The sequence below is a fragment of the Manis javanica genome, chromosome 12, assembly GCF_040802235.1.
Source record: "Manis javanica isolate MJ-LG chromosome 12, MJ_LKY, whole genome shotgun sequence".
NCBI classification, from domain to species: Eukaryota; Metazoa; Chordata; class Mammalia; order Pholidota; family Manidae; genus Manis; species Manis javanica.
Genome location: NC_133167.1, coordinates 77,055,562 through 77,127,650, shown reverse-complemented (window position 1 = coordinate 77,127,650; position 72,089 = coordinate 77,055,562). Strand labels below are relative to the sequence as shown.

The 72,089-nt window shown below is 42.0% G+C and overlaps 2 long non-coding RNA genes and 2 pseudogenes across 3 annotated transcripts; 2 read left to right on the top strand and 2 right to left on the bottom strand.

The window, feature by feature from the left end:
* The first annotated feature begins 17,367 nt into the window (after nt 1-17,367).
* LOC140845130 (uncharacterized) lies at nt 17,368-31,681 on the top strand. Of its 2 annotated transcripts, none has more exons than XR_012123839.1 (3): nt 17,368-26,803; nt 29,691-29,772; nt 31,229-31,681. It is a non-coding gene; the product is annotated as an uncharacterized lncRNA (long non-coding RNA). The 2 variants fall into 2 exon arrangements; XR_012123840.1 differs by lacking the exon at nt 31,229-31,681 and having other exon boundaries at nt 17,368-24,519; nt 26,746-26,803; nt 29,691-29,887.
* Nucleotides 26,800-29,694, bottom strand: LOC140845129 (DNA endonuclease RBBP8-like; annotated as a pseudogene).
* Nucleotides 31,682-52,820: 21,139 nt separating the features above from the next.
* Nucleotides 52,821-63,306, bottom strand: LOC140845127 (uncharacterized; annotated as a pseudogene).
* A 1,939-nt stretch (nt 63,307-65,245) lies between these two features.
* Nucleotides 65,246-69,378, top strand: LOC140845128 (uncharacterized). The gene is made up of 3 exons (XR_012123837.1): nt 65,246-65,315; nt 66,560-66,958; nt 68,084-69,378. It is a non-coding gene; the product is annotated as an uncharacterized lncRNA (long non-coding RNA).
* The last annotated feature ends 2,711 nt before the right edge of the window (nt 69,379-72,089 follow it).

The following is a 72,089-nucleotide window of genomic DNA, read 5'->3' as shown; positions in this document are numbered from 1 at the left end:
TCCATCCGGAAAGTGAAGTGTTTACTAGGAAGACCAATGAGTTAAAATATAGAGAAGTACTAGTGCTTAATTCCAACCAGCTGAGTCAGAGCCATAACACGCTTCACAAATGCATGCATGGAGTCCCTTCTTGCAAAATCAGATCATATTTTCAGTGATACCATCTGGCTTGCAAAACACAGGGAAACCACAATGGCCCAAATCATGTCACAGGCGGTGTTATAAAATAGCGTCACCATGCTGTGATGTCACCAGGTAAGCAGCCAGAGGGTCAGAATCCAAAAAAGGGACATTTTTGGTTTAGAACCAAAGTAAGTTCATTCTGAAACCAGAAATTTAGGCTTTTTGACCTTTCCCACCTTTTAACCTTCTGTTTTCTATTCCAAATGTTCTTTTCCCCACTCCACAAATCGTGTCCTTTCAACAGTTTCCTTGCCATGATATGGCGAGAAGAGGGAGAGGTGCAGTCGTGAGCTGATGTTTGCACAGGGCTTGGGATGTCTGGGCTGGAACATGCTACACAAACACAGGGTATCACTTCTAAGCTGCTGCCTGGAGAGGGGAGAGACAGAGAGGCGAGGTCTCCTGATGTTCTGGGCCAGCAGCAGGGGGTAGGTCAGAGGAAGAGGAAACAACCAGGAGGCAGAGCCATGGGGGCTGAGGCTCTGAACCATCCCGAGAGGAGGGTGCCCATGTTTCCCAGACTGTACTGGAGGGCAGTAAAGCCCCCTTAGTAATTCAGATATAAAGATAAAGACATTTTTGCAAATAAGTCATAGCCTGGAAGGCTTGCAGGAGGTAAGCAGGGATCCTGGCGGCACTGTCCTGTGAGTGCAGATTCCTGCAGAGAATTTCGGAGCCCCACCTGACAGGCCCCTTAGGGAGAGCCAGACCTTCCGTCTCATGCCCACGCAGGTTTTTTGTTTTTTGGTATAATTAATCTACTATTACATGCGGAACATTATGTTTACTAGACTCCCCCCATCACCAAGTCCCCCCACAAACCCCATTACAGTCACTGTCCATCAGCATAGTAAGATGCTGTAGAATCACTACTTGTCTTCTCTGTGTTGCACAGCCCTCCTGTGCCCTCCCCCACATTATACATGCTATACATGCTATTCGTAATGCCCCCTTTCTTTCCCCCCACCCTTGTCCCTCCCTTCCCACCCATCCCATGCAGGTTTTGACGTGGAATGTTGCAAACCACCACAAGAACTGCTGTGCAGTGAAGTGAAGGGGGCGACCTCCCAGACCTGACCCCGGGGCAAAGGAAGGCAGCCCAGCACCCTATATTCTCCAGACAGTCCTCCTGGGCAAAGACTTACCTGCCTCATCAGCCAAGCCCCGCAGCCCAGGTTATGTCCCCCACAGCTCCAGACCCCTTTGTGACAGGCATAGGAAGTTCTGAGAATTTTTTTTAAAAAGAGGTTTGTCTAAATTAAAAGCTTCTGATGGAGGATTCTCTTTCCCTAGCCCTTAAGGGAGTGACTTTTCAAGAAGATTCTAAGCGGACCTCCTCCAAGTCCACCAGCACTTCCTGAGTGTCTGCTGCATGCAAACGCCCCACCAGGCCTGGTGAGCAAGACCCAAAGTGATGGCTCTGGATGAGGATGGTGACCTGGTGAAGGAGGCAGATGCATATGGAAGCAGCAAGCACCAGGCAGACAGGCACGTGGAGGATGAAGAGGGAGTGCGACAGGCTGGCGTGGCCTTGGCCCTTCCAGGACTGGCAGCAGTCGGCCAGGGGCCATGGGGGGCCAGGGCCACGCCCCCCCAGAGCAGGCATCCTGCGGAGGCCCGTGCGGAGGCGGACTGAGCCTGTGCGGTTGGAGGGATCCTGGGCGGGGTGGGGGGCGAGGGGGGAGAGCAGCAACTCTGGATACCAGGCTGAGGCGTTTGGAGTTAGTTCTCTGTGAAAGAGGGAGCAGGGAGTGTGTTTTAAGGCAAGATGACACTATCAGAAAAAAGTCAGTATGGAGCCGGAGCCAGTGAGGAGGCTATGCTGGGAGCCTGCGAGAGCCCTGCGGCCTGAGCCAGGGGCTGGACTCCCAATCATCCTCGTTCTCAGGCGAGTCCCAGGGCGCTGCGGAGCCGAAGGGCAGGTTCCACAGCTCTCTGCATGCCGAGGATGATGCTGGAGCCAAGCACCATCCAAGGGATGCGTGTGTGCGACAACCACGACGTCTCTCATGGTTCCACCCTTCTCTGGATACAACCTGGGTCTGCAGTCACCACCCTTTCTACTAGATGCTGGAGTGAAGAGGCCAAGAGAGACCAGAGACAAAGGCAGACCAACATGGGGTGGGGTAAGTCACCACTCTGCCAGCCACCTGACTGTGCGTGGGTGAGTGCTCTAGGTTAACAAGTGTGTATTGCCTACTATGCTGGTCATGCTGTTATGCCCCCCACCCCCATCTCTGATCTGCCCTGCTCTATGTTCAGGGGCATCCTTGCTCTCTGCTTTAGAGCTGGGCTTGACCTGCTTCTAAGGAATTGGAGCTCAGACCCCAGCCCTCCATGGTTCCCGGAACTCTGCCCGCATTCCTTCTCCCCTGGGAGTGATCCCTTCTTTTCAGTGTGCCTGCCAACTGCTTCCTGCCAGGATCATGACAGAGGCACTATCAATGCTCTGTAGGTTCCATGAATCCTACAACAGCCCTGGGTGGGATTACTTCCATTTCGTAGATGAGGAAATTGAGACTCAGAGAGGGTAAACATTAGCTGTGGCAGAAACAGCGAAGCTCATCAATTACAATGCCCCATGTTTCCACCCCAGCACCCTGGCAGTGAGGAAACCTATGGGCATATGTATAAAGGAATGACAATTAAATTGTCAACTAACTTCTCCTTTGCAGTATGAGACAAAGGAATAATGCTTTTCAAGTATGAAAAACTAATTATCAGCCTTGATAGCCTAGACAGCCTTTTGTCTAAGAACAAGGACAAAAAAGATACTTTTAGTTAAATAATAAAAAAGCTTACCCTAATTTGAGTTTAGGCATCCCAAGGTCCTTGTAGTTTTCTGGAGAAGCATAATGTGGCAGACTGCTAACTGTCCCCCACTGCATGTGTCCTCCTGTCCTGTCTAGTATCAGAACCCCTCACCTCCCACTTTAACGGGCACATGGCCACCCAGCTGGAGCCTATTTTCCACTGTGCAGCTGCAGAAGGTTCAGGACAGAATCATCAAGTAAAAATAGGTCACATGCAAGGACCTCGCATCAGTAGACTGTTTGCTCTTTTATAAGTGAGACACTAGAGCATCTTCGTGTGTGTGAGCCGACAGAGGAAGGGCATGGGATTTGGCAGAACAGAGAAAGGAAAGCACGAGCATGAGGGTTTGGGGAAGGCGTGGCGCCACGCACATGTGGTGGGATGGGTGGGGGGCTGGCCTTTTATAGCCTGGGACCCATCCAACTACATAATCAGGGACCGGTTTTCCAGCACATCCATGTTGTCTCATTAAATTGTAATAACTCAGTTAAGCACCTTGAATTTTAGTTTCTTATCCTAAAGGGAGCAGTTCTGTACTCTTTCAGAGTAGACACTGTGAATGTGTCGATGAGGCAGAATCCCCAGTGGCAAGCAGGTGATGTTTGTTGGTGAGGTAAATCAGGAATTCTGTGCAAGAGGCAAATGTTGAAGGGCAGGGTTTGATGGTCACCCCCAAAGTGCGTGTCATGGCATCTAAGCAAATGCATATGGGTTTATGGCTGGTTACTGCGTCTTGCATTTCTGTGAGATAAAGATGAGAACAGGTTCTCTGGAGGTCAAAGGACTTGGGGAGGAAGGTTGTTGAGGAGGTAAAAACACAGGGAGATGACTGAGGATGTCCCATGTGTGGGACTCCAGGAACAACATGATAAAAGGTGAAGGTGTGAACAAAGCCAAGGGCACTTTCTTCTTCAGTGAACAGAGTGAGAGGGGGAAGAGGGTGACAGGGAATTTTTCCAGGTCTGTGATGTAGTAGGAGTTTCCAGAACTCCAGTACTAGTGAGAGTAAGTAGTTATGGCCTGGTGGCAAGCAAGTTCATGGGAAAGAGCCAGAGGGAGAATTAACTTGAATTTGACATGAAGCACATACTCTGTGGGCATTCATCAGAGTAAATTATATGCAGCGGGGACATTTAAAAGTTCTTCCCTTTGGCGCTTAATGAATATGTACTGTAAGATCACATTGGTTTTCCCTGTTGGTTTTTAGTAAACAGTCAACTCCTGGGCCTGTAATCTAGTATTTCCATGTCTCTACTTATGATTAAGTTTAGGGTGAATGCACATTACCATAATATCTAGAAACTGCAGTATCTTTCCCACCAATGCTCAGTTCTTACTCCTCTGCACATGCAGAACCCCAGCCAGGCTGGCGGCTGTGCTGTGGGAGAGCCTGGGGCGGGAGGCAGCCTTCCTGGCAGGACATACTAGGACAGGCGTCCCTCGTCCTCGCTCTGGAGCCAAGGATGCAGAAGGTGGGCTGCTCACAGGTAGCATGGAATGTGTAACCCAAGTTTCAACCCTCCAGGGGAGTCTGGGGACCCAGGACTAGGAAGAGAAGCCTGCAAATGGGAGATAATCGGGGTAGAAGGGGGTGACCGGGTGCAGCCTGGCCTTTGACCTCCCCTTTTTCCTCCTGGGCTCACCCTGGCACTTTCTTCCAGCCCTTCTTCTGACAGTGATCAGAACACACTAAGCTGAGAGGCTCTATTCACAAGGTGAAAAGGACCATCAGATGGGTCTAAGAAGTCTTTTTAATTGTGGGGGTGAAGACGTACCATATATGAAGCTCACCCTCACAGCAAACTTGGGGGGCCAGGAGAGCAGGCGTGGCTCCCCACATTTTAGACCAAGGGACTGGAGAGTGGAGTGGTTACTGGAGGTCAGTGGCAGAGCAGTGATCAAGTTCCAAGCCTTAGTCAAGGGCTCATCCCATCAAGACTTAGAATGATGAGCATGTTAAGTAGCACATGTGATCTAATGATCTGAAGGGAGGCATCTGGCATTAATTGGTACCCCCTTGATCATGCTTTGATGAGCCAGTATTTGCGTGACTCCCTAATACAAGAAATTTTAGAGAAGAGCCATGTTATTGCCCATATCTTGACTAATTTAGTGTTAAAGCTCTCACCAGGTGGTTTCTGAAAGCATTTCCCATTCTGTGTCCGCAGACCTGGAAATTTGATATATTCTGAAAAATTTATATATCCTGCTGATGCAAGAGTATCTGGCAGCAAACAGCTGTTACCAGTGTTATCACAAATGCAGGTGATACCAGTGTTATCACAAAAGCAGACATGAGTAATAAGTCAAGCATCAGCCTGGGAAGATAAGGCTGGGGTGGAGAGACAAAAATCAGGGGTCCTACCCGGGGGTTCTAGCACCACTTCTTGCCCACACACCTTTGTGGCCCCTGGTTCAGGTATATACGTTTGGAAAGGAGGCACAAAGAGTGGAGCACCAGCCGTTTCCCATGGACCGTAGAGGGTCTCAGCCAGCTGTGAAGGGAAGGGCCCAAACATCTCCTCTCTTGCAGTACCATCTCCTACCCAGTCGGAAACTCCTACTATCAGCGTTCCTAAAATATGGTGGGGTTGCCTGGGGAAGGGAGATGTGCAGAGGAAAGGAACCACGAAGAGTAAACTTGATAAGGACAGTCTTTGCATTAAGAGGAGTTCCTTTACTACAATTAGCTAATTATCTCCTTAGAAGGTAGAAGTTAATCAAATGAGCTTTTAAGGAGTTTCTGCTGAAGCCTCAGTGGTGTGATGGGCACTCAGGGGCCACAGAAACTCCCATGAGAGGCTGCAGTCCAGCTGGGGATGTGGGCGAGGTGCTCAGCAGATGACACCGAGCCCTCTGGAACCAAGCACTGGCTGTACAGGGGGTTACAGAGAATGGGACCCCACAGGGCTCTGCCGTGCCCTGGGAAGGCTTCACGGAGATGTCACCGAGATGAAGAGGGAATGTGGCCACTAAGGTGTTGCATCCCCCGTGAGAATGGAGGGCAGGAGCCTCTACTTAATGTAGTTGGGACATAGAAGGTGGCAGTCTGGACAGATTTTCCTGGGTTAACCCTGAATAGGTAAATACGTTAAATTTCGTGCCTTATGCACACATGCACACACCCCTCAGACCCCCTCTGATGGCCTGGTGATGGTGGCCTTTCCTAGTGTCTGCAGGAGACACAGGGGTGTGCTTACCTGTTTGTATGGAACCACTGTACCAGAGCCACAGGCCTTCTGGTAAGTTAGGGGACAAAGGTGAAGGGCTGACTTGAGGCAGTCTTTCTCCCCCTCTGTGCTGGCCAGAGCACATCGTTCTCGGATGGTCATGGGGCTGTCCTCTGCTCTGCAGGGTGGTTCCCTCTGGTAGCCTCCCCTGCCCCCATGTCCCATTCGGAATAAGCACCAGTGTGCCTGGTGCTGTCGCTCACTGCTCCAGCATCAGGGTGTCCACAGCCCACGAATCTGTCCTTTTCTCATCATTCATCACTTTTTAATCCCTGGGCAAAGCCGCTTTGTTTCAGCTGATGGTATATCTTGAAATCTGAAGGGACTGTAGAGTGGATCCCAGTCAAGGCTTTTAGAGATGAAGGCCCAGAAGGGGGCTCCCCTCACAGGACTGGTGACCACCGGTTATCCACACTTCTCGAGTCCTTCAAGAGCTTGGTCACCCTGCCATTCAGTTCTTCGCTTCCAGCATCACCATTCAGCATCCAGCCCTGGCCAGGGTGTGAGTAGGAGAGCTTGGAGCTCCCCTCCCCTCGAGGGGCTCCCAACAGGCCCCTTGTCGGGGCAGACGTGTCATAATGTCGTGGATATTTGTTTTGGAAATCGTTCTTTGAAGACCAGAAAAGTAAACTTAGATGATTTTTTCATTCGTCTAGCAAACACTTTTGAAGCGTATTTGTTGAATTCTGAGAACATGAACTCTCCGTCCCTTCATTAAAGAGCTCACAGGTGAGTGTCGGAGACATGAAGGGGTGGTTCTGACACACGGAACGACAGGCACACGGTGTGTGTGGAGGGCGAGCAGAGCAGCCACACCCAGCCCCACGAGGCCAGGCCGAGACCGCTCCAGGAAGAGCAGGCCCCCGAAGCACATCTAGGGGGCAAGTGAGCAGTTAGCCAGACAGGACGTAGCAAGCTGGATGAGAGCAGTTTGGGTATAAGGAGAAGCAGGATAAAGGCATGTGGCCCAGAAACAATGCGGTGAGAGGCAGACACCAGCACCCGGCCTTCTGGGGTGGGAGTTGACTCAAGGAGAGAAAAAACCAGACTGAAGGGCCTCGCTGCTGTCCTGAAGAACCTGACTGTATTCCTGGGGACCATGGGGAGCCACTGAAAGCTAAAGCCGAGGAGGCAGGAGCAGCTAGTGGGGTGCAGCAGTGTGGGAAGGCGTGGAACAGCTCGTCATGGGTGGGGGAGGGGAGAGTCAAGAAATACGAGGATGTCAGGAAGCATTAAGAACGACCTCAGGTGTCTATCAGAGCCTCTGAGGAGACAGCAAACCAGGGGAAGGGGTAGGTGTGGGGCTGAGGAGCTGCCGAGCCCCTGGACAGCCTGGGTGCTGGGGGTCTCCAGCGTGGCTCTCCACATGGGCTGGGGGCAGATGCAGGCTGAAGGTCTGGGTTGGGAAGGGCGCACTGGGAGGCGATGGCTGGTGGAGGCACCCAGAGTTGGGTGAAGCCTCCTGGGGGATGTGGGCATGAGGAGTGAGCACCGTGGGCAGCACTTGTTAGAGAACAGCAAATCTAAGAGAAATTCCCTCTCTCCAGAAACCGCCTTCTCAGCCAGTCCAGCCGGACCACTGAAAGTTATTTCAAGGCTTCCCACCCACGGCCAGACCAGCCCATGTTGGTGTGCCTCGTGCCCCCAAAGGAGGTGAAATATGAATAGTGAGTGGAATTGCCCAAACAGCTTACACACTTGTTTCCCAACTGCCCAGTTTACAGGCTTGCATTTCCCACCACCAGACTCTCCCCAAGGCCCCAGACTGCTAGCTGGCACCTCGGCCCAGGATCCACGATCCTTCTAATGAACTGCGAACCTAACATTTGTGGAAGACATTGTGCAACTTTGAAGGTTTGTGGTCAAATGGGGTTCATCCACAACTTAATCATTAAGTGTAGGCTCTTAAGAACTAGATTATAGCTTCCAGAAGTTGTTGATTGGTTTTTAAAACACAAAGGACAGTTGGCTGGCCATGTATTTGCAGTTCTGTGTACTTGAAGTAGGGGGAATGAGGTTTTCTTTGAACAGCCCTCTGCATATAATTTCCTCTGATGAATAACTATAGTGTCTGTGTTTCACAGTAAACGTGACGTTTCCCCTGGCTTTTTCCCATGAACTTGACCCTCTTACTACACTAGAGACAATACCACTTGCTCAAACGCTTTACAAATTCTTCTCTACTCCATAGACATTTCAGCCCTTTTAGCAATAATCACCTCTTCCAGTCATTCGGCTGTTGAACCCTGGGATCAGATACCTGTCCCATGGGAAACATGATGGTTTAAATGATGAGCATTTTCTAAAATAGTTTGCATTTCATCTCATACTTCTATTTTCAAAGTGCTTTTATGGATAGTAATTTTTCCATATTTCCTAAGCTTTGTATTATCTCTTTTGAATGACGGAAAATTAAACTTAGGGCTGGAGGCAGGGCTTAGAGCCGAGAAGGTACCTTTGCGTGGGTGTAGGAATGGTGTAGCCCAAGGCCATGTCCCCTGTTCTGCCCAGTCTCAGGGTTACTGCCTGGAAGGTGTTAGCAGTCGCTGGAGTCCAAGAATAAAGAGAATTTTTTTTTTCTGTTTAAGAATGAAATGCTTCATAGCAAGTGAAATCTCTGCTCCTTCTTCATGATGCTGGACTCTTGATTCTGCCTGGGATGTATGTGGGGATACACACTGGCGTCTTCTTAAAGGCCAGCTTAGTAATGCCCTGGAACAGGTCAGTTGTGAAGTCCTCACTGATTTCTTCCAGCAGACTATAACCCTGGGAGAACTGTAGGACTGTAGAATCTAAACCCTGCAATTCATAGTCAGTATGGTGAAGGGTCTGGGTGAGAAGGCTGAGGCTCTAATCTTGATTCTCCACTAATTAATAGGCCAATAATTATCCCCATAGCTCATTTCTGTTCTCTGGGCCTTACTTTTCCAATCTATAAAATAGAGGGTTGAAGTAGATTCATCTTCTCACACTGGTGGGGTATGGACACATTCTTGGGAGCTGTCAGCTCTCCATGGGTTCTTTCCCCCCCCCAAAAAAAATCTAATCTACAAAAAAGCCTCAAGAATAAGACAAGGACATACATACACCCTGCACTTAGACTCACTCATCACCAGCCTTTTCCCTTCTATAAGTTTTTCATTTTCATGAGAACTCATTAAGCTTTTGTCTGAATCTGGCAGTTGTCCCCCGATAGTTAAGGGCTACCAACCACCACAGAGCCTGGGTATTTGTTTGGGATCAGCAACACTGCTTTAATTTTTTCATGGGCTACTGAGGAAAGAACTCAGGAGGTCTCAACACTAATCATATCAAGTGAAGGCCAAATAATATAGCATGGGACCCCATCAGTGAAGGTTGTCCAGTCATTTTGTCAAACACAAAAAAGCTCTGCTCCATAGAAGTCACTATCATTCATATTTCCAGCAGCAATTTCGTTTGAGCAAACCAACATCATTTGACAAATTAATCTTATTAAGTTAAATTTTATTGGTTTGGTAGTAATGTTTTTATTGAATTTGTAAGTCTGTTTTATTATAGCTGTTCAAGAGCCATTAGCATAAATAATTTATGTATATAATGTTGGTGCAGACTTGAGTAGCACTACCATCGAAATACATTGAGGGACGTGCAAGAATATTTGCTGGGGAGCACATAAAATAATTCTGTTTGTAAACAATGAGCTTGAACATTCAAGTTCAGATGCACCTCCCGGGGTGTCTCGGGGAGAGGAGCGCAAAGGAGAATGAGGCAGTTGGTATACATGGGTTTGTGGATCCCGTTTTGGTGCATTGGATTCTGTGAAAGATTTTGTTTAGAAAGCAGGATCTAGATTATTTCTAAGACTCCTTTCAGCTTTAGCAATGAAAACCCCTGGGAGCTTGGGAGTCTGTCCCACACCCACCCCCTGCTGTCTCACTGCCTTTAGTGTGTGTTCTGTGAGTACGTGTGCAGAACCAACAGGAGATAAATGCACTACATATGTAAGAGAAAGAGATTTATTTTGAGGAATTGGCTCATACAGTTGAGGAGGTACAAGTCCAAAATTTGCAGGGTAGGTGGGCAGGCTGGAAACCCAGGAAAGAAACCCATAGGCCATCTGCAGGCAGGTCTCCTTCCTGCTCAGGGGAGGTCAGTCTTCATTCTATTAAGGCCTTTGGATGAGACCCACCCAAATTATGGAGGGTAATCTGTTTTATTCAAAGTCCACTGATTTAAATGTTAATCTCATTTTTAAAAAATCATAAAAACACCCAGATGTTTCACTGAATACTGAACACTGCAGCCTTGCCAAGCTCTGACACATAAAATTAACCATCACAACATGTTATCAGCTGGTTTCACTTAGAAAGACATTGTAGTGGAGCAAAGAATTTGTTCTCAACAAGGTCAAGATCCTCCTGAGTTCTTAGACCAGGGAGAAAGTTTATTAAGGAAGGAAAAGCTGTGCCCACTTAGGGCCTGCCTCCAGGATGGTGGGGGCTGGCTTTGTTTATTTATTATGGCATCCCAGTGTCTATCCCAGTGCCTGGTGTATAAAGTCTGTGCTCAATCTGTACCTGCGGACTGGTGAAATGAGAAGGCATACCAGACCTTCTGTAACATGTACCACAGCTGGGAGAAATAAACTATCAAAGAAACATGCTGTACATCAGAAAGCAGGACCAATTCCCTGGTATCCATCGTTAGAAACTGGATTTTGACAGGGGAAGTCAAACCTTCAACAACTGCTGGCCAGATTCTTTCATTTGACACTGTTATAAAGTAGCACAAGTGTTTGCCAAGAGTACTTCCACTCTGAGACTGATCTACAGGGATTTTCCTGTGCTCAGCTGGTATAGTCCTACATACAAGATTAAAAGACTGTTCTGTGGAGCTTTGCTGTAACCCCCAGGCTCCTCACTGGGCAAATGACAAGAGTGTTAATCATTAAGCAAAGGGCCCTGGTTTTGATTTGATCTGACCCTCAGCTACTTGCATTGTCCATCTGCCGCTAAAATATCCTGCCTGCCTCCTTGATGGCCTGTGACAGTGGCTCCTTCCTCTGCTGGTGACCGTTGCTGTGCTTCCTCCCTAGTGGGTGTGTGGCACCAGAGGGCTAGTACCTCCCCCTTTTGGATGACAGCTTTCTGACTGAAGTGCAAGCTGAAAACAGTGTCTCCCCTTTGTGCCACTTGCCTACTTCCTTTTGACCTGGTCAGTTTCAATGCACTATAGTTTCATTCTTTGCTATCATGTTATAGGTTTGTATTCTCCCCAAATGACTGTCCTCACAGTGGGTGTCTGCACAGGGCCCACATGCAAATGGATCCCCACAGAGCACCTAGTTCACAGTGCCTGGTATAGAGAATGTCTCAGCCCATGCTTTAGATTTTTTTCCCATTAGGAAAGAAAAAGATGCTCATTAGAAGAAATGTGAGAAATACGTAAGGGATCGCTACTGATTTCAGCACTGTTAACGTTTGAAGTACTGTTACTTTAAAGATTCAGAAAGATGTAGAGTAATTAACCCCCGCCCCGAGAATCACATTAACATTCTGTCATAAAAGGTTTGCAGAGACCTTTCATTTTATAAAAAGAATAGAACGTAGCAAATCAAGTTGAGGTGGCCATTTTTCCTTCCGGGTCCTGTTCCCTGTCCTGGCCAGAGGAAACCGCTGTTGGGGTTTGGGGGATAAGAAGAGTCTGGAAGCAGCCAAGAATGCTCAGGAGCCCTAGACAGACGGGGCCAACGAGAGGGCCAGGTGCCTGCAGCCCCAGCACCCTCTCTGAAGGGGCCAAGGGGCCTTGTCACGGGTCCCAGGGTGCCTGCGTTCAGGACAGAGTGTGCGGACCCGACAGACCTCATGATCATCTCGCATTTAACATTGCTTATATTCATCTCCCAGGCTTGGGATAAAAGCCATTTGGGAAACAAAGAGAGATTTAGGCCAGACCAGACTACCAGCGAGCTCTGAGCTGGCCTGGTGCCTGGGACAAGTGTTGCTCCCCCTGTGGCCCCGGGCCAGCACTCTGCGGGCAGTTTCCATGGGCAAGAATAGGTCCACATCAGAACTGCAGGGCACAGACCCAATCCTAACAGAAAGTGACCCTCAGAACCCCCAGTGAAGCTCTGAACGCTCGCAGCCCCTCCTCAGCTGGCCCTCCTCCGCCCTCTGCTTACCCCCTCACCCTGCTGACGGGCGAGAGGCCCCCCTGGCGCCTGGCCCTCCTCCCTGGTGAGCATCAACGGGGGTGGGGGGCGGTGTGGTCCCTGGAAAGCTGGCAGCATGCCGTCCTGACCCAAGAAAATAACCGAGGCCCTGCGAGGCCACCAGCTCTTCTGCCCGGCCGCCCCCTTGGCCCTGATCTGCGGCTGTGCCCACGGAGTGGGGCGCCACAGGCACCCGGGCACTCCTGCACGACGTCCTCGCCGAGGACACCAAATGCTTGGTGTTTGACAAAATCAAGCTCCTTTTATTTTAGCTGGTAGCTGCTATGTTATTATCTCACAGGGAGGGTGTCAAGAGGCCACATTTCTGACTATGGAATTATCCTCTAGTTTAAATGTGAGCCCATGTGAAAAAGACACCTAAGTTATCAGACTCTCAAAGCTTAAGAAAACGTATTTTATTCCTGACCATGTGACCCACCCAGGAGCATGAGATGAATAAAATTCACAAGGTCTGTGGTGGTGCCACCAAATTTCTTTACATTTGGGTCTTTTCAATGAAAACTGACATCTCAAATGTGTTACTATTGAAATGCAATGGATTTACTCTTTGTCACGGATGGGGCACTAAAGGCTGCTGGTAAGACAGTAAGTTTTATATTAATGTTTGGGTAGTTGTTTTATATTAATGTTTGGGTAGTTCTTCACCATCTTGAAATCAAGTACAGGTCATCTCACTGGCTTGTTCAGTCTTCGGCTCTTGTACGTCTGTCTGTGCAGAAGTGGTCTCTGCGGCAGCTCCTGTTTAATCTCCAGCTTTGCTGAGCTGCTCCTGAGCCTCAATTATTTTCTAAAAGGAAAGAAAGTTTTCTTCACAGCTCTGATCCCTGCTTCCAGGGGCAGGAGATTGCACCATGTGAAACTGCCATTTGTAAGCCGGAAATGTCGGGTTACTGGTAATAACTGCAATTGGTCCAACCCAATATGTTGGTCTAAACGAAGTTAGCAAAGATGCCATTCACTGCACGTTCACCTTGTCTGAACCTCCTCTTGTGGACCGTGAGAAGGTGGAAGCCACTCAAAACTCTTTAAATGCAGCAGTGCCTTTACTCCTGACCATGACATCATGGACTGTGTCCCCCAGTTTAAAAATGGGAAACCAAAGCCCCGTGAGATTGAATACCTCGCCCTGATCTCACCAGCTAGGTGACTGAGCCCAGTTTGGGGCCTGGGAAGCCTGGGTCTGAAGCCTACATTTTTCACTCTGCTACACTGTCTTCCCACCCAAAGAAACCAAAGAATGGAAAGTTAATTTGTGTGTATGTCCAAATGGGTTTGGATATTTTGAGCTAAAAGTAAAGGTAAGCCCTCACTAAAATGGCTTAAGCCTTAGGAGATATATTAGCTACCCAATAAGAAATCTAGAGATTGGGCAGTGGTGGGTTACTTTTATAAAACACTGTCACTAAGAGCTTTTTATTTCTGTCATCCTCAAACGTTGGCTTGTTCAGTATCCTGGTTCTCATGCACCCCAAATGGCTGCAGTGGCTCCAGGCTTCACATGCCAGCAATACCCAGATAGAAAGAGTCAACCCTGGCATATGACCCATTTTAAGATTGAGGAAAACCTTCCCAGGTTCCTCAACAGACTTCTCACACCTCATGGGTCAGAAACAGGTGTAAGCATGGTCTCACAACCAGTGGCTGGGCCAAAGGACTGGGTTAGACAAAACTAAGATTCTCCCTTGGGAAGCTGGAGAGGGCCTTAGACTATGCTGAAGATCAAGGCCTCTTAGAGGAGGGGGAAACAAGCTGGGGGTCCCCTAGCAGGAAAGGGCCCAAGGAACAGCTGCCACACATAAGTTCAGCATGGGCTGTAAAAGATGGAGCCCCAAGTTTGGAATTGGCCAGAGTGAGAACTAGTGTGAATAAGTGAGGAAAGCTTCTGGATTTCAAACAGCCTCCAACATTCATGACTTGATTTTTTGTGGTCGGTAGGAATGTTGTAAGTGGTGTGCAAAGGAATAGGTTAGCACAGTTCTCAAGTGTCTGATACGTATTTACTCATTTTTAAATAACAACAAGCCCTTACCTGGAACACAAATGATATTTGTTAAATTATATTTTAAACTGTATTTTCCAAAGGAAAAGAAAATTTAGTTAGCAGAGTAGCCTTGTTTTATATTTTTATGGATCTCTTTGATGTTTGAGTTAATTTTAAAAATAGCTCTCATATCTGCCTCTGCATTCAATTTGTTGTGATGTGTTATTGCGGTTGAAGAAAATGAAGAAATCCAGTCTTACACTAATAGATAATTGGGAAAAGTGGTAGTATTTTATTAATGTTTGGTAGCTTTTTCAGATAATTGTGAATATTATTTGATATTACACCAAAACTTGGCAAGAGATAGTTTTTAATGGTTAGTTGCAATATGGAATCAGAAGCCATAATGAACTTTTTATACTTTGTGACATTAAAATCCATTGGTCTGTTTGACACTTTGAATATTTTTTCCAGGAATGTTTCTACACATCACACATTTTTCTTTTGGGACATAGTGATTTATTGAGTTATGCAGATTTTATGAATGTTGACATACTCCATGCAATATAAAAGAATTTGTTAATATCACCACCAATCCTATAAGGAAAATATTGAGAGGCTGTCAAACTCATGCTGGTGAATTCAAGTTTCACAGAACTCTAATTTTCCCCTGAAATTTTCAATTTTATCTATGACAAGAAAAATGATCAGTTATTTTCCTTGAAATAAAAGTTTTACTTTGTTCATTTTTAAAACAGTGTCTTACAAATACCCAAGTTTGGATAATCATAATTTGTCAGTCTGCTGTTCTTTCGAGGGAAAATGGTATATTCCATGACAAAAGTAGTTTGTATAGTTCACAACTAAAACTGTTGCACGGTGCTTTTCTTTGAGATAACTATCAGACTTCAGCAAGCAGTTCAAATGCTGCTCATGTTGTGCACAAAGAGTAAAAAGATGTGGTCAAGGAGTTGAATTTCAATGAAGTTAACAACTTCCACAGCTTCATCAAGGACAGTCCTAAGTGAAACTGGTTTTTGTTTTGTTTTTTAGCTGCCCAGTGAAGGATACAAAGACTGCTAGTATAATTAGGTGCCACTGCCCTGATTCACGCTCAGGTGCCAGCAGTTTTACTCACCTTGGGTTTCGTGTCATCTGTGCACATGTCGACAGACTTGTTCCAGGATAAACATGAGACTCAAAAGAGTTATTCAACACTTTGCATTTCTTGCCAAGCCACAAGTTTGTTGACAAAAAAGTTATTCAACAATTTGTGTTTGTTGCCAAGTGTTCCTATAAGAGATCTTGGATGATGGTTAGTTGGGTCTGATAATGGATGAATGCATGCAAAACAGTAAGCCTGGCCTCATCTGTAGATTTGTCCCATTGGTAAAGCAAGTAAAATTTCTGCAGATGAGATATTAATTCAGTGATCATTGGTAATCAAAATCTTTAATGCAACAAGTCACTGTGTCGTTGGGAAGTGGCACTACCATGATTTCCTTTACTGACCTTTCCTCCAGCAGGCATTCAGCAATGTCAACTGCAAAGGCGTTGTAAGTCTCTCAACCATCAGGTGCACTTCTCCAGCCACTGTAATAAGATAACTTAATCTGTAAGGTAATTTGGATTTTTCCTCTTTCTACTATGAAAAATTGTAACAAATAGTTCTTATCTTTTAAAGATCTAAATTTAGGTTCTTACGAGCTAAATTACATCTGCATTTAAAAGATTTACTTTCTTTTTCTTTAAACACTGGGTGATAACCAAATGACACTACAACTTAGCACCAATAATGCTTTCTTTTTAAAATTAGTATACTTGTATTTTAGAGCAGTTTTAAGTTCACAGCAACATTGAACAGGAAGTGCAGAGTTCCCCCATATTCCTTGCACCTTACCAGACAAGCTCCCCCTGCTATCTATATCCTGCACCACAGTGGTGTGGTACACTTGTTACATTGATAAACCTACCCTGATACATTTTTAACACCCAAAGTCCATTGTTTACATTTGGGTTCACTCTTGGTATATTTTTATCATAATGACACGTTTCTACCATTGTAGTATCATACAGAATAGTTTCGCTGCCCTACAAATACTCTGTGCTCTGCCTATTCATCCCTCTGTACCCCATGCCCCCACTCCACACCTGGCAACCATTAATATTTTACTGTCTCCATAGCTTTGCCTTTTCCAGAATGTCGTGTAGTTTGAATCATGCAGCATGTAGCCATTTCAGATTGGGCTTCTTTCACTTAGATGTGATTTAAGGTTAACTCCATGTCTTTTCAAGGCTTGACAGCTCATTTCATTTTAGCACTGAATAGTATTCCATTGTTGGGATGTATCACAGTTTATTTATTCATTCACCTCCCGAAGCACATATTGGTTTCTTTCAAGTTTGGGCAATTATGAATAAAGCTGCTGTAGACATCTGTATGCAGGTTTTTGTGTGGACATGCATTTTCAGTTCATTCGGATAAATACCAAGGGGTGCCACTGTTGAGTTACGTCATTGGAGTATATTTAGTTTTGTAAAACTGCCCAGCTGTCTTCCAAAGTAACTATACCATTTTGCATTCCCACCAGCAATGAATGAGAATTCCTGTTGTTCCACATCCCAGACAGCATTTAGTGTTTTTAGTCTTTTTTATTTTGGCCATTCTAATAGATATGCGGTAATATCTCACTTTTTTTTTAATTTGCATTTCTCTGATGACACATGATGTGGAGCATCTTTTCATATGCTTACTTGTTGTCCATCTTCTTTGATGAGGTGTCTGTTCAGGCCTTTTGCCCATTTTTTAATCAGGTTCATTTTCTTTAGTTTTAAGAGCTCTCTGTACATTTTGGATAGCATTCCTTTGTCAGATGTTTCCTTTGCAAATACTTTCTCTCAGTTTATGGCTATGTTCTCATTCTCTTCACACTGTCTCTCACAGAAGTTCTTAGCTTTAATCAAGTCCAGCTTATCAATTATTTCTTTCATGAATTGTGCGTTTGGTGTTGTATCTAAAAAGTCATCATCATACCCAGTGTCATCTAGGTTTTCTCCTATGTTATCTGCTAGGAGTTTTGTAGTTTTGTAATACAGATTTAGGTCTGTGATCCATTTTGATTTTTGGGAAGGCTGTGTCTAGATTCATTGCTTTGCATGTGGATGTTCAGCTGTTCCGGCACCATTTGTAGAAGAGACTATTTTTGCTCCACTGTATTGCCTTTGCTCCTTGTCAAAGATCTGTTGACTCTATTTGTGTGAGCCTATTTATGGGCCGTTTATTCTGTACCATTGATGTATTTGTTTATTCTTTCACCAATTTTCACTATTTTGATTACTGTAGCTTTAAGCCTTGAACCCAGGTAATGCCAATCATCCAGCTTTGTTCTTCAATATTGAGTTGCTTTTCTGGGCCTTTTGCCTCACATATAAACTTAAGAATTAGCTTTTTGATATCCACAAAATAACTTGCTGGGATTTTGACTGGGGTTGCATTGAATCTATACATTGAGTTGGGAGGAACTGACATCATCACAATATTGAATTTTTGTATCAAAGACAGAGAATATCTCTATTTTTTAAAGTTTACCTTTGGTAACTTTCATCAAAGTTTTATAGTTTTCCTCATAGGCATCTTGTATATATTTTGTTAGATTTATACATACTTCATTTTGGGGGTGCTAATGTAAATGTTTTTACTTTATTTCAAACTCCACTTGTTCATTACTGGTATATAAGAAAATTGACTTTTGTACATTAACCTTGTATCCTGCAACTTTTCCATAATCACTTATTAGTAACAGGAGTTTTTTGGCTGATTCTTTCATATTCTCTCCATAGATGATCGTGTCATCTACAAACAAAGTTTTATTTCTTCATTCCCAATATGTGTACCTTTTCTTTCCTTTCTTGTCTTATCACATTGGCTAGGACTCCCAGAATGATGTTGAATAGCAGTGGTGAAAGGGGACGTCTTTGCTGTGCTCCTGATCTTAGTGGGAGTTTCTCACTGTTAAGTATGAGTTTCTCACCAAATATGATGTTAGCTGTAGGTTTTTTGTTTTTTTTTTTTAGGAGAGCAAATGAGAGACTTATTTAGAGAGAAAGTGAGAGGACAGAGCTCCTGGCTCAGGCCAGAAGGGGACAAGGGAGCCCTAGGGTGGTGTGTTGTCTAGGGGTTTTATAGGCAGTTGAGAGACAAAGGGCTAGGGATGTACACCTGCTAAGTGGTCCCAAAATGTTTACCTTTGAAGAAACACCAAGTTTCTTATTAGTCTTCCTGGTTACAAGAATTTTACTGCTCTAATTTCCTCCCAGGATAGCAGCTTCCTGGTCTGGGAGCATATCACTCAAGGCTGCCTGCTTTGGTCCCAAGGTGGGCTGAGTTATTGTCCGTATGTTAAGGAAGTTACTTTTTAGCAAGTTGGATTTTAAAATGCAATCTAATTTTCAAGATGGCATCCTTCCTGTTTTTACTATGTTGTTTTGGGCTTGTTTGCCACATTAGCCAGGTTGCAAATCATTTGTTTAGGGCTGGAGGAAGGAAGGCAGCACCTGGGTAAGGTCAGAAAAACAAGCTGGGCCCCCCAGCAGGCCAGAGCAAATCCCACAGTGGATTATCTTGCTTTGTTTTCTCCCGAGGCCCTCACCCTACACTGTCTAAACCCATGGTCCCTGTCTCTACCCTCTCTCCAGATGGAGACCCTAGCTGCTGCTAGGGAAAGGGGGCGATGACTGCTCTGGCTGCTTCAGGCTGAGAGAGGGCGCAGTAAAGGGTGCAGTTAGGTCTCCATCAGTGTTCACCTGAGAGGGCCTTGGAAGATGGGCACTTCTATCTGGGGTTCCATTTCCATCACCATTTGCAGTTTCATGGCTTCAAAAGGATTTAGAAAACCAGCTCCATGTTGTAGTACTCCATAGGACTTCTGGGCGTGTGCTTTCAGAGGTCCTGGAGTGAATCAGAGACATTTTGTGAATAATTTGGAATGTACACACAATACACAACTTAATTACAGCACAGGTCCCACCTGTACTGCTGTTAAGATGTCTAGTGCCATTCTGTTTTGTATAACTGCTTGGCGCATTAGTTTTACTTTAGTATTAAGGCCTTTTGAGTAAAATTGGTCAAGTATTTGATATGTCAAATTACATACATCTTTTAAACCAAGAGATGGTACAAAAATGGAGGCTAGGTGATCATTCCAATGAAAAACACTCCTAGTCCATGGATATTGGAGGCTTAGGAAGTTTGCAGGGTGTGGGGTGTTCTTAACTCAACACCCTGCAGCCAAGGAGAAGTTCAGTTACTACACTTACTTAGTTCACTCCTTCTTAACAATCATGCTAGATTACTTACAAAACCTTCACTAAACATAACAAAGTCAAGCTTCCCTTTAAGCATTCTTCTCTTTTCAAAGATATAAGCCAGGCTGTATTGCAGGAGATAAATTTTTGTCTCAGGGAAATTTCTGTCTCAGGGAGTCTAGTTTAAAAACCTCCCAATTTTTTAGGATAATGATGAACCCAGTAAGTAGACTAGATTTCCAATAGAAGGATTTAGAAAACCAGTTTTATATTGTAGCAGATCACGGGACTTTTGACCATTTTCCTTCCTTGTGGCAAAATTAATTTAGCTGCATAACCTTATTTTATTGTATACTTCCCTTGGAGGGCCAAGCCTCTCCGTCAGAGAGTTTGTATTGAGACCAGGCTTGCATGCAGAAGAAGGTAAGACACTTTCTTTTCAGGGTTTGGGGATCAAATTGCTCCCAATTCTTCATAATGCATGCCAGAGGCATGTCTGGCTTTTTAAACTTGAAGAGGACACTCCCATCTCTAAAGTTATCCCAGACAAGCCCCCAAAATGATGCTGGAGTTCTTTTTCACGGGGTCGAAGAATGAACTTCACAAACACTTAAGGTAGGAGAGCAAGTGAGAGACTTTTATTTAGAGAGAATGAGAGGACAGAGCTCCTGGCCTGACAAGGGAGCCCCCAGCTGGGTTTTTTGAACATATTCTTTATCAAGTTGGGGGAGTTTCCCTGTATTCTTAGTTTACTGAGAGTTTTCTTAACATAAATGGGTATAGGACTTTATTAAATGCTTTTTCTGCACCTTTTGAGCCTCAGATGCCTGGGATAAATTCTGCTTAGTCATGGTGTATAATTATTTTCATACATTTTTGGATTTGATTTGTTAATATTTTGATGAGTATTTTTGCATCTATATTCATGAGATATTTGGTCTGTAGTTTTCTTTCTGTAGGGTATTTATCTGGTTTTGATATTAGGGTAATTCTGACCTTATAGAATGAGTTAGGAAGTATTCCCTCTGCTTCTATCTTCTGAAGGAGATTTTAGAGAAATGGGGTAATTTCTTCCTTAAATGTTTGTTAGAATTTGCAATGAATCCATCAGGGCTGGTGCTTTCTGTTTTGGAAGGGTTGTTAATTATTAATTAGATTTATTTAATAGATATAGGCTTATTCAGATAGTCTGTTCTTGTGTTAATTTTGGCAGATTGTTGTCTTTCAGAGAATTCATTCAGTTCATCTAGGTTATCAAATTTTGGGGCAGAATTGTTCATAATATTCTTTTGTTAGCCTTTTAATATCCTTGGGATCATTAATAATGCCTCTTCTTTCATTTCAGATAATAGTAATTTTTATTACCCATTCATTCTTGCGTGGATTCATTTCTTTTTTGTTTCTTAGCCTGAATAGATTATCAACTTTATTGATCTTTTCAAAGAACCAACTTCAAATTCAATTGATTTTCTCTGTTGATTTCTTGTTTTCAATTTCATTGATTTCTGCTCTAATTTTTATTATTTCTTTTCTTTGGCTGTTTATGTTTGTCAGCTCCGCCCTGCCTCTGACCCGCAGATTTGGAGGGAACGCCATGGAATGCTGAAGATCTGAAAGGCCAGCCAGGGGACTCAAGGCATTGCAGCACAAGAATAATGCCGAAAAGGCACTCCTCAGATTTATTGAGCAAATGAACTTAAACATCTAAAGAATTCTGAGTAGGGGGTTCAACACAGGATCAACACACAGTCATTATCTGACCTTGAGTCTAGCCCAAGGGCATGATGCTCCTCAAGGACACCGACACCATGTGAGGGCGATCACGAGTTCTGTAGGAACTGTTTTGGCTCTAATCATTCTGGTGTAGGAAAAATAATCAAGTCATATGTATTTGCACATTTGATTTCTATTCTACCTGATTTGTGTATTAATCCCACAAAGAAATTAAAAATTTTTTCTTAATATTATATAAAGTACATCATGCTGTTTACTGAGATTTACTTTTCCACTTCAGATAGAATCTTACGACAAAAATTCATCCATACATTTATTTGTTTTGACTGCTGTAAGTTATCAGTTGACTCATCCATTCTTCCATTGACGGGCAGCTTTTGGATTGTTTCTAGGTTTTTGCTGAATGGTGCTGTGGTGAACCTCATTCATGCATTCCTCTTTTATATATAATTTTTTTCTATTTCCACCTAAAATAATCGTTTCTGGGTCATAGAATAAGTTTTTCTTTACCTTTAGAAGGTAATGTCAAAACATTTTAATATTTTAAATCTCACCAGCAACACTTAAAAGATTTTGTGAATCCACACTTTATCCAAAATTTGGTATTATGAGTCTTTTAAATTTTTGCCAGTGATATGCCTACATCATTGTGGTCTTGATTTGCATTTTCCTGATCACCAGTAATGTCAAACATCTCTTTGTATTTATTGGCCATATGTAATTTCCTCATCTGTGAAATACTTCTTCGTATCTTCTGCCTAATTTTCATTGAGTTTGTGGTTTTCTTATTGAGTTTTAGAGTTCACTATATATTCTTAGTAATATTTGTTATTTTTGTTTGGCATGAAATTGAGATATTGTAAATATCTCCTCAAAATTCTAATTTACCTTTTTACTTGTTTTTGAGTAATACAAGTTCTTAATCTTAATAAGCCCTGCACATTTAAGTTTTCTCTGAAGTTAACAATGGTCCTTTTGTACATCTGCTTACTTCTTTATGTACTTGTTGCTAATATAATCTAAATCCTTCTTAAAGTGTACAAATTTCCTCAAGATACTCAAATTAGGTATTCTGTCAATTTCACCTTCCTGAAAAAATCCTTCCTGGAACTTTGTGACCTGTTCTATCCTGGATGTGTTGCCTTTTAGGCACTGCGGTTACCTTCAGATCTCCAATAAACCCATTCCTGGAGACTCCTTCTCTCTGTTTCTTGGATCCTAGGGCTTACTCTTATTTCACTTTGTTTGGTGGAGCACTCTATACCTTCCCGAGAAAGAGTGTAAGAGAGATTTTAGAGATCTGCATTTTGCTCTCATACTTTTCGACGTGAGTGGAATTGTAATTGGACATTATTTCCTTTCAGAAGTTTGATGACATTGTTTCATTGTCTTACAGCTTCAACTGTTATGTTTTGAGAAGTTTGGTGTTATTCTGATTCTTGGTTTTGGTATGAAACCCTTTTTCCCCATCCCTCTGGAGATTGTAGGATCTTCCTTTTTCCCTAGTGCTTTGAAATGCCATGATAGGATATGTGGGTCTGTTTTGGACCACTGTACCAGGCAAGCATGCTTTCAGTTCCAAGAAATTTTCTGTAATTTCTTCCCTTCCATTTTTTCTGTTTTCTCTTTCTGGAACCCCTATTATTTAGGTATTGAATCTTCTAGATTGATCTTCTAGTTTTCTTATCTTTTCTCTCCTACTTTCTCTATCTTTGTATTTTAATTTTACTTTCTGGGTTATTTCCCAAATTCTACATTCTGTATTGATGATCCTCTACTTCATCTTAACCTCTTTCATATCTGCTATCATAATTTTAATTTCCAGAAGCTTGCTTATTTGTTCCCTGAATTTTTTTTTCCTTTAACAGCACCTTGTTCTTCTTTTATGAATGTAACAACTTCTTTTATTTTCTCAACATATTGGTCACAGCAAGCAGAGACTTTCCTGACCCTCCTGATATTCCCTGGCTGTTTGCTCAAGCCAGAAGCTGTCCACCAGAGGACCGACTGGAAAGCCTGTCCACGTCCATGTGGCCAGCCGAACTGTAGTAGTCATTATAGGGCGATTGAGCTAGGTATTCCTTAGGATATTCCCAATGTCAAGATCTTAGTTTTATTCCAGGGAGACTTTCTGATGTCAGTATCTTACTTCTTTTCTCTCTTCCAGAGAAGATTTCTGTTTTTCTGCCAGGTGCATGTTGGTTGACAGCCAGCTGTCTGGGAGCTGAGTAGGTTAGGGGAAGCTGCTGACTTGTTAGTTTGTGGGGACCAACTCCTTTCTTGCCGGTGGCCTTTGGTCCAAGTTTTCCAGGGCCACGGACCTCATTCACCGGGCCCCCCACACCGGTGTGGCTCCAGCCAGGAAGGAGGGCCGTATCCCCGGAGCTCTTGGGGTCCCGGCCCCGCGACTCCGGCCTCCACCCCGCATGGCCTCACCTGCTGCCCGGAAACTGGCGCTGCCCCGGCCCCTACCCCGCGTCCTGCACGGCTGAGGCCCCAGGACCCGCCTGAATTTTGACCTACTTTTAAATTAACTGAATTTAAGAAACAAGTGGAAACAGCCAAAAGGGTATTATTGAATACCCAGTATACAGCCCACACAGTGCTAAGTATTTTCAAGGCCACTAAGAATCTCTGTGGTTTTTTTTTTTACCTCCATGCTCCTTAAACATCAGTACTCTGCAAGGTTCTGAGGACCACTTTTTCTCTCATTCCTGGATAATCACATCCACTTTAGTAGATTTAATTATCATCTATATGTTGAGCTGCCCCAAACATGTGTCTAACCTTGTGCTCACCCCTCAGTGTTAGGCATGTGTACCTGATTCTAGTTCATTTGGACAGACAGCTGTGTCCACAAGAACCAACCTGCCCCAGATCCAATCATCTTCCCCACGGCCAGGGATCCAGGAGTCCCAGACCTGATCTTCCCACACTTCCTGTCTTAATGGACTTATTATGTGCTATTACAAACAGAAGAGTTCATTTTTACAAGTCCATCTTTTTGTTTTCTGCTTTTGCTGGAATGCTAAAGAAGACTTCTCTTACTCCCAGCTCAGGTAAAAATTTGTCTATATTTATTTCTTTTGTGGTTTAATCAAATCTTTTATCTTTCTGAAACTTAGTTTGGTTTGAGGCATGGATTTAATGCACCAACGCCACTTACGGAAAAAAAAAATTAATCTTTTCTTGTATTTGTTTGAGTAAGTTGCCAGCTGATTCTCTAGGGTTTTCCAATTAGTTAAAAGTGCACATTTCACCCTCTGATATTTAAGTCACCTCTGTTAGAATGTTTTGGTTGCTCACATGGAAATCCAACTTCAACTGTCTTAGGCAAGAAATCAGAGCACCAGAATGAACAGATGTTGTTTGTATCATGGCTGAACTTGTGGATTCATATGATGCCTTAAACAACTTGTTTCTCTATCCCTGGGCTCTGCTTCTTTCTGGGTGGCTCTCATTTTCAGAGAAGTACGCTGTAAACAGAGACTACATGTTAAGTTAACCACAGGCCCCTATTTAACAGACTTTTTTTTATCCCTGTGACATATCTCCATGGAGCCTTGGTAGGCTGCCTGTCTGTGTTATTTTTGATCAACCTTGTTTGCCAAAACTCGGTACAGAGGTTCTCATCCTGTCATATTGGGCCAAGCAGCTCTATGAATAACTTTACCAGTTAACTAGCAGGTGGAGTCGGACAACACCTGCCTGTCTAGGTTTTTGGACAGCAAGAGTAGGCTAAGCTCTGTTTCTCACTAAAACATTTTAGTCTTGGATTATGGATAGGGAAAATCGACAGGGGGAGAGGTTACAGAAGGGGTCTTTCCTTTGTGTGAGCATCCGGTATACTGCATTTCAAGCCTATCATCCAAAGAGGTTTGGAAAGGGCAGCCTGTCCACATTTGTCCCGCAGCAAGGCATGGAGGGAAGTGCCCCCCAGCAAGGCCTAGGGGTTTGGATTTCCTGGTAGTTTCGGTTCCTACCATACACCCCATTGCAATTACCAGGCTCCAATTCTTGGGGCTTAAACTTTAGCAAAGAGGTGGGAGCAAAGTGCAGAACTTAGTTATTGCAGTTTGGCATGATTATTAGACTGGACCTCAGCATTTGCACATACTTGGCTCTGTTTTCTTTGTTTCTAGCCAAGCCACCTTGGTCTGGAATCTGTCACTTGCTGGTACATTCTCCTCAAGGCTTTGAGTTAAGCCTTAACTTGAGGAGGGCTGTGGTCTGAGGCCCATGGGGCCAACTTATACTAGATTAGCAGCATTCCTTCCTGGGGTGGGGAAATCCTCAGAAGCCCCCAACTCCTCACTTTTCCTGGGGGTGTTTGACTTGTAAACCTACCCCCATACCAATATCTACCTTCACTAAAGTCTTTATATTTGAAAGCCCAGTGGTGTGTGTCCCTTCGCTTCACATCTCCCCCAGGAGCCGAACTCTCTGCCCCTCCCCACCCACGCCAACACATACCCCACTGAGGCTCTCCTCCCTCACCACCTCATGTGTGTCCAGGGAGAAAATCGGGTTTTCTGGCTGTTGGAGGGGCTGGTGACAAGAGATATTTCTAGAAGCCATCACTGTGAAGCCAGCTGGTGGGAGAGCAGACACCTGTGGCTGGGGCCAGCATCTGTCCCACCTGCGGTTGGCTGGCGACAGTGTCTGTGGCACACAGGGTCAGCTTTCTGCTCGAGTGTATGCTGGGCAGCTGACTGGCACTGGCTATGGGGGCAGGGGACTGGAATTTTCCAGCCCATGGAAAATGAGACACCATAGGAAAAAAACAATAGGGAGACAGATTGGGAAAGGTTATTTGCAGTGTCTTAAAGCAAACACAGTCTAATATCTGTAGTATACAAGCAAAGGGAAAAAAGCCAGGGTCTCCAATTGGAAAGAAAGGGGGTATAAGCCCAAATAACAGCGACAGCAATGAGCCAGGCAATTCAAGACAAGGAAGCCCCATAGGTTAATAAGCACAGGAAAATATGTGCCATCTCAGTGGTAATGGCAGAAATGAGAGTAAACGACAAGGACATACCCTTGTATACTTGCTAGATTGGCATAAAGCAGGAAGCTAATAGTGCTGAGTGTCAGTGGAGATGCAGGTGCTGCAGTGGGACCAGGGTGGTGCTTGTCTAGGGGATTTATAGGCAGTTGAGAGACAAAGGCCTAGGAATGCAGACCTGCTAAGTGGTCCCAAAATTTTTATCTTTGAAGAGACATTAAGTTTCTTATTAGTCTTCCTGGTTATTTACAAGAATTTTACAACTCTGATTTCCTCCCAGGAGAGCAGCTTCCTGGTGTGGGAGCATATCACTCAAGGCTGCCTGCTTTTCTCCCAAGGTGGGCTAAGTTATTGTCTATTTGCTAAGAAACTTAGTTTTTAACTATTTGGGTTCTAAGATGGGAAATAAGTGTTTAATAATAACTTTATCTATAAATAACCAAAAAGAAAAAAATTGTCCTCTGTCCTGTTTTTGCTGTAGCATCGATGTCTTCTGCTCCTTGTCCTTTGGAGAAAACATGGCATTGTAAGGCCGCCATCTTTTTGGAGAAGGACAAGGATCAAGATCTTCTTTAGTATAACCTCTTTACATTCAAGTCTGAGTGGAAGGGAAACCAACTTCCCAAAAATTCTCTGGTGTGTTGGATGGAATGTACTGGAATCGGTGCCTTGAGCAGGAAGCCAAGTTCTTTTCTCTTTCTTCTGCTGGAATATCTGCATAATAAATTTCACATTCCTTACATGTGTGTCCAAGCAATTTTTATCTGTCTGCTTTTTTCTGAACTACCTCAATATGAGACAAAATTTTGTCTCTCTTTCATCATCTTTAAAATATGGTTCCACAAATGCTTTCTGTTTGACTTTATCTTGTTTATCACCATGAGTGCTTGGGAGTCTTTGTGGGAGCTGAGAATTCCTCCCCTTCATCCGCCACTTGGAGGAAACCATCTTCCAAACAGGACTCCTATTCTTCATGTGTTGTCCTATCAAACATATCTTCCAAGCTGTCATTCAGTTTTCTTCCTCTGTGTGGACTCTTTTCTCCCTTCTGCTCTTGCTTCTTCATTTTTAAAAGCACAGTTTCACTAACCAAGGTACAGTCCATGTCCACTGTCTCTCCTCCTGCTAATCTTGATTGACTGCCATCCTTTGTGTCTATTATTGTAATGTCCATTTTATACTGAGAAAGGTCTGCTCCTGGATCTATACTCTACTGGATATTTTCAAAGGATACATTTTGGTTGTTTTGTAGACTTTGTTTTAGCAATTCTACATGGATTTAACTGAACAACTGATGCAAGTTCACATGCTCCACGGACTGACCTGGTTATTTTTACTGGCTCATGAGAACTAGCACCCTTCAAGTCCTCGAAATGATTCTCTGTCTCCAAACTTTCATGTGGATGTAGAGGGACTTTAAAGATAGGATTTTCTTCTTTTATCTGTAATGGTGTTTCATTGTCTGGAGAGGATTTACTCAAGGACTGAGGCTGCACTCCTGTAAACGGCTCTGGGGAATCTCTGGTTAACATACAGCTCCCACTCAGGGCCTCATGGCTTGAGGAGGGGCCCTCTGGAATGGGCTTCCAAGCCTCCCTGAGAGCCACCTGCCTAAGTCTGATTTTAGAGGTCTCCCTTCCTTGGCTTTTCTCTTGACACTGAACAGCTGAAAATCGGTCAGACAGATCCAGAGGTTTATCCATCACATGGTCTCATTCATGGAAGAAAGATTATCCAGCAGAAAAGAAAAAGCATTTTCTTTATCAAAAGAGGCTTGTGGGCAGTGTACTTCATCTTCACTTTCTTCCTTGATTTTCTTTCTTTTGGATCACCTGCCTCCCAATGGTTTCAGGGCCACCACACAGCTGTCTCTATCAGTAACAGCATCTTTAATGGGATCCACACTGTCCTGTTCACTTATGGATTCACTTATGTTTTTATTTTTAAGCATCTGCTTGTTAGAAGATGACTGGCTAATATTGTTCAGTTCAGACCCAAGGTTGTGATGTGTGAAAAGGACACTATCTTCAGATTTTTATCTAGTTTTCTCTGATCTAGAATTAGATGTGTTGCTGAAAGGCAGTGTTTTCAGATGGGTTTTTTTTTCCCAGTCTCTAAAAGGGAAGGGGACAAACTTGTATTCAAAGCTATACTACTTCTCACATTAGAGATAGCTCCAAATACAGGGAATGATACCCGAGTTGTCAATTCTTCTTGAGGAGGAAACTTTGATTCAGAATCTGAAAACCCTAAACTCTCTTCACTATTTCTTCTAGATTCTTCAAAAGATGGTTCCTTATAATCCCCTTCTAGACAGTGGCAGAGCTCATCACCACGAGGGCTCATGGGACCTTGAGGTTTAGATTCTTCTTGAACACGAAGTCCAGCTGTTTCAGCAACAACTGTAACTGAATTAAAAGATGATTTATCAGTGGGATAACTGTTCGTTCCATGTGTTTTAGGCATAGGAGATTGACTCTGATCACAAGTGTCAGCCACTAGAATTTCATTTTCATTAGATTTATGCTGTGGATAAGTTAAAGATTTTGGAACTTTTCTCAATTCATCCGTACACATGGAAGGGTCTAGTTTAGCATGTGCTTGTTGTCAGTATCGGATGTGGAGGTTCTCCTTTCTTCATAGTTGGCTGATGCCAGAAAACGAAAAGGCTGTAATTGGTGAATCCAGAATAACATTTCATCAGATGCAGATCAGCTGCTTGATGTTGCTGAGCATTCTCAATTTTCTGCTGCAGCTGTTCAGAAAGTTTTTATTTTCTTCCTGTGGAGTATTCTTTTCATTCATAAGCTCTGTGATGAGTTTAAGATTCTGCTGCCGGATATTTTCAAACTCTTGCTGTTTTTCCGGATATGTTCTTCAGTTACTGCACAGCGATCACATAATCCTGCTCTTAATCCATCTTCTAAAACTTTGATGGTTTCATGAAGGACTTCTGTTGCTCTCTCAGCTGTTGATTTTTGGTTAATTCTTCTAGTCTCTGTGCATCTAAAATTCGCTCCTTTTTCAGTTTGGTTACTTTTACTTGTAAACCTTGTACTTCTTTATCATGATACTTCTTTAATTTTGTCCAAAGTTCCTTAAAGTCATTAGATACATCTGCAGAACTAGGGCTTCCACAACTGCTTCCAAAGATGTTCATCTTGCTTAACATGCTCCACACTCCTGCTTGCCTCATGTCTCTGACCTTTTCTGTTACCTGTGTAGGTATGAAGCTGTATCTGGACAGGTGAAATATCACAGCTCAGAGATCGCCTGGGGATTCACGCGAGCGCCGGCAGGGAAGCGGGTGCGCTCCGGGCAGTGGAGAGGCGACTGCCCTCTCCTCCTCCAACCCTCACTACCTGCCGGGCCCGGGCGGGAAGGCCGGCCCCTTGGGGCAGCCCGTGCTTTCCGGGGGGACGGGGCGGTGGGGGGCAGTCAGACGGGAGCCAGCCCTGTGGGCGGGCGTGGAGGCGGCTGGGCCCCCCGCCCGCCGCACGGTGGCGTCCTATTTTTTTGAATTTTAAACCAGATTTGGATGACTACGATTTTATTTTGAGTAAGTAAAAAATGCACGTGATATAAAATGAAAAAGATGCAAAAGATACACCATGAAAAGGCTCAGCCATCTGTCCAGTTTTCCTTCCCAGAATAACCGCTACATTGAGATTATCTTCCATGTTCTCCCAGAGATATTCTGTACACATATGAGCTTTGTAAACAATATACACACATAGTCACATACTAACCACTATTTGCCCATGTGATTTTATCTCTTAACAACTCTTAGACATGTTTCCATAGGTCAGTACATAGAAAGATTTATCTTCCAACCTTTCTACTGAGCTTTTTAAAGTGTATTTTTAGTTTTAACTAAATAAACAGTTATATCTAGTTTAGTTTAAAAAGTCAAATGGCCCATAAGAATTATTACTGAAAAACAATATCCCTCTTTGCTATTCATTTCTAATCTTATGGGAAACCACGTTCAACTCTTTTCGTTATTTCTGGATTATTTGTATTTCTCATATATTTAAATACTATACAAAACGTTGACATTCTTAGTTTTTTTTCTGCTTTAAATATTAGGTATTCACTTTTTACAACTCCCACATTTAGATGGCATTAAGGAGCTAGTGAATCAGATGGAGAACAGAACAGTAGAGAAATCAAGAGAGGGCAGTACTAGTAAAGCCAAGAGAAGTCCGAGTTTTAGAAAAGGGAATAGTCATGTATCAAGGGCTTCAAAGTGCCCCAGAGGTGAGGGCTGAGTCCGCCCCTCTACCTGGCTACTTAGGTGTTGACTTGCGCGTCCAGCAACAACAGCTTCAGGAGGGCTGGGGTTTGCTATGAAATGGACACAGCCGTGTAAGGGTGGCCAAGGGATTAATTCTGGGCTGTCTGGACAGTGAGCCAGATGGGATGGAGAGGGGAAGGAACAGGGGGTCCTGAGAGCTAGAAGCCCTACACCCTTGCTCAGCTGCTCCCGGGATGCATAGCATCCTTCTATCAAGGGAAATCACAATGTTTTAAAAGTCACATAGTCTTCTGGCGGGGCATCTAGAGTTCCCAGGTAACGCCTTAAACAGCAGGCCCCCAATCCATCAAACAAGACAGCTTCCCTTCACTTGCCCTCAAAAGGGAGACGGATGGAGGGAGAGTCTCTTCCCTGGAACGCAGATGCCACTGCCCCGCTCATGGGATGATGGAAGGATTGAGAAATCCACGCCTCATCTTTTCTTAAGTACCTGTGCTTTATCTAGGTTTTCAGTGAAGCGTGCATTTTAAATTCCCACCATGTGTTGTAACAGACGTCATCCTGATCTCTGATCCAGGACCAGAAGAGACCCAGAGTGCAGCCTCCCATCATGACGCTACTTTGGTGGGAGAAGGACAAGAAGGTGGGTTTCAGGAGATTGAGAAGGACTTGGAAAATAAGAAAATACAGACAGAATGTGAAGACTTGTCATTCAAAAAGTTGGTGGATAGTAGGATGGAGAGAATGGGAAAAACTGAAAGGGTAAGATCCTGAAGGATTCACGAGGGAGTGAGAAAAAAAATACAGGCTCTTTTGTTAAAGCACCCATGTATCTAATGGAAAAAAGTGTTTGCATACTTGTTTTACGGTTTACACCATCAGTTCAAACCCAGCTCATTCAGATTTAATGAGGGACCACACTGTCAGCATCAAGAGTACAGACCTGGACAGCCTGGATCCTGACTATGGTTTGAAAAATAAGTTACTAAGATCAGAGATAATATGACGCGCACTTTCAGCTAGCCTCAGACATGTGCACTGTGCTTGATGCATCAAAGAAACTGCTGCAACAAGAGGAGGAAGTTGTCAAGAGCAGGATGATGGTAGAAAGACTGAAATTAAGACAGGAGGTACCTCTTTCTTTTTTAACTGGTTTTATTAGGACTTGCTCTTTTTTCTATCCATTACAACTTCTGCAAATTAAAAAATAAGACCTTATTAAAATTACAAAGGGCAATTTATGGTGTGCTTCCTCAGAGAAGAGGTTGGGGTGAGACAGCTGGGCTCAAGCACATTGACTTGGTCTCACAAAGGAAGGTCAAGACCCAAACCCTGGTGGTTATAAGGATACAACTTGAGTGTGTACATGTGGGTACATGTGGGTACCTATGCTGGGGGCGGGGTAGAGACCACCTTGGAGCAAAATTAATGGGGTGATGTAGATCATTTTTCTAGAAATTCTGTAAGTCCACATTGAGAACTGCTTTTAGAAATTCATCTCATCTTAGATATTACCTTCTTTAAGACAGTCCCATAAATATTCAGCTTGGTTCAGTTCTCTGTGATGTGTGACCTCTGTTCTTCAGAGCTGTGGAGAAACCCTGCTGCTGCCCTGTTCCTGGCACTTCCTACTCTTAGGTGAATCTGAGCTTCACCTGCGGATGGGACAAGCAGGCTGAAAGCCATCTGAGTGACGGTATCACTTCTCAAATGAGAGTGCCTTTGACCCAGGCTGAAATTCAGGTTCAGCTCTTAGGAGCTGTGCAGCCTTGAGTGATTTTGGTAACATCTCTGAGCCTCAGTGTCCTATCCGTAAAATGGGAATAATAAAGTACTTACCTAAGAGGTCAACATGTCAAAGTGGATGCATGTACAAAGTGATAATGTAATATGCAATGCATACCAGACTTTAATTAAACTGAAAAATATTAGGACTTTCATCAGATAAAAAATAGTTGCTAAGGGATTATAACAGAAGCAAACAGCCCCCCACGTCATGTTTCTCCCCTTCCTCTCTGCCTACCATGCTCATCACTTTTAGCCTTGTCTGATTTTCATTTATTCTCGTGGTCAGCTCCATATCTGTAATTTAGAATCTACAGCACTCTAGATTTTCCAACTTTAAGATGTCATCTTAAAGTGTTTAAGATGACATCTTAAGTGTTGTCTATTCACTTCTTGCTATGATAGTTAAGGATTTAGCTCCCGAGCACTGTTGCAACTACCCCCGCCCAGCACACTTCAACCCTCCATTTCTTGTTCAATGTAAATACAATGGACTCTCCCCGCCACTCCCCATTTTGTGTTGTGAGTGTTGGCAGCCCACCTCTTTCTATCTCAACCTTTGGCAGCTGACATTTAAATATTTACTTTAAAATATCAAAGTTGGTTACATTCATAGCCTGCTTTGCAATGATAATGAACTTTTCTGCTATTTCTCTATAAGTTGATTCTAAATATTGAAAATAATTAACATCATTGCATTATACATTACTATGAACAGCTTTGCATATTGCACTAAAAATTGTTCCCTGGATAGTCAAACAGTATCTATAAACACAATACTTTCTCACTAGCACTTATGAGCCCTTAAATGCAAATGGTCCTAACGTAAAACTCAATCACACCACATTTCGGCTTGCCTTATTATATTTGGAAAATGTCTGTCTTAAACTTTTTCTCTTGAGTTTCTCTTTACACTTTCATTGTTGTAAGAAGAAACGTATGTGTTAACATGTTTTCTTGACTTTCTCCCTATTGTCTGCCAACTTCTTATTCATGTTACCCATGGCTTGGGAACTCTTCCACTTTTCTTTTTGAAACTCCAGTATTTTTTCTTATTTAGGCTGGTTTTCTTCTACAGCTCTTTGTTCTTCCTGGAGTTGCTAGTTAACTTCCTTAGATCCAAGGTCTTCATTATATTTCATTTACTTTTTTCAGAGTGCATGGTCATTCCACTTGGTCTAAATAAATAGTCGTACCATTTTCTCCAGGGGTCCTTCCAGGACCGCATGCTCTGCTCCGTGCCTGGTCGTTTCCTGGGACTGCCACGGAGCCACCACCACAGCGCTGTCCTGCGTGAGTCTCCCGGCTCCCAGCCACTGCATCCAACACCCACACATTTTACCAGAAAACATTCCCAAGTGCTTCCCGTGAAGGGGTGGGTGGGAAGTAAATTCTCTGGCACTTGCCTGTCTGAAAGTGCCTTTACTCTGCCATCATTCTGCAGAATAAGGGCATCACAGGCTTCTTCCTCCTGTTTTGCTCTCTAGAGGCTTTTAGAATTTTTTTTCAATCTCTGGGATGCCCAAATTTCACAGAAAAATTTCTAGGTGTGGGTCATTAATCTTTCTGGACATTCTAAGTTGTTTCTTTCCTGACAACTTCTGGAGCTTCTGTTATTTGTCTGATAAATTCACCCCTTCTGTTTTCTTTGTTTTTTGTTTCTGGAATTCTTAGTCATATGTTGGGCCTCCTAGATTAAGCCCTATGTCTCTTACTTTTCAGTTCAATTTTCTGTATGTTTGTCATTTGGATTTGCTTTCTGAGAGATTTCTTTGATTTTATTTTCCTAGCTAGCCATCTGTTGATACGCAATTTCAGTAGGTACCTTTTTGTTCTATTTTTAGTAATTTCTCATTTTCAGACTGTTTGTTTTCCTTGTTTCATGGATATTTGTTCCTATCTTTGTGATGGTACTAATTACATTAAAGTGTTATCTTCTGTTTCATTAATTAGTTCTATCTCTTCTAGGGACAGCTTTTCTCTGTTTACTTGTTCTTTCTCTCGGGATTTCCATTCTGCAGATTTGACCCAGATGTCTGATAATCTTTGGGTATCTGTTTATATTTGAAAATAAGGGAATTCAAAGATCACCTCCGGGTACTGCCTGCAGAGGTGGAGCTGCCATCTGGGCTCACTTTGCTTTAGACGAGGCAGGCGCGCTGGGAGGAGGCGGCTGCTCTGCACAGGCCCGCGGAGGGGAGTTTCACCGGATCACCAACACCACTCAAGCTCCTTTACTTCTTCCCAGAGAGTTCGTTTGATATCTTTAGAAAAGATATTTTTTCTTTGCTTGGTGGCTGAGCATCCAACCGAGGGAAGTGCGGGAGGATTGGTTGTCATGCACAGGTCTTTAGCATATGCCCCCGTGTGCTGCCCTGTTGCATGCCTGCCATGGGGCTGAGGCCTTCCAGGAGGTCTCACTCCTGATGCCTGCGTCCAGCCTGCTCAATAATCTGGGCTTAATAATCTAGGGACCCCTTTGTCCATCAGCCCTTCTCTACATTTAATGTTTTGCAGAAATTTGTGGAACTCCATGGTTTGTCGATAACTCCTCCTATTCCTTTTTATTGGACTTTAAAGCTATTATTTATTAGCATTTTAAAACAGTTTATAAATTTATGTATTCAGTCTGCCATCTGAGACTGAACATCTTCCATTTCCTTTAGTAATCACGAGATGATTTCGTTGTTGCCTCTCAGGAAGAAATGGGAAGGATGTTCAGAATTGCAGACAACTCTGATGGTGCTGGAGTCGAAAAAATTCATGGGACATGAGAGTGCTTCTCTGCTCCTGGTCCCTAGAAAGACCCTTGAGAGATGAGGGCAGGGAGAACCGTGGACCTGCCCCAGGCCGCTTCACATGTATTTGGCTTCTGTTCTCCCACACATGTGTAGGACTGAATTTGGCACTGATGTTTTCTTTAATGAATGCTTATTATGTATCATGTATAATACACACATCATTTTATTTGCTACTACATGCATATTCAGTGAGTTTAAGTATTATATTTAAGCATATATCACACAGCTTATATGAGGTAGAGCTAGAATTTTGGCCAAGACTGTTTCTCATACCTTTTGCACTCTCCCCTAAATGGGGCAACAGCATATTAATGTGTTAAGTATTCATCACCTCCCCCCAAACCAAATTTGAGGTGAAGTAGAAAATGTGCCAATTTTGGAGTCAGAACATTTGGATTTTAGTTTTGCCTCCGACACCTTGATAATGTTACCTTGGATCAATTGCTAGACTTTTCTGACCGGTGGTTTCACCATCTAGATAGAAAAGTAAAAAACAGCTCTGTGTCAACCACAGGTTACAGAACCACACAAGAGCGTGTGTATTAACATGCTCTGCAGATAACCATACCAACAGCTCACACCTATGGTACTTTATAATTTGCAAAGCGCAGTAACATTGTGCAGGAATTCCTGTATTACAGACAAAAACTGCAGCTGAATGTTTTGATATAACACAGCTCATACATACTTGGCAGAATGGGAACTGAAACCTGGCTCTTATTCCTCCAAATTCCCTGATTTTCACACTTTATAATGCTGCCACCTGATTTACACAAGAATTGTTTAATTACTAGGCCATTAACAATAGAATTTCTTCACAGAGCTTAGTAATTTAAAATACTAAATGGAATTACTCAATATTTGTTCTATTCATAATTTAATCCACTACTTTTCAGGGACTCAACTATTGCATTAAGTACAGTGCAACTATATTAATTATTCACTTACTATTTGAACATATTAAGTTGTATCACAATGGCCAAAACATGAAGCAATTCTTTAAAGGTGCTTAAGAGCAGTAAGGAAATGCAGCCCGACACGACGTGGCACAGGTCATAATCCTTGACAGAGATGGTCCCATTTCTAGTAGTTGGATATTTTCAGTAAGATAAAGAGCTAGCTGCATCCTAAGTAATTTTTTTTAACATTTTAGCAAGTAATGTAACATGCACATGGTTCTTCGGCTTTAGAGTGCACCACTCCCAAATGAGCATAAATCCCTGAACCTAATCTCTGACGTCCTGGTGGAGAAGGGCTCACAGCCACTCCACCCAGAGTCCAGTCATCTAGGATGTCTAGGCCTCAGTGAAGTCTTCTCATGGATTAGTGAGAAAATGGGCCATTAAGCCCCAGACATGGGGTACAAAAGGAAACCCAATGGATGGGCTGAGGACAAACAGGGAGCCAGGCAGAGGGAGACAGGTCCGAGAACTGGAAGCAAACCACAGGACTTTGTCTTCTCAGCACTGGTATCTCCCTGGGGTTGTCGGTGCACTGGCAGGACCACAGGGTGCTGATCACCATCAGACTACAGGAGCGAAAACGAACAGTGTCCTAGAGCAGAGGCACTCAAGTCTCCGCACATATGAAAGAGAAGCTGACGAGCACTTGCTGGCCATCTGTGGCACTGGACCCGTAGGCCCACGCACTCTGTGGGTTTCATCACCGCACAGAGCATGCTGGAGCCAGGCCTGACCTTCCCACCCTCCTTGGGCCACTCACCTGCCAGTTGGACCAATTCACTTCATGGGAGAAAGTAGACTTGGCTGAAAGGTTTGCAATTTCAATGCAATTTACCTAACATGAATTGTAAATTCACCTAAATTCAAAAATCAGAATGTAGCTGGAGAAATAGTAAAAATAGGGGATACAACCTCATTGTAGAAACCATATAAAATATAAAATATATCTTGAAAAATCATTAATAATCCCATAAACTCTGAGTAGCTGTATTCTTTAAAGAGTAACTTATGTATAAGGAGGCTCTAAATTCTCATAATAGTCACATAAAAAAGAATTGTCTGAAACCACCAAAGACTGCCATGACATCACCTTCTGGAAAGGATCAAAGGATAATGACTCTGTTCTTAAATTTCTGGGTTTTTTTTAAAAAAACAGAAGGAATGCATTCATGATAAAAACTCTCAACAAAATGGGTATAGAGGGCAAGTACCTCAACATAATAAAGGCCATATATGATAAACCCACAGCCAACGTCATACTGCACAGTGAGAAGCTGGAAGCTTTTCCTCTAAGATCAGGAACAACAATAACTCTGACTGTTATTCAACATAGTACTGGAGGTCCTAGCCACGGCAATTAGACAAAACAAAGAAATACAAGGAATCCAGACTGGTAAAGAAGAAGTTAAACTGTCACTATTTGCAGATGACATGATATTGTACATTAAAAACCCTAAAGACTCCACTCCAAAACTACTAGAACTAATATCAAAATTCAGCAAAGTTGCAGGATACAAAATTAATACACAGAAATCTGTGGCTTTCCTATACACTAACAATGAACTAAATAGAGAAATCAGGAAAACAATTCCATTCACATTTGCATCAAAAAGAATAAAATACCTAGGAATAAACCTAACCAAGAATTGAAAGACCTATACCCTGAAAACTGTAAGACATTCTTAAGAGAAATTAAAGAGGACACTAATAAATAGAAACTCATCCCATGCTCTTGGCTAGGTAGAATTAATATCGTCAAAGTGGCCATCCTGACCAAAGCAATCTATAGATTTGATGCAATCCCTATCAAATTACCAACAGCATTCTTCAACGAACTGGAACAAATAGTTCAAAAATTCATATGGAAAGCCCAAAGACCCCAAATAGCCAAAGCAATCCTTAGAAGGAAGAATAAAGTGGGTGGCGGGTCTCGCTCCCCAACTTCAAGCTCTACTACAAAGTCATAGTAATCAAGACAGTTTGGTACTGGCACAAGAATACAGCCACAGACCAGTAGAACAGAATAGAGACTCCACGCATTACCCAATCATATATGGTCAATTAATTTATGATAAATGAGCCATGGACATACAATGGGGAAATGACAGCCTCTTCAACCGTTGATGATGGCAAAACTGGACAGCTACATGTAAGAGAATGAAACTGGATCACTGTCTAACCCCATACACAAAAGTAAATTTCAAATGGATCAAAGACCTGAATATAAGTCATTAAACCATAAAACTCTTAGAAAAAAACAGACAAAAATGTCTTGGACATAAACATGAGTGACTTCTTCATGAACATATCTCCCCGGGCAAGGGAAACAAAAGCAAAAATGAACAAGTAGGACTATATCAAACTGAAAGGCTTCTGTACAGCAAGGGACACCATCAATAGGACAAAAAGGTATCCTACAGTATGGGAGAATATATTCATAAATGACAGATCTGATAAAGGGTTGACATCCAAAATATATAAAGAGCTCACGCGTCTCAACAAACAAAAAGCAAATAATCCAATTAAAAAATGGGCAGAGGACCTGAACAGTTCTCCAAAGAAGAAATTCATATGGCCAATGGACACATGAAAAGATGCTCCACATCGCTAGTTATCAGAGAAATGCAAATTAAAACCACAATGAGATATCACCTCACACCAGTAAGGATCGCCACCATCCAAAAGACAAACAACAACAAATGTTGGCGAGGTTGCAGAGAAAAGGGAACCCTCCTATAGTGCTGGCGGGAATGTAAATTAGTTCAACCATTATGGAAAGCAATATGGAGGTTCCTCAAAAAGCTCAAAATAGAAATACCATTTGACCCAGGAATTCCACTTCTAGGAATTTACCCTAAGAATGCAGCAGCCCAGTTTGAAAAAGACAGATGCACCCCTATGTTTATCACAGCACTATTTACAATAGGCAAGAAATGGAAGCAACCTAAGTGTCCATCAGTAGATGAATGGATAAAGAAGTCATGGTACATACACAATGAAATATTATTCAGCCATAAGAAGAAAACAAATCCTACCATTTACAACAACATGGATAGAGCTAGAGGGTATTATGCTCAGTGAAATAAGCCAGGCGGAGAAAGACAAGTACCAAATGATTTCACTCATATGTGGAGTATAACAACAAAGAAAAAACTGAAGGAACAAAACAGCCGCAGAATCACAGAACCCAAGAATGGACTAACAGTTACCAAAGGGAAAGGGCCTGGGGAGGATGGGTGGGAAGGGAGTAATAAGGGTGGGGGGGAAAGGAAGGGGGCGTTACGATTAGCATGTATAATGTGGAGGGTCACAGGGAGGGCTGTGCAACACAGAGAAGACAAGTAGTGATTCTTCAGCATCTTACTATGCTGATGGACCGTGACTGTGATGGGGGTTGTTGTGGATCTTGGTGAAGGGGGGAACCTAGTAAACATAATGTTCCTCATGTAATCGTAGGTTAATGACACCAAAAAAAAAAATCATAAGCTGCTGCATGGGAAAGAAGAAAGCTACAGAAGTTAAATATGCCATTTCAGTCCAGATTCATTTCTGATCTCTATTAAATGTACTCTGCCATTTTTATATAGAAGTTTGTGTCTGCATGCTGTTTCCATTCTGCTTGTCTCACTGTGTGTCATTTTATATATGCAGCCGCTTAGCTCATTTTCTAAGCTGCCGTTTCCCCTCTGTGTTGAACCCCACGCCTCCGTCAGTTCTGTCCTGGCCTCATCATTGCCTGCTTAGACTCTTCTCTTGGCTCTCCACTGTCTTCAGAATAAAAACCAAACTCGTGACACAGAAGACCCTTCCCAGCTGGCCTCTCCACTTTATCCCCATCTTCCTGAACCAGGTGCGAAGTATTCATGCAGACCCTGTGATACGCACTGCTAGAGTGCTCTCTGGGATGGATGCGGCCATTAATACACCCGCCCAGAGCGTAGCGCCCCGCCCCTGCCAGCCCGGGCGCTCTCTAGCTTGCCGGTCCTTCTGGCTGGTGGTGCGTGAGGACTGTGGCCCATCGGCGCTGTGCTTTTGACCTTCTCTGTCAATCGCTTCCTCCCGGTGCTTGCCATCTTCTGTGGAGTGCCCCTCGTTTTTCTGAGCGATCTGTGTTAGGTCCTTGTCAGTTCTAGATAGGGCAAAAAATCTTCTCTTGGACCTGTCAAGACTTTGGCCTCTGTTCTTCACTGAAGAGAAATTCCCCATTTTGATGAAGTAAACTAACATTTTTTGTCTAAGTGTGCATTATGCATTTTAATACGCATTCTTCAGAATTGTTCTATTATAATTTCCTCTGTGAAATTTGTCATCCACTCCTGGAGGACCCTGGAAGATTTTATTTGGACTTCTTTTATTTTACCCTCTTTAAAGAATTTCTTTAGATGTCTGCCTTGTTTTCTGAAGTCGGACTCCTGAAGGGCAGGGGCTGGGTGTTATTCACCCTTGAATCCCCAGAAGAGTCTGACTGATGGCAGCCCAATGTTGCTGGCATGAAGGAAGTTCCACTTTGTGATCTATGATGATCACAGAAGGGCCTCAGCAGGGACCCTTCTGTCCCCAAGGTGTCTTTTGCCCCCGGTTCTCTGGAATCAGGGCCCAGGCAGAAGGAGTCCTTTAGCATCAGATGGTGGCTCCAAGGGTCCAGGAGCACAGGGCAGCCTTTCAGTGGCACACAGCTGGTCGTCAGGGAGTGGGAGGTGACCTGCAGGGTGAGGAGAGCCAGAGCCCGTGGCGACCAGGGGAGAAAGACCAGGGTTTTCTTGGTTCTTGGCACGGTTTCTGCTTCTGGTCCTCCTGAAGCTTGGATGTCATCAGGCCCCTCTGCATTCCCAGAATGCCTGAGTAGGTTCTTTATAAGCAAAGTATCCCAAAGATATGTGTTCATATTTTTTCTACAGAGTAACAGAATACTTGCAATTTTCACATTTTTCACTAGAGATAAGAGTGACTTATTCAATAAACATAAGGCATCTTTTTATATTTTTAATAACCACAGCAAATCGGACTCACATTCAACTTGCCCACTGATCTCTTTCTGGGTACACTTCTTATTTAAATGGGCACTACTGTGCTCACTGTGGCTCAAGTCATGAGGCTGGTCCATCTTTTCAAATTAACAGCATTGAGTCTGTACATTGCCATGCAAACTGTCATTTTCTAAGATGAATTTATTCTACTTTATATTTACAGGTGTTGGCATCCAGAATTTCTCTCATGAAAAAGGAAATCTCAGATGGCGATTCGGTGTTGGTGGAAGAGCCCAAGGAAAGGCAGGAGTTTGTATGTTAATTCTATTATCTGTGTTTTAAAAACAATGAAACCTTATGAAATTGCTCCTCTGTGATTCATCCTTGTAGTAGTTTATGCAGTAACTGGGTTGAATAATATTTTTATTTAAACATTTTTCATTATAAAATAAAACACAGAAACCAAAACCCACACCAAACAAATACATAGCTTAATGAGTAATTATAAGGCAGACACACCCTTGTAATTACCATCCCCCTGAGAAATAGCACTTGGCGCACCCCTACCCCCACTCCAAAAGCAATTCCGTGATCTCTGTCACAATCACAATGCTTTGAGGTGAAATTTTAATTATATCAATGACAAAGGGATTAAGTAAGCAATAGTACAAATAATTTCAGGGAGAATGTTTACATATATCAGACTAAATTTAGCATTCAAAATAATTTAAAAATTCTACTTGCAGTAAAAAATACACTACAATATTGAAATAATTACTATTTCATATAGTGTATTCTGTGCTTTCTCTCAATAGGCAGACATTTAAATACCTTTAATATATTATCCTCACTATACCCTTACAAGGTGTTGATTTAACAGATGAGGAAGCCAAAGATTAAAGCTGTGATTTGTTGAAGGACAAAGCCAGAGCTGAAACCCAGCAGGTCTAACACCTTTCTCTGGTATATCCTGATGTGATAATCCTAAATGGTTCTTATTGTTCACTAAAACAGGTTTGCTATAAATTAGGCAGGCAGTTCTGTTACTGTATGTTATTGAAAGTAAGAAACTTCATTATGTTTAAAATTATATAATACAAATATTTCCCTCCTGAGAGCAGTCTTTTTTCTTGGTTTATCTTAGTAATGCATCATTTTATTTTTAGTGTACTTGTTAATAGACTGGCTCAAAGCAAGTATGAAACAGTAACAGCTCTTACAGAATGCACACTGAGCAGTTAACCTTAGGAATTTCATTGAACTTTGAAAATGGTTCTTGGAGGTGGGAGTTCTTAACCTCCATTTCGTAGATGAGGCCACAGGGCGTGGCTGGTGAAAAGAGCTGGGGTGTGAATCCTTCTCTGGGCACAGAACATACCTCCTGACTGCCGGGCTCCCCGGGGCACTGAGGGCCCCCAAAAGGCAGGAGTCTCCTTTGTGTTTGAACTTGGATATTCTTGAGTCACTGAACTGCTACCATAGCAAAAAGAGATAGTCGATGAGGCGGATGCACAAGCCTCAAGCCCTGTGTGTGCTCTTAAGGCTGAGTCTGTTGACTTTCCTTCCCTAGTTTACACTGCGTCAGGATAATGCTTTGGAGGAAGAGGCTGGTGTCAGTCAATAGCCCTGGTGGCTCAGGTCTCATGACTTACAAAAAGGATACACAAGAGAAGAGGTACTGAAACCTTTGTGTCATACTTCTTAATTAGTGTGGATATTCTTAAAAACATCAGGGAGTTTTATGGCAGAGTGGCAATGAAAAAATACCTTCTTCCATGTGAACTGAAGCTATTTTGGATAGAGTTAGTGCAGCCATTTATGTAAACCTGCCCATCACTGTAAATGGGCTTGTCTTCTTTTGTTTCCAAAGTCATAACTTAAATGGCAACCAAATATGCTAAATGGCTTTTGTGAACTCGCTCCAGTCTTTGCATGCCCAGACTTGTCAGTACAAAGTGTACAAAACAGAAATGTACTTTATAAACTATGGGGTAATCAAATGAATACAAAGGGAAAAAACAGAATCCCCTATATTTGCATGCTCAGGAGTGGTATTTTTAAAATACCACAAGGAAAACATATCGCCATTTACTTGGCTTTTATTGCAAAGGGACTTGAATAAGATGGATAAATTAAACATGCTGCATTATTCGCCAGCAATAAGATCTCACAACAGTGCTTGAACTTCCAAGCCATTCTGCTTCTCTTGTAAGAATCATAGAAACAGAATCGAAAAGCTCTCAAGAGAGAACATAATTCTGGTTTTTAACATTGTACCTCTCCCCTAATTTCTCTGTGCCCACATTTCCATCTGGAAAATCAAGATATTATCCTTACTGGAAGGATGACACAGAAGACTGAAGGTTTTTAACATATGGCCAAAGTGATCCCCAGCTGTGTATTCATAGATGGCAACCATGTTTAGACGACTTGATTCATGAATTTTCTTTAGCTAGCTGCTTTTCCGGGTACTGCCGAGGAAGCTAAAGGATACATACTCGGATGGCCTGGAGGCATTAGGGACTCCATCCATGTCAAATTTTGCTCTTTGAAACTTTCAAATACGTAAATGGGCTATATAGTAAAAGCATACTGAACAACAATAAAATATCAATCACCAAGGATCACTGCATTGCCTCCCAAAGCGCTCAGGTGGTTTATCATTTAGAATAAGACCATCCCTAGGGTAAAGGCAGTCTTATGCCCATTTAACAGACACACAAATTGAGGCCCTCCTAGTAAGGTTAATGATATGCTCAAATTCAGATAGATACAGCACAGATCAAACAAGTCTGGAACTCAGATTTCAAATTCTGTCTTCTGTTCACTAAACTATTACCTAGTTTGTTTTCTATCTGTATTGGTGCTTTCAAAATTGTCCCGAAACGGACAGAAATGTAGTCATCTTTGATTGTATTAAAGGTGACTTTATACAAACTAAATCAAAATAAAATTTTATTTTAACTTCTTAGGAGAAAGACATACTAAATTCTTTTGATTGGCTAAAAATGACAAGTAATAATCAAGTTCCAAAGGAAAAAGATGATTTGGACCATGAAGTGACTTCCCTCCATTCAGAATTGTTTCAAGCTAAATTTACCCTCACACAGCTTGAAAAAGCAAACGTCAAACTTCAGTCAAAGCTGTCAGGTAACAGGACAGTAAGTGTCTACATTTGTCATATGTTGGTTAATATATTCAGCTCTAATTTCTCCACAGCTATAATTAAGGATTAGTGTTTCTATAAATTTTATAATCCTTTTGAAGCATACGAGATTTGCCAGGGTCCTTTTTTTTTTTAAATAAACAAAGAAAGGGTATACAGGTATTATGTTAGCATAAGGAACAATTGTTATTAATTCTGTTTCCCCATGGCAGTGGGCCACAGGCCATTAAGTAAGACAACAAGAAATAGCCAAAACCATCCAGAACCTCAAGTGAAGTTAGAATGCAACTAAATAGGCAAACTCTGAGTAATGAAGTTTCCAACCATTTTTGTTTGTTTATAATTTGCAGATAAATGAAAACCTGAGTTGCAACTGGCATTTCTAAAACCCAATCTGCAGTCCTCTGCAGAAAACATCATAGATCTTGAAGATGAAAAGAAAATGTTAACCCTGAAGATCGAGAGTCTCAAGGAAGAAAGGGAGCAGCTCCTGTCCCAAAAAGATTTGCTCATAAAAGCCCTGACAGCCCAAAAAGGGTACATTAAGTTTGTCTGCAATTAGCTGGGCTGTGTTCCCTCCCACTGGGAACAATGCTTGAACCACCAAACTATTCTGTTTCTTGTTTCTATTATGAGACTCATAGAAACATAGAACAGAGAGGATCTCAAGAGAGAACATAATTCTGGTGTTTAACAGTGGACCTCTCCCTTCATTTCTCTGTGCCTGTAATTCCAGTTGTATAGTTCTCAACTATTCTTCAGTCATAATGGGTTTCCAATCATCAATATTTTATTGACTTATATTTTGTTGATATACAAGAAAGAAATGGCATGTTAGATTTTGCTAAAGGTCTGTAAACTATAGAAGATGTTGACTTAAGTAACAACCCCTCCACATCCCAGGCCAGTTGTAGATAATCTACAACTCCCTTCCCTTTGGAATTCAAATAGCTTTGTGTTTGCTGGCCATTATTATTATGTATAATGAATTTAAGATATTGCAAACCAATTTAAATACTGGTACAGCAAAACTAATTTGGAAAGGCAAACATATTAACATTTAACATTTTCAGAGTGCTTGTTTTTTTGATTTTCCATTGGTATGATGAATTGACATTTAATTGCTAAAAAATTTTTAATTTTTTAAATTACATAGTATACTGAGTTCTGCGGTATTTGGGGGAAAGAAATCCATCCTCCTCTTTTTGTGTTTTGGAGCCCACATGGTAAGGACCAGCAGTCTCCCGCCAACAGCCACGTGAGGGAGCCATACTGGAAACAAATGCCCAGCCTCCAGCTGACAGCAGCCCCGTCCACACTACAGCCTCCCAAGAGACCCTCCACCTCCCTTCACCACCCAGCTACTCTGCCTGGGAATTCTTCAACTATAGTATAATAAGTGTTTGTTGTTTTAAGCCACCAAAAAATAAAATAAAATATGTTTGGGGGATTTAGCTGCTTTCACTGGACTGCTGGCGAGAGCTGCATGAATGGTAGAATTACTGTTGCCTGCTGTTGCTCTGGGGAATAAATCAAAAGTATCCAAACAGTGTTATTCCATAGGCCTGCCTGCTTTCTGTTATAGCACAAACTGGATTCAACCTGATTTAAATAAGTATTTGTTAAACACCTAGTAGTTGCAAAGTACTACAGTAGATAAAGAAAAACTTGACAGCCTATAGGTAGGCTGTGGATAGATAAATGTAGATAGACAATATACATAGAAAAGAAAATCAGTTAATACTGTCTGTGTTTTTTAAAACACTAGTCCTAAGTCCAAAAAAACATTAATAAATACAGTATGTTACTATAGGTTTGTCAGAAGTCACCTTCTTGTGTACCTAGTCTCCCTGTTTGTCCTTGGAGACATTTCTTCCTGCTCATCTTGACATTTCTCAATACTGTAAAAGTTCAGGACTGGGTGAGTCATTCACATTGCTCACTTTCACTCTAACATGGTAAGAAAAGATCACTATCCATTGTCACCCATCATCCTACCTTGCAGAGATGACACAATACAGCAGAGTTGACTGTGCACTGTTCTAACACAAAACATGTAGAATTCTTTTTTTTAAGGGGTTCCCATGCATTTAATAATTTTGATGAGGAAGAGGTGACATTCCAATTGCTAATGTTTAAACTAAGATGATGGAGGAGGGCAGAATCACAAGTGGTAGTCAGGTGTATCGGTGGAGTCTAGCTAACTGTGTACATGATATGACATCAGAAGCCATAAGGGCTCTCTTATTCCTAAAAATTACCACTGCTCTGTAATGTCTGTAAACTTCCTATCTTTCCAATTGAAGGTTCTGTCTGTTAAAACCCAGAACAAACACCCTGTAAGAAGTAATACAACTTTTATCAGTCACTTATACTTTTCATGGAAGTGTGTTTTCTATTCTTTCTTGAAAGTAGGTTTTGATAGAGAACAGAAGGATACTTGATGCTGTGGATTGAAGTAGAGAAGAAACAAGAATAATGTTGTCCGAGACACTGTCAGACACCCTGCCTGCTTTTCAGTTTCCCCAATGCTTGGTATGACACAAAAAATAGAATCCAGTGTACTAGGAAATTGATTCACAAATACTTCTTCTGTAATCAAAAGTAATAATAATTTCAAGCTTCTAAAAAAGCTATAATCGTATAATAAGCTCCTGTGTACTCTTTATCCCCACTTGGTAAAAGCCCCTATTTGCACCATCATTGTTTCTCCGTAACTAGTCATTCATTATGCCTAGAGTTTGCTTACACTTGAATTTCTATCTGCTATCACTTCTTTTGTGCCCAAAGAATTTCCTTTAGTATTTCTTGTACAGCAGATCTGCTTGATAAAACCTTTCAACTTCACTTATCTTAAAGTATTACATTTATCTAAACATATTTGTAGTAGTCTTTTTATTTAAAGTCTTTGTCTGCTAATGCAACATCTGGGCCATCTGGGACATCAGTTCATACTGACTGTTTTTCTCTGGACTATGGACCACATTGTCCCATTTCCTCTCTTGACTGTGGATCTCATTTTCCTGTTCTTTCTATTCCTACAATCTTTGGTTGTATATTAGGTATTGTAGAGATTATAAACTCTGTGATCTTCCTCTGAAAAGTGTTGTATTTTGTTCTAGCAGGGAATTAATTTGGCAGGACTCAGTGCCTTTTATGGTGGGCAGCAGCTGAAAATTTTGCTTAGTTCTTTCAACCTTTTAGCTATTTGTTTTCTGCCAGGCTCCTTGGAGTCTCTTGTGCAGATCTCTAGTTCAGGGATCAGCCAAGGATGGCAGAATTTACATGCAGATGTGGGGTTCCCCCTTTGGTGGTTCATTTCCTTCTGTGATGTTTCTCCTCACTTTCCAGTCTCTCTAGAAGCCCTGAGTTCTGTCCTATTCCTCAACCCAATTTCACCATAGCTTTCTGCTTGAGTTCTAACTACTCTCAACTGGTAGCTTGGGAAATACCTTCAGGCAAAAAGGCATATAAACACAAATCTCAGCCAGTACAGTCTGCTTCATTCAAGGGTCATCTTCCTTCTGCTTTGTCTGTTTATGGTTAACCTTCAAATAGTTTTTTAAATTTTGTTTTGAACCCATAATAATCACCTGTAAGAGAGTTAGTTTGATACTATTATTCTTCAGTTACCAGAAGCAGAACGTATACTTTTTAAAAACATAAAAAATTTAAACATTGATTCTATAAATAGTTAAGAGAAAATAATTCTATAAGCATTTTCTAAGCACTTACTCTGGTCTAGTTACTATGCTAATACTAGGTGCTAGAAAACATTTCAGCTATGAGAATTCTGGTAGACTGTAGTCAAATTGAATGGGCCTGGTTTTTTAAATCTCAAAATAAAATGTTATTCAGAGATACTTGTGATCCTTCCAAAAAATGGAATAAACTTACATTTACTTGTTTGGGCATAAATCCTTTACATTTACATAGTCTGTTTCTTCAGGAAATTCAGATTTCTGAGGCCAAAAGCATTTGCAGTTAAAGTTTAACAACACTGACACTTGGTTGCAGTTAAAAACCCCTACCTTTCTTCAGCTAGTTTGAAATTTGTCAAAATACTTTATTCATCAAAATCCTTGAGATGGAGCCGCTCTTTCCTAACAGTGAGACCTCTATAGTTTTATTATTTGGAAGAGAAGAAACTCGGGAACTAGAAACATCAAAAATAAAAGAAGTGCATGACACAGTGCTCCTTCAGTATCAGGTTTGGGGCTGAACTACTCACAGCAAGTGGCCTGGCTTTTGACTTACCCGTCCTCCCTACCTGAAATGTGGAATGTTACTAACCTACTCAAATGGCTTTTGTTTGTTAGTATTTGCTAACTAAAAGGGAGACAATACATCAGTGTAGAATCCACTGCTAACTGCCACTTGTTTATTTTGGGGTGAGAGGCCAAGGACAGCAGAGAGATACCTGCTGCTGAGTTTCCATGTGCACTGCAGGAGCCAGAAGGGTTTACCACCTTAGTTCTCAGCTTCATTCCTCATCCTTGCTCTTAAATTCTCATTCAACATCTGTCTCACCCTTACAGACTTACAGAAGGCCGAAGAGGGACAAAAAGAGGTGGGAAAATTTTCTTGCTTTCAATTTTTTTTTTATTTTGGTATCATTACAATTACATGAGGAGCATTATGTTTACTAGGCTCCCCCCTTCACCAAGTCCCCCCCACAACCCCCATTATAGTCACTGTCCATCAGTGTAGTAAGATGCTGTAGAATCACTACTTGTCTTCTCTGTTGCACAGCTCTCCTCGTGCACCTCCTCCCACATTATACATGCTAATCGTAATGAGCCCTTTCTTCCCTCCCTCCCCCTTATCCCTCCCTTCCCACCCATCCACCCCTTTCCCTTTGGTAACTGTTAGTCCATTCTCGGGTTCTGTGATTCTGCTGCTGTTTTGTTCTTTCAGTTTTTCTTTGTTCTTATACTCCACACATGAGTGAAATCATTTGGTACTTGTCTCTCTCCACCTGGCTTATTCCACTGAGCATAATACCCTCTAGCTCCATCCATGTTGTTGCAAATGGTAGGATTTGTTTTCTTCTTATGGCTGAATAATATTCCATTGTGTATATGTGCCACATCTTATTTATCCATTCATCTACTGATGGACACTTAGGTTGCTTCCATTTCTTGCCTATTGTAAATAGTGGTGTGATAAACATAGGGGTGCATCTGTCTTTTTCAAACTGGGCTGCTGCATTCTTAGGGTAAATTCCTAGTAGTGGAATTCCTGGGTCAAATGGTATTTCTATTTTGAGCATTTTGAGGAATCTCCATACTGCTTTCCACAATGGTTGAACTAATTTACATTCCCACCAGCAGTGTAGGAGGGTTCCCCTTTCTCTGCAACCTCGCCAACATTTATTGTTGTTTGTCTTTTGGATGGTAGCCATCCTTACTAGTGTGAGGTGATATCTCATTGTGGTTTTAATTTGCATTTCTCTGATGATTAGCGATGTGGAGCATCTTTTCATGTGTCCATTGGCCATGTGAATTTCTTCTTTGGAGAACTGTCTATTCAGCTCCTCTGCCCATTTTTTAATTGGATTATTTGCTTTTTGTTTGTTGAGGTGCGTGAGCTCTTTACGTATTTTGGATGTCAATCCTTTATCGGATCTGTCATTTATGAATATATTCTCCCATACTGTAGGATACCTTTTTGTTCTATTGATGGTGTCCTTTGCTGTACAGAAGCTTTTCAGCTTGATATAGTCCCACATGTTCATTTTTGCTTTTGTTTCCCTTGTCCGGGGAGATATGTTCATGAAGAAGTCGCTCATGTTTATGTCCAAGAGATTTTTGCCTGTGTTTTTTTCTAAGAGTTTTATGGTTTCATGACTTAACATTCAGTCATGTATTTTAAATTTCCTTTTGTGTTTGGGGTTAGACAACAATCCAGTTTCATTCTCTTACATGTAACTGTCCAGTTTTGCCATCATCAACTGCTGAAGAGGCTGTCATTTCCCCATTGTATGTCTATGGCTCCTTTGTCGAATATTAATTGACCATATATGTTTGGGTTAATGTCTGGAGTCTCTATTCCATTCCACTGGTCTGTGGGTCTGTTCTTGTGCCAGTACCAAATTGTCTTGATTACTGTGGCTTTGTAGTAGAGCTTGAAGTTGGGGAGCAAGATCCCCCCCACTTTATTCTTCCTTCTCAGGATTTCTTTGGCTATTTGGGGTCTTTGGTGTTTCCATATGAATTTTTGAACTATTTGTTCCAGTTCGTTGAAGAATGCTGTTGGTAATTTGATAGGGATTGCATTGAATCTGTGGATTGCTTTGGGCAGGATGGCTATTTTGATTATATTAATTCTACCTAGCCAAGAGCATGGGATGAGTTTCCATTTGTTAGTGTCCTCTTTAATTTCTCTTAAGAGTGTCCTGTAGTTTTCAGGGTATAGGTCTTTTACTTCCTTGGTTAGGTTTATTCCTAGATATTTCTTTGCTTTCTAATTTTGTGTAAGTTCAGTTCTGGCTTTAGTAGGGAGTTGAGCAGGAAATAGATAAAATTAAGCTCCAGGCCCTACTCTATGAACCTTTTTTGTATACAGATTGTAGTTAACCCAGGGGCCTCTTTGTTTTTATTTCAATTGAGTTTTCCAGCACTATTCCTATTCTGATTCAACTATACTAGCCTAGCCTACAGATCACACATACCAACACTGAGGATGTACTCCATAACTGGTTGTTGAATGAATTACTTGGCTCCATGTATTTTTGTCCCTTCTCTCTTTAAATTACATTTTCAGAGTTAAATTCACTCTTATCCTAAGATCTGAAATTATTTTTATTATCACTGTTTTATCAAACTTCTACTCAATACTTAAAATATTTGACAGTAATTTTACCATAAACTCTGTATTTCATTTTCTGATGAACCAGAAAAATAACTCCACCTGCAAGCGTGTGAGGTCAATGGCAAACATCTGTGCTCTTTGGAGGCTTCTTCCTTTAGCGCATCTGCTTACATCCAGTTACTTAACACACTCATGCTGACCAGTGCTTACTGCTGAGTCTCTTACACATTAAAACGAGAAGAGGGAAAGAAGTGAGTGTTAGTCACCAGTTGAGCGGTCATTCTACTTTTCTTCCAAAGGAAATAGCTCCATTGACTCCTTGGTGGACTAGGGGCAGAGGCAGGACTATCAGCTGGTGTAGCTTTGAAGTGTGGCCACAGGGCTTCCACCCCCTTCCCAGCTCAGCTGTTGAAGCAGAGAAGGAACTTCAAAGGCCGACTTGTTGTTCCTGTCAGCGGGGGTTGTGATTCCCATCAGTTAGCCTTAGAGAAAACATGAGTTCATCCTCTCACTTGTCAAGGCTCACCAAATATGTACCAGTTTTTAGCTATGACTGTCTCTAGTGAATGCATAGAAAAAGCAAATCAGCCGATTTCCTTGGGATCTTTATTTATGTACACTATTCCTACAAATCAGAGATGGCCGGTTTTATAATTTGCCCAGATTGCACCACAGATCAGTGACAAGTAAATCACTCCTGCCCTGATTACATTCTCTGCTCATGGAAACACACAGTGAGTGGTTCTCCTAAGGGCAAAGGCAAGTTTAAGAAGGTTGTTCCCTTGCATGCTGCCACCCTCAGCCCATAATTGTAACTTTTACAATCCTTCAGTTTTTCATCCTATGTATAGGCAGTGCGTTCACACTCATTTGTGAGTTAGGAAAGAATTATTCCATTTGGTTAACAATTCACCTTGTACAATATGTACATTTTTGAATGCTATGATTAAATTGTAAAAGTAAAAGCAATTTCCCTGATTTTATTTAGCCTAAACCTTTTCGCTTAAGACCTATATTCTTTACTTCACAATTATAAAAGGAAAAGGAAATGATGCTTGAAATGTTAACTCTAACTCAAAATTAAAACAGCTTTGATTCAAAGACTAATTGTTGGACAGTTACATGGACAGCTAAGCTTCTCTGTCACTACTTCTAACCAATTTTTATTGAAATAAATACGAAAATTAGGTAAAAACATTTCAATGTACAGTACAAAATGATGCAAGATTGGAGTCTTCAGGGAAAATTATTATGCTAAAAAAGCGTAAGTAACCATATGGATACATTAAATCTTGGCATCATTGACCAAAAAGCAAGCTGCTAACACCGAGAGAGGTGCCTGTGAATTCAGCTGCATGGCCCCCATATGGCATAAAGATGACTCTTCTGGTGGAATTAAACCGTGGGATTAAAAAAAAAAAAAGGCAAACAAACCAGCAGATGGGTGTGCTTCACGATGCAGAAGAGACAGCAGGCTGGCCGGACCCATCGGAAGACGCGAACATGGTTAATTCAGCCGAAGAGCGACCGCAGCAGCAGTACAGTATGCAGTAGGCTGTTACCCACATTACGTGTCTCTCAGAATACAACCAAACAGGACATATGCCAATTACTGGATTTTTATTTTTTAATATTGCAGAAATGTTCAAATAGACATTTGGTACAGTTTTTTTCTCAAATAGGAAAAAAGATGGGTTTTTATTCCTGACTGACTGTACCCTGAAGAAATTAAAGGTCTTCCCAAAGTAAAGTCACCCTTTCTGGTTATATTCTGTCTTCCTAGGTACATACAGGCCCGAGGTCAGGCCTTTTGAACAACCTTCCTTCCATGTAACAAATGACGTGGACATGCACTTGAAAGAAGCACATCAAAACACAGCAAAAATCTTGAGAGAAAGTCACAGGAAAAGTGATTTTATGGAGACTGAAGTTGTAAGAAAATGCTATTCCTGATGTGGTAGAATCAGGAGTTGCTGCCACTCTGTTTAACAATTCTTATGTGGATGGTTTCCAGATTTCATTCCAGTGAGAGCTGTACACTGTCAGTTTGGCTTTGTGGCTGCTGACAGTCATACTTTCTTGCTATTAAAAGACAAACAAAACAAAATTAATGAAAGAACAAAATCATTATTAGCTAACATCATTAAATTACAGTCCAGTCATGATTATCAGCAAAGAATTAGCTTAGAATTAAGTAATTTTTTTCATTAGAGGAAACTATACTTTGTAATCCTCTCATTTCTCAACACAGCTAATATCCATTTTCATGTTTATTGTAATTTTTTATATATTAGGATTATTCAGAACTTTAAAATAAAGGGCAAATGTTAATTAAGCTAGTAAAATTAACATTTTTAAATTTCTTATTTCACATTTTCACCTTCAGATAAATGATAATGCTTTGTCTACATCATAAGGAATTTGATTATGTTTAACTTATAAGACTTATTGAAATGGTCATCAATGTAAACCAGAATAAAAAAGATACACTATTCTGTATTGTTTGTACTTCCAATAAATGTTTATTGAAGAAGAATGGTCTTAAATTGAAACAAGAGGAAGTCCAGGGCCAAAATCTTTGTGAATGTCATTCACTGGTCAGCTTTAAAACTTGCAATCTTGTCATCAAATTTTTACTAGCCGAGAGAGGTAACTATTTGTTTAAGCTACTCAGGGTGGGTCCAGATTTCTGTGGCTTAAAGCTTATACTACTTTTGGGAGTCCTCTTTAAGAAAAGGAATTCTGTTTGCTATTCCCTTTTGAACCACCTGATTTTGTCAGGACTGGACATGTCATGAACACAGTGATCCAGTGTGATGGGATTCACCAAATGTGCAAATCTGGACTACACTCACTGTTCGTAAGAAAAATGGCTTCCAAGGATGCGTGCATCCTAACCCCCCATAATCTGTCAGTGTATCACTTCAAATGTGGTTGAAGTACAGACCCTGGGAGATTACCCTGCATTATCCAGCCCAACCTGAGCTCTTGGGCCCTGAAATCAGAGAACCTTCCCGACTCAGTTTGGAGAGAGTGGGAGATACAAAAATGGAAGAATGATTGGAAAGATGCCATGTTGCTGGCTTTGAAGATGGAGGAACGTGGCCATGAGCCAAGGCATGCGGGCAGCCTCCAGAAGCCAGAAAAGACAGAGCACAGTGTCCTCCAGAGCCTCGAGGAGGAAAGGGGACCTTGCTAACACCCTGACTTCAGCCCAGTGAGACTGCTGGAGGACTTTTAACCTACAAAAGTGTAAGATAATACATCTGTGTTGTTTCAAGCCTTCAAATTTGTGGCAATTTGTTATAATGGCAATAGGAAACGAACACATCTTACAAACTCAGGAATTCTGGGAGCTTTTATTTTATGGCATTCCCATCAAGGAAGATAAAAAATTATACACTTGGTTTAAAACTGTATATTGCTATTGAATATATTACTGAATACATTGACTATGTTACTGATAGGAAGTAGCTTCTGTTTTGACTAGGCATCAGTGTTAACTTAATTCTTGTAATTTTCCATACAGGTCTTCTGGCTCTGTACTTTTTTTTTGAGGAAATAGGTTTTTTTTTTCAGGATTTTTTTATTGTGGTAAAACATACATGAAATTTGCCATTTTAACTACCTGTAGGGGTAGGTTCGGTGGCAGTAAGCACACTGACACTCCCGTGCAGCCATCCCCACCATCCATCTCCACAGACTCTGTTGACCATCCCAAACTGGACTCTCTCCTGTTAGATATTAGCTCCCCAGTCTCTGCTCCCCTGGCCCCTGGCAACCACCGTTCTGCTTTCTACCTCTCTGAACCTGCCTCAGGTAAGTGAAATCAGACAATACGTGCCCTTTGTGACTGGCTGATCTCACTTCATAATAAGAGCAACTATGAATCACAATGTCTTCAGGTTCATGTGTGTTGTAAGATGAGTCAGAATTTCCTTCCTATTAAAAACTGAATAACATCCCGTTGTATTTATATACCACATTTTGTGTATCATCAAGGACACCTGTTTGTTCCCACCTTTTGGCTGTTGTGAATAATGCTGCTATGTTGAATTAAGTTTTATTTATTTTGAACTGGTACCACATGCATATGGTACAAAATGCAGAAGGAACAGAAGAGGAAATGGGAAAAGGGTTTATGTTCCTCCTACCTGATCAATCCTTCCTTTCCCCAGAAGAACGGCTATCACCAGTTCTCAGGAAGAAACTTATGCTGAAGAATTTCTTAGAGATTCTAGTTGTGTAAAGTAGTATATATATATATTTTCTACTTTTCACCTGAAATTCCACTCACCTGAGACATATACTAGGACCATCTTGCGGATCATTCTTTCTCATTTATATGCACACACACACACTTTTATTTTTATTGTAGCCATGTTTCCTTAAAAAAATGTCTTTTTTCCTTAAAATCCCACACTGTCCCCATGGAGATAACGAATGCCCATAATGTGATGTGTATCATTCCAAGCCTTCTCCATGCTTGTGTAATTATATGGAACACCTATATTACACACAGGTAATACAAGGGATGTTTTGGCCATCTGATTTTAAAAGAGAGGCATCCTAGTATGTATACAATTGCCTCTTGCTTTTCTTACTTAATGATACACCATGGAAACCACGCCTTATTCTTTTAAATGACGGCAGAAAAGGCGGTGGCTTTGATGTACAATTCCTTCTGGCTCTGTGCATTTTAAACTGTTTCTTTTCTGCTTCCTACGTACTCATGGTGCCCAGTATAGGGCATATTGAGACCTGACCGCCGGCCTTGCACATTGATGTCACATGCCATATTCCTGCAAACCATGCCTATACTGCTTTGGCTTGCAGTAATTCAAATTATAGTAGAAGTAAATGCAAATTCCATAAGTACAAAATTCAAACCCAAACTAAATAAAAGCTCCAACTCAACTTCTCCTCCGCCAGACTCCCCAAATGCTGGGCCATCTGAATGCCTCTCCACATGGGGGGGAGTCCAAAGGAGGGAAAATTAGAGTAGGAAGACATAGTAGTCTTAACTAATGACCAAAATAGCTAACATTTGCAAATCATAGGGACACCATGGCTAGGACTGTTCTCAGAGTCCTGAAGCACTTCATGGCAGATATGCCTCCCTGATACTATGTTCAGCATCTTAAAAAGGCACTGAGTTTTCATTACCAACTGTTTCTGATAACCTTCTCCAAAAAACCTATATTGTTTAATTACTTACTGAAGGACACTGAAAAAAATCCATTTTAAATATACCTCTGTGTAGAGGTAACATGGAATACACTTACAAATGCAATACATTTCCAGTTGCTGTCTTAAACGAATTTTGCTTATTGTGTCATAAAAGTTGGGCTCTGCCAAAGTTTCTGCTGCAGGCGGCACGCTGAATATCCTCATAATTTTCCTTTTATTCCTAAAACACCAGTGCAGAAGAGAGATTTGTATTAGTATCTGGAGGAGCCCAGCAGTTTCCTGGTGACAGTTATCAGACGCTCCATTTGAACGTCGGCAATGACAATGAGTCCATCTTCTATTTTTGTCTCTGAAATGCTTCCTTGGCTCAAGTATTCTTTCTTTTACTAAAAAATACAAGGCTGTACATGTACAGCCACAGGGTTATAAAAAAGAAAAGAAAGTAGGTCAACACATTCACTTAACAAAGTGACTTGCCTCCATTGGGCTTCCACCCACCACCACTCCAAGAAGTAGAATATTGCACGGAAAAACGCACAACCAAGAAAATATCTGATTTTTTCCCTCCTTCTCATGTTATCCCAATAAAGATAAATTATTGGGTTATAGAATAAACAGAATGTGAGCAGACCTTAATTTTGGAAAATAACAAATAAACATATTTCTTAAATACAATAGGATGCCCTGAGAGGGGCCCTCAACTCACAGTTAACAGTGTGTCTGCTTTTAAAATAGTGGGGTGGGTAGGAGGCAGCAGCTATTTTTAGTGGAAAGCTGCTACCTGCAAGTGACCCGGTAAGGAAGTGGGGAGTCTTCTCTCACCTTCCCCAGCGGTCCAGGTGGCCAACAGCCAGCTGCTCTGGGGGACATGTGGCTGGGAAGGGCCCGCCCGAGTGTCTGAGAGCAAGTGTGGGCTCTGAACTACTCCCCAGGCCAAATGTCAATCACTTCTGGATTACTAATTGTTTTAAACTATCTAGTGCCTCTCTGACCTTGGTAGCGGGCAGTGTGAAGCACGATGCTATAAACAGAAGCAACTCGGTCCAGCTGAAACTCCTTTTCCTCTTCAAAGCATCTCCCTCTTTTTTTTCGACTCTACTTAAAGGAAAGAAGCCAGGGGGTGTGGAAAAGAACAGTTAAATTACACTCCAACACCTGGAATTAAAGCAGGAAATATTTATGTCAGTTCTACCTTATGTGGCACACAGAGACAAAGGTTAAAGGTCCTGGTTCTCAAGAGACAGAAGTTTTTGTGGAATGAGAGAGAAGTAATCAGACTATACCAATATTATTGAATAAGTGCTACGATATGGCCATGCACAAGAATCAGGAGGGGGAGCTTAAGTGCGGGAAGGGAGAACTGCTGAACCCCAGAAGAGTTAGTGTTTTTGTATTTCAGGGACATGGGTCAAAAAAATGTGCCCCTCAGAGGGTAACGGCGAGCCCAAGAAAGACAATAAAACCGAGCTGTATCAGCGACAGCAGATGGGGTAGCCGGCCCCGGGGCCCAGAGCTGCATTTACATCTACATCTCCTAAAGCAAGAGGGTTTTTCAAGGCCAAACCTGGTGTCCAGTGCTCAAGGACAGACCTGAGTAGGCAGCGCTTTCAGAGCAGAGGCAAAAATGCTGATGAAATTATTTTTGTGCATTTAATTCAGGTAAAACACACACACACACCTGCAAAACTTTTAAATACCCAGTTTCTTTATCTACCCTGAGATAACACAGAATATACCTCTTGGCATACATGAAGAGGCCAAAGCTCACAAGGATCACTACCAAGTAGACATTGGTGGCTTCGTTCTAGGCCTTGTGAACGCTGTAATCCATCGAGCCATCATCACCCATCACCCCGTAACCTCCAGGCATGGGGCCCTAAGAGGGAAGAGACGGCAGGGTTTTTTGGAGTCAGTGATGGTTATGACCGTTGGGAGAAAGGCTGGCAAGCAGATAGATGGCCTGTTGACCACCTCCAGCACAGCACTGTGGCCGCCCAGGGGACAAGAATGGCTCTACTTTTCACACAGATACCTTTTAGATGGTGACAAGTAGCTATACGGTACCCTTGCTTTTTACAGCCTGAAATATTTACAATCTGGAATATATTTAAGAAAAAGCATGCCAAGTCATGGTCTAGACAAGGGCATGGAACATATCCCCCATATCTTTTACTTTGAAATGTTACATCTCCTGCATAAAGGTCAAAACTTGGGATTTAAAGTATCATATTACTAAAAGGATATGCTGTTGAAATGTTATTGCTGTTTCCAAACCATAACAATCACCAAGAAGAAAGCAACCCAGTACTTTATTTTAAATTTTCTTATACTGAGGTACATAAAATAAAATGCACCAATCTCAGCGTACAGCTTGACGAATTTTGACATATGTATATAATCATGTAACCATCTGCCAGATCAAGATATCAAAAGTCCTCAGTAATTTTTCCACCTTCCCCCCACCCACACCCCCTGTGGCAACCACCGGGGTGTTCTCTGTGACTATGAGTCTATTTCTATTTTGTTTGTTCGTCTGTTTTGTTTTTTGATCCCACATAGGAGTGAAGTCGTATGGTCTTTGACTGACTTTAGTCAGCACAATACCCAAATACACTGAAATCCTGGTCTGAAGTGGAGGTGGCGCTAACAGGAGAGTGTTGTCCTGGTGACAGCAGCCCGAGTTAGAGGTGATGGCGGTGACCAAGCTCTTCCACATACGCTCTGATGCAACTGGAAAATGTTGGGGGCTTTATCCAGTTTTGGCCTCCTGGCCAAATGTGGTTGAAAGAAGCTGTGGGATAAAAAGTTACTTCTTGCTATTTACACAGTTGTGACTTCTACTGAAGGAAATGCATTCTTTGGATATTCCCACAGAAAATAAGAGGGCTAATAGCAAGTGGATCAAATAGCAAGTAAAAGAGTCATCTTTTTTTTTATGTTTGAGAAATTAAATTGAACTTTTCCTAAAAGAGAAAATTCCTCCCTTGTGTTGGATATAAAAGGTAAGTCTTAAGTAAAATGACCTAATATGTGAAAGAAATTCCTAAGTATTACATTAGACATTTTATACAAAGGAGAAAAACCAAACAAATAATAGGTGTGGTAACTGTACTGTAAGTTTCTAAGAAAAAGTCATTTTCTAATACCAAGAAAAAGAGTTTTCTGGAATGTGCAAGAAATTGCCTTGCAATTTTTTCTAGCTATCCTACAAGAGAGGCATCGCAGAAATTCTCCCATGGAAATGTCTCACAATCTGCCGTGGAAGCCTACAAAATGTTCTTTAATGTAGACTCGGCTCAGGAAATTAATAAATGTGTATTATTAAGGGCAGAGTTTGTTTTCTTTCTTACGGCTTGCCTCAGCATAAAATGGATGAAATATCTCCAGAGGTCTGCTCTTAGGCCAGGTGGGGTTTTTCCCGTTCTGACATCTCAGGTTTCTGTCAGGCATCTGGGGACATACTGTATTCATTCACAACAAAGTGAGTAGCATGGTGGCCCTTTAACTCAAACTCTAGAAGTTGAGGGCAAGCTTAATTTCTCTAAAACATCTATTAGTACCTGATGAATATAAAGACTGATCTTGTAAAAATTAGCCATGGAGTAATAAAAACAGAACTTACTCTAAACTATAAAAATTTAAAGATGCAGATCTAAGCATTAGTTAAATATTCAACTATACCCAATTCCTAGATATTAAGGACTGAATATGGATTTTTGTTTTTAAGAGAATAGGAGGCACAGGCTTGGGAGGGGATTTGGCACATCACAGTTCTAATTCTTTAAAACTGAACTCCAGACTTTCTCTGAAAGTAACATTAGGATTTATAGTAGATAATCAGCCTACTTTATGAATGGAAACTTCTGGGAGACCAGAGACTATAACTGTCTTTATGACTTATGGAATGTAGAATTGTTTTAGTGCCAAAATGTAAACTAAGAACAACTACTGTATTTTGGGCAAAAACAGATGACTTTAGATGTCAGATTTGAGATACTGCAGAAAACCCAGGACAATTATGCCTAGAAGGTGGTATGTTTCAGGACTGGGAGTTATTAATAAACTGGGGGAGAAACATGGAAACTACAGTAATGGCCACTAGAATATTTTGCAGGTGCCCTTTATCTGACAAACTACAAAAGTGTTACCTACCTCTTTTCTAATGCCTGAATGGATCTGAGCCTGGTCAGTTTCTTGCTCCAATTTGTCACATGAAATTCTGTTCACATGCCACTCTTGTGCGGCATTCCTACAGAGCTTGTCTTCCTCCTGCTACAAATATTCTAGTCTTTAATTATATTTAGAGAGGGATTTTGAATTACTACTGACCTAGAAAGGTAAAATTTTAATGTGAATTATACAACGTATATTACACAACATCATTGGTATGCAATGACACTACTGTTCCCTGGTTCCGGGGACATGCACTTGAATTATTTTTAGTAGCATAGTTGTAAAAGATTTACCCTGAGGGGAGGCCTTTCCTGCCCAGTCCTCTGTCATGACCAATGGCACGTCTTTGTCAGACAGCCAGGAATAAGGAATGGCCTTGTCCAGAGTCATAGGACAGACCCATGGCCCACATGTGTCCTGAACTATGACCATCCCCTCCCAGCATGCCACAGTCTAACCAAGTGTATACATATATACCTGCTGAGTGGTTACTGCACACCCACCACAGCCTTCCTCTAGAGTCTAAAGCAAAAATTACATGGGCATTTCAATGGTTGGTTCCTAGCAAATTAGTATCTCAGTAATTCAGCTACCTATGTAGTTAGTAGCCATGTGCTGGGACTGCCATTCACGGCTCTTTCAAGAGAACTGAACTTTTTTCAGTTATTTTTCCTGTACAGTAATGCTTGAACGATTTCAGTAAGGAGGTGCCAGGATGAGCTAAATTAAGTCCCACAGAAACAATTACACCGAGATATAAAGTTGCTAAAATATGACAACTAGGGGTTGGTTTTAGTTTGATAAATTTTTAGGTTGAGAACTAGGATGACTGTTCCAGGGATCAAGTGACTATACCATAAATTTTAAGATTAGTTCCCTTATTTTGGGTTCCTGATGCCATGTCTCGGTGGTTCTAAAATTGAGTATCACTTGTGATCATGCCTGGAATGCTACCATTTTTGGCTCACTTAGAACTTTGTTTTTTTTCCATACAAATTCAGAGGAGACACAGTTCTGAGAGTTCTTACAACACAACCCACTGCATAAAGAGGATTTTCTTTTTCTCGGTTCCCTGGAAACAATGAAAGTGTGGGTCCCAGAAGAAAGGTACTAGCTAACAGGCCTTCAACCGGTTGCCAGGAAGAAGGCATTTGACATTTGAGGACTTAGGTGCCGCGCGGTCCACATACTCATGTAATTTATACAACCAACCTGCTGAGAGGCACTAATGCTCCATTTTACAGAAGGAACAGGGATGGTGGTGACGGTTATGTAACTTGCCCAGAGTCATCCAGGATACGGAGTGGAGGGGGGATGCTGTCACACAAATCTGACTCCCAAACCCTAACTCTTCCAGCCGGGACCCCAATTTTGCGATACCCTCTCCTCCCATAAGAAATCCAGTCAAGCGGGTACAAAATATAATCTCCCAGTAAATGGCCACGGGCAGGATCCCGCAGAGCTGCCTGGACGCTGCCTGCCTCCGCTCGCAGGCCGCGCGTGATTCAGTCCTAAAACCCTGCAGCCCGGAACCCCGCGGGGAGCCCCGCCACCCCTCGAGCTGCCAGCGAGGCTGCGCAACGTGTCATCCGCGTTTCCGAACTCGGAGCCACACTCCCGTCTGCTCGGCCCCGGTGGCTCCGAGCGCGGGCGACGCCTGCAGCAGGCGCCCCACGGCCCGGGCCCGGAGGGCGCGCGCGGGGACCCTTCCCCCTCCCTCCCGGGCGCGCGGTGGGGCGGGGCGGGGCGGGGCGCGGGCGGTGCCACTCACGCTGCTCGCGCCGGAGGCGGCACGCGGCCGGGCGCTCTGCTCGAGGTGGGACGCGCGGGAGCCGGTGACCGACGGACCCGGACGATCTCCGCGTTCGTCATTTCCTGCCGGCCGCCGGTTTCCGGAGGCACAAAGAGTCAGGTCTTGCCCTCCCCCACCCCTTGTCAGTTGTGAACGGGAGAGGTGCAGCGGCGGCCCCGGTGCCGCCCCCGGGCGCGTGAGTGCAGCCGGGCGCCCTTCCCCCTCGCGGCGCGCCCCGCCGCCCCCGCCGGGGCCGCCCCGCGAGCCCGGGACCTGCGCCCCGCGGGAGGGCCGACCGTTCTCAGGCGCCCGCGGTCCCGCCGTCCCCGCCCGGAGGCCCTCGTGGGGCCCGGGTGTGTGCTGAAGCCTGGCGGGGAGCCGCGGGGACGGCTCGTTGCCGCGCCTCCTCCCGCCCCACCGCGGCGCGCCCCGGGCTTGACTCTCGGCGTGGGGTGGGGGTGCGCCTTGTCCCACGGAGCTGGTCTTTTTCGTCATGAGGACATCGGGTTACTTTTAATATTTACTTTAGTATTTACTTAAGAAAGCACATGCTCTCCAAACTGCCTTTCCGTTGTTTTCCCTATCCTAATAAATGATGCGTGTCCGAGACTGGAAGTGTTTTAAAAATTGGATGTGCTCAGGTTGCTGTAATAGTGTCAGTTTAAAGTGACTTTTGGGTATTTACAATTTTTATGTGTGTAGGGACTTGAAAAAGGTTTTTTTCCTCCATGGTATGTAATGAATTTATGTAGGATTTCAGCAGCGGTATTGAAGTAATCAGATTTAAGAGGTCTATGCAAATAAATGGCCACTTGCCCATGTGCTTGAGGTCTTAACTATTCATTTTGAGCTAGTTCTCTAAGATCAGCTGACAGCTAATGATAATTCATACTAGACCTAAAAGCGTAGATAAGAACTAACACTTAATACTCAATCCCTTAGCAAGTTTTCTGTTCTTTTGTGAATGATTCTGGTTACCATTAAAGTTACTCTTGTTCTAGGTGAAGAGCATTACTTGGTACAATAACATATATTAATAACATATATTAGCTTTCGTGTATTACATAGACATAATCATGTAGCTCACCCATTTAGTTTGACTCTATGAAGTTGGACAGTTAGGAACATTAATAATAAGTAATGTTAAGTACTTTTTTTTGCCAGAACTGTGCCAAAAGGTCTACATGGTTTATCTCATTTAATCATCTGGGGTAACTTTTTTTTTGTAAGCGTGGGTTGCTTAAAAATACTTGTATTACACGAGTTTGAGTTGAAAGGGTCCAAATGTGGAAGTCATTTTGAAGCTGTGTGGAATTAGGTGAGGGCTGAGGGCCTACAAAAAATCCAGCAAGGTGAAGAACAGTGGTTTTCTCTGAAATTACATTAATTACTTCTGTTTCCGCTTCTGTAAAATAAGGGTGTTGGCAATATAAAATGACTCATAGAGTAAATTAATGTGTTCTTCATGTTGGAAAATGGCTTCAAAATTGCATAGAAGTGCAGTTAGTCCCTTTATTTGGATATTCGCTCGTTTCCACAGCCCTGTGCTCTTACTATCCAAGTTCCCATTACGTATCGTTGTCACCCAATGAACAGGCTATGCTTGGACACTGAAACGTAAATGTTGGGCCCACTTTAGTGGCCCCTTCTGAAGGGCCCCTGTTTCTATATTTAGTTTGTAAGCAACATTTCCAATGAAATGAAACAGGAAGAGTAACTTTTCAATACCAAACCAAAGGGGTGGACCACAATGGGTCGGCTATTACTTTGTTGATGGTCTAACATTCTCACGTATATGAATTTAAGCCTGTTATTAGATCATCTGTGTTGTGGGGATCTACCTTATATTTCAGTTTGCCTCTGAATGTCTTAAGCATATCCTGTTTCGAGTCTAGTACTTTGTGCATTAAAAAGTTAATATTTGATGGAATTTAATTAAGTAGTTTTGACTTCCTTAAGGTGTGTATTTTGACTGTGTCTCTGAAGATACAATTTAATGATTTATGTAGGCATAGCAATGATGAGAAGGATGGTGAGATCCACCAGTTTGTAGAAGTAGAAGTAATTGTGGTTGAAAGGATGGGAGATGTTGAGGGAACTGCTTGGAAATGTGCCTTAATGGTGATTAGAGCATATTGGACTTAACCTATCTTCTGATTCTAGTGGTCCATGGGTGGGGAGGAAAAGATTGGGGGTGCTTTGGGGTTCAGTATTTATAGGAGGGTCCCTTTCCCTAAAGGCATTCTCTTGGGGAGAGGCTAAGTGAAGAGTTGTCATCCTTGGAAGAGTGTAAGGAGAAGATGATGCACGTGTTTTCTTTTGGAGTTAATACTTCCACCCATTGTGACTAATGGATTCTTGCCACCACATGCACCTTGAGGCACTTTCCTAGTAGATATTTGACACTTGTGGGCAGCCACTAGTAGATGAAGTTAAGAAGGGGGAAAAGGGGTGGAGGGAGAGGAAGCACAAGGGCCAACAGCAAAGCATTAACAGGCTTTCATTTGGGCAAAATTTAGGGCCTGTACAGCTTCTATTACAAAAACCATTCTAGTAATGACTATGTGTTTGTAAATCTTGGATATGTTATTCATATCCAGAAATATGGAGACTATCCCTCTAAGGTGCTTTATAAACAGTGGAACAGATTTGGAGTACAGTGCATGAAAAGTTCCTGAATTTTCTATGACAGCCACTTCTGTGTATTTGTCATTGTTGGAAAGCCCGAGTGACCATAAGGCCAACAGTGGCTCTTGTTTGTGAGGCATTTAAGTGATGTTTTGTTTCTTGGGATGGGACGAAAAGCCCTTCTCATTCCTTCCTTCAGAGGCTGGCCCTCTCTGCAGTGCTCTCTAAGCTTCCAGAGTGTAGCAACCTGTTTGGTGTCACTTATTGCTGTCTTCCTGGAGCCTAGAACAGAGCCTGACATATGGAAGGTGCTCAGTAAGTATTTGGAATGAACAAAAGTACATTGGCATCCTCTTCTCCCTTCTTTCCACCAGTGAAGATCCCATTTGCATTTAGGCACAGGGCCCTTCCAGCCTCATGCTCTCCACAGTCTGCAGCCCTTGAGGAGACCTTTGAATGTTAGCTGTTTATACCACATACTTAAGTGTTTAATCTTCTGTGGCTTTATGTTGTTAAGTAAGTGTTCCATGTGTTTTGTTTGCCCATCCAAAATAGAGGCTACTCAAGGGTAGAGAATATATATTAATACAGTACTATGAGAACTTCCTTGTTCATCTGGCATACTAATATATAGACAGTGGGTTTATATTTACCCATTTGAGTGAATCTTAGATACCATGGGAGAAGCATCAGAGATACTCAAAATGTGGTCCCAGTCCTCAAGTAGGTAGTATGTTAGGCAAATTTCATGTACACGTGAAAAGTAGGAAAATTTGGAGCTAAATAAAACAGTAATAATAATGGCTAACATTTTTTTATGTAGTGCTGAAAATGTGCCAGACATTGTCCCAGGTGCCTTTACATGTTAATGTATTTGGATCTCACAACAGTCTTTGAAGTAGGTACAATTACAGTCCCATTTTTCAGATGAGGAAACTGAGTCAGCAAGGCAATCAAGTTACTTGCCCAAGATCATAAGACAAGTAATCAGTAGGATGATAAGATACTAACCCAGGCCATCTGGTTCCTGAGTACATATGGTTTCTCTGGGGAGGTTTACTTTATCAAAGACAATAGAGGGATCTAAAAGTTTATGCTTTCTCAGCTGTAAAAGGTGCTCTTTTTCAAATTTCAAAGTAGCATAAATGATTGCAGTGACTCTGAGCTGCAGAAACAATGAATTTTCCAAGTAGTAGTAAAGGCTGATAATGAAATAGTTAAGGGGACACTGTATTTTGAAATGACCAAAGGCGAAGGGAGAGAGACTAAATTTGGGATCCTAAAGCTGAGTGAGGATTACAGCTCTCCACAGGCATTATATTCTAGGACAGTGATTCACCAGGTCATAGGACAGTGACTGTTTAAGTTACTAATTTAGTGTCAAAATTATGCAAAACAGAAAATATTGAATGACAGTATCTTACTAGTTTCCATTCTTAAACACTTGTGGTAGTTATTTGCCAGAATGTGAGTCTTACGGTTTCTTGTGTGCTTCCATCCATTTGCTTTGTTCTTTTGTGGAATCTTGATCCACTCTTTCAGTCTGTCTTGGGCAATAGAGAACACCATGGGGGCCGGGAGGCCTCTTCAAATCAAGTCGTATTTCCTCAGTGGAAAGAACGTGAAATTGTGCCGTTGATTTGGTGACAGATCTGGAGTGAAGTCATTTTGAAGCCATGTGGAATTAGGTGAGGGCTGAGGGCCTACAAAAAATCCAGCAAGGTGAAGAACAGTGGTTTTCTCTGAAAGCCCCATTTTGTGTCCCTTTTGTCAGGAGCTGTCGGTATTATTTGTGGGTTGGGGGGCATTGGGCATCACGAGTCACTGAATCTAAATGGCTTCGCGTTAGGGGAGTACATGCATCCTATGCCCACTGCCCAGGAAGCAGAAGAGGAGGTGTCCGTGAACGAAGCATGGCCCCAGCCTGCTGAGCAGCCAGGGAGGACATGCACCTGCAGGTAGAGTATTCTGTGTCCCACTCCTTTCTGCTGGGGTGGGGTCGTGTTATCTGTCCTGCGGTCAGCTGCATAATGTGAGTCAGTGAAGAAGTGACACACATATGCTGCTGTCATTTTACTTTCAGCACATATTTTCAGATGGTCTGTCCTAGGAGGAGCATAGAACTGTGACTATTATCCCTCAGTTGTATTCTATTTAAATACCTGAGGTAATGATTGGAAAATTTGAGTTAAAATAATTTATATTGAAATGTTTATCCAGTTGGCATGTATGCCTTAACCTCAGGCTTTTCTCTGAAGGGGTGATTATTAGGGAAACAGAAAATGATACACTGATTCATTTAATTTAAGCCTATCAAGAAGGGATTTAATGAAATCTCTCCTGCCCCACGTAATGAATTTGAGGGCTGTAGAGCTGGGTCCTGAACATGATCCAGTGTGGTGGTTCTTTAAGTAGGAGGATACATCCGAATGATGAAAGTTTATTATAAAAGTAACAGGTGTTTATTCAGAGCTTTCAGGGCATCTTTATTTTAAGCTGTGCTTAAGTGACCCCAGCTTCTCCTTCCCCTATAGTTTACAGATAAGAAAAATGGGGCAAAATCAAATGGCTTGCCTACAGCTGGTTCAGTAATACCAAGATTTATCACCAGATAATACTAATTTCAGAATTTTATGGCTGGAGGAAATTTTCCAAGTCATCAATTAGAAGTTCATTTTACAGCTGAATACAAACCATGTTTGTTCATACCATTTCCAAGTTTAAGATATGAATGAAGAGAAGGTGTTTTCTCAAAGCGTATGTTCTATTTTGGCCATGGTAAAGGTCAAAACTTCAGTTACTAGAATTTCTTTACAGTTTTGACTGATGGTTTTTTTATTGATTTCAGGAAAGTATCAATTATTTACAGTATTTTTATTGTATACTCTGGGATGTCCTTTTAAATTTTGTTGAAAAATGTAGTTAGTATATTTAAAGCTAAGGGGAAAGATTAAAACTTTTTATTTGAATTAATTATTTTTCAGTCTTAACTAAAATGTAATACTGTGTGAGAATTTGTACTGCTGTATTGGAGTTTTTGTGTTTTTCAAACCTGGTTGATTTCTTTTTTTTTATTCTTCAAGGTATCTTACCTTGGGAACAGCACAATTTGGCTTCCATGTTGTCTCTGAATAGGAGAGAGAATTCCAGCCTCAGCGTGTCCTCACCAGGGACCAAAGAACAGATTTATTCCTACAAGGAGTCTCCTACAGCCTGTGGGGCAGCAACCATTTCCAGAAGTAAATAGTAATATTTCAGGTGCCTGTGAGTGGGTCCATATGGCCAAGACTGTAAGATATTTGCAGATGATGAAAACCTGAAGAAAGGGCTAATTTCAAGAAGCAATCCCAATGCCATTTAGGATTTGGAGCCATTGAAAGAAGATAACTCTGCAAATAAGAGTGACAAAACTCTAGCACATCTCTACATTTTTCGTACAATATCTTTGTTAACCCATCTGCTGTTGTGTATAATACTTTAGTTACTTCCCTCTACCGCGGTAGCTGGAAATCTGCTTATAATCACAGTTTTATTCTGCGTGGATAGAGAAATAGTAGGTAAAGCAGGAGAACTAGGAACAATGGGGTGTCGGCCTCTGGAAATGGACTGTACTGACCACTCCCTTGAAGGTAGGATGGCAATGGGCTGCTTAGGAAGCATTGCCGCCTCTTCACAGACATTGCAGCTTTACGTGCTTTCAGCTTCTATATGTTCAATCTCTTAGACCAAAGAGCGGATGATCTGTTTTTTTCAGTTTAAAATAAGAACTCTATCTTTATAAATAAACCTTTGGAAGGGTTGCTCTTCTATCCTAGATTAGTTTCTGGGATCAAGAATAGAATGATTTCCATTCTTCAGAGTTGCTCTTTACTTTTTTTACATTTTTCCTCAGGGTTTTGCTTTACCCTACTGTTTCTAGATGGAAATGAAAGATGATCTCTAGGCACCATTTTCAGTTACCTAGCAGAGCAAAATAATGTGGGTGGTATCAATTTATAAAAAATTTACAGCTTTTAACTGTTATTGTTTTAAAACTCTATCGCATTTCTTTGTTGGTAATACTGATGTAAATGTTACCTTCTTTCTCTGTCCTTTCCTCTGACAGAGAGAGAGCTCTTGTAATTAGCAAATAAAGCAAGTAGCCATCAGTGTGTGTGTACACATAATATTAGTTTGTGGGTTAGAGCTAAGATAATGAACAGGGAGAAGTAAATTTTATTATTTTCAGCTCTTTTTGTGACTAAGTCAGTTGACTTCATCAGTAATATGTCCTCCATTAATTGAGGAAACCTTTGTTCTTAATGAACCAAGTTTTACCCAACAGAAAAATATAAGCAAAAGAACAGATTTAACAATTAATAAAGGGAAATTCCAGAAACCATTTGTGGTTTCATCATTTCCTTCCCAGTAGGCCTGTTTTACCTCACCCTTTCCCCCCTCTACCCTGCCTACTTACGCCTACTCTCACTTGTACGTGTTTCCTCATCTGTCCAGAATTTCTTGTTTCGTGCCTTGGTGTTTTGTATACTTCCTGCCTTTTCTGTGGGTCAGGCTCCCATTGAAAATGCCTTCTGTTCTCTTTACTCTCCATCTCCCTGGGCATACCTTCTTCCTGGTCAGCCACCTCCAGTCTTGAGTTGTTATCTCTTGTAATTCAGCTCCCATCACCTCTAGCTCCGGCCTGTTTTACCCTCACCTCTGTCCACTCGCATTCCACTCACCTCTGGTCAGTGGGGATCTCTTCTCTTGCACCACCTCAGGCTACTTCCGTCTGGATAGCTCACCAGATCTGTCAGTATCATCTAGCCCCTTCTCCTCCCTAAATGTATGTTGTTTTCTTCCCATACTTTGTAGTCCTTGTGCATTTGCTCTTTGAGCTTTTTCTGTTTTCCTTGTCCCTGGGTGGCAGGTATTAACTGGATGGATATGTTGTCAGTATTTGCGTAGAACACAAATCCTTGCTGTGTACTTCCTGGGTATTCAAGATGAATCAATTATTATTAACTTTTCTTGAAACTGAGCTTCCTGTGTTTGCTGCTTCTAAGAATTAGATTGGTATTCTGTGAGACTAATAGTACTTTCAAGAGTCAGGATAGTCATATGAGGCTGTCATTTTAGCTCCGTATTCAAGAGCTCATCGTACTTGAATTCACTCTCGTCTTGAAAGATTAAAGAAGACATCCAAAGCAAGTTTGGGGTTGGGTAGAGGGTGGGAAGGAAAGGTAAATACTAAAAGGACTCATACTCAATTTCTAGAATTGGGAAAAAAAAGCTGAAAACATATGCCACATGCTTTTAATATTAGGTAAAATGTTTCCTAAAATAATAAAGACTATCAGTCTCAGTAATTCTGTTAACTAGTTTTAGATTAGGTCATCTGTATTTCTACATTTCCCTTTAAGTGCTAAGACCTTTCTTTAATGTCTAACAAAACAGAAACTTAATCTCGTAAATATTCATCTACTTTGGAGAGGCTTAATGTCTACTTAAATGTTAACCCGTGTTATTTTGTCACACTGGAACATTCTCAAAATGCCATTACCGTCCAGCCCTGTTTCTTGGGAAAGCGTATAAATTTTATGGTCTTGACCCTCTGGACTCTCTAGCCATGTTGTAATGAAAAGGTAGCTTTTTGGCAAAATTTTACTTTATACTATTGGTGACTTACATTGTCTTAGGTTTTTCCTTTATTTTTATGTATCCTGAGAATGTGGTGTTCCTGTAATTTAGTTTTCTATGATGTGTATGAAGTACTGGAGCTAGATTAATGTGAGTGCAGAAATAGCTTTGTGAATTTTCAAAAGGAAAAACCCTATGCGTCACATAATGTGTTTAAATACAATTTTAAGGACAACCCTACAAACTGAGGTTGATCATATTGAATATTCTTTCTGTATGATCCTTCCCTAATTGTGATGGGGGTTGTTGAGTATCTTACAGCTCAAGGAATGGCCAGTAGTCCAGTATGGTACTGTAATAGTCACCAACACGTGGGCAGCTTGTAAAACACATCAAACCACAGTTCAGATACCAGCAGGTACTAAAGTAGATATACTAAATTACAGGACTGTTCTGGGACTACAGAGATGAGCAAGGTATGGCCATTCTCCCTGAGAGTCCATAATTGAGTAGGGAATATTGATACGTGAACGATTACAGCACTTATATAGAATAGAATACACAGATGTAGCCACTATTATAGGAGTAGACTAAGTCAGAAAGTATAGATAAAAAATATAAAGTCAAAAACTAAAAATAGAAATACCATTTGACTCAGGAATTCCACTCCTAGGAATTTACCCTAAGAGTACAGCAGCCCAGTTTGAAAAAGACCAGATGCACCCCTATGTTTATTGCAGCACTATTTACAATAACCAAGAAATGGAAGCAACCTAAGTGTCCATCAGTAGATGAATGGATAAAGAAGATGTGGTACATATACACAATGGAATATTCAGCCATAAGAAGAAAACAAGTCCTACCATTTGCAACAACATGGATGGAGCTAGAGGGTATTATGCTCAGTGAAATAAGCCAGGCAGAAAAAGACAAGTATCAAATGATTTCAATCATCTTGGAGTATAGAACAAAGAGAAAAACTGAAGGGACAAAACAGCAGCAGACTCACAGAACCGAAGAATGGACTAACAGTTACCAAAGGGAAAGGGACTGGGGAGGATGGGTGGGAAGGGAGGGATAAGGGGGGGAAAAAGAAAGGTGACATTACAATTAGCATGTATAATGTGGGGGGGGCATAGGGGTCAAGGAGTGAGTCTACAGCATCTTACTACGCTGATGGACAGGGACTGTAATGGGGATTGTGGGGGGGACTTGGTGAAGGGGGGAGCCTAGTAATGTTCTGCATGTAACTGTAGATTAATGATAACAACAACAAGAAAAAACCTTATTTAAAAAAAACTTTAAAAAAAAATGAAGTAAATTTATTTAGCTGGATCTGTTTGCTGGATGTAGTTCTCCGTGACAAGTCTCTCATCCCAAAATCTAATCCCTTCTCAGAGAATTCAAATTTTAGCCAAGTTTGACAAAAATGTGTTTTTTTTTTAGTATCCAAGGCTACTAAAATGTTCA